At 59.9% G+C, this 63692-nt stretch overlaps 5 protein-coding genes across 8 annotated transcripts; 2 read left to right on the forward strand and 3 right to left on the reverse strand.

Annotated features, from left to right (window-relative positions):
• The first annotated feature begins 14945 nt into the window (after window positions 1-14945).
• On the forward strand, window positions 14946-27740 carry TTLL10 (tubulin tyrosine ligase like 10). The gene is made up of 11 exons (XM_075557298.1): window positions 14946-15014; window positions 15123-15247; window positions 15407-15525; window positions 15679-15808; window positions 17562-17647; window positions 17841-18012; window positions 19032-19203; window positions 19825-19965; window positions 26411-26527; window positions 26887-26980; window positions 27244-27740. Exons 1-11 carry the CDS (start codon window positions 14946-14948, stop codon window positions 27738-27740), a joined length of 1722 nt encoding a protein of 573 aa, XP_075413413.1.
• A 4845-nt stretch (window positions 27741-32585) lies between these two features.
• TNFRSF18 (TNF receptor superfamily member 18) lies at window positions 32586-34880 on the reverse strand. The gene is made up of 5 exons (XM_075557340.1): window positions 34724-34880; window positions 34021-34143; window positions 33213-33300; window positions 32787-32986; window positions 32586-32707 (listed from the first exon to the last, which is right to left on the reverse strand). Exons 1-5 carry the CDS (start codon window positions 34878-34880, stop codon window positions 32586-32588), a joined length of 690 nt encoding a protein of 229 aa, XP_075413455.1.
• A 6025-nt stretch (window positions 34881-40905) lies between these two features.
• On the reverse strand, window positions 40906-46159 carry TNFRSF4 (TNF receptor superfamily member 4). Its single transcript, XM_075549669.1, has 7 exons — window positions 43473-46159; window positions 43141-43266; window positions 42596-42697; window positions 42421-42487; window positions 41431-41615; window positions 41199-41336; window positions 40906-41117 (listed from the first exon to the last, which is right to left on the reverse strand). The coding sequence occupies exons 1-7, from the start codon at window positions 43594-43596 to the stop codon at window positions 41047-41049; spliced, it is 813 nt and encodes a 270-aa protein (XP_075405784.1). The 5' UTR covers window positions 43597-46159; the 3' UTR covers window positions 40906-41046.
• Window positions 46160-46310: 151 nt separating this feature from the next.
• On the reverse strand, window positions 46311-57596 carry SDF4 (stromal cell derived factor 4). Of its 4 annotated transcripts, none has more exons than XM_075549638.1 (8): window positions 57439-57564; window positions 56312-56458; window positions 54817-55182; window positions 49773-49909; window positions 49231-49344; window positions 47502-47660; window positions 47224-47399; window positions 46311-46869 (listed from the first exon to the last, which is right to left on the reverse strand). In XM_075549638.1, the coding sequence occupies exons 3-8, from the start codon at window positions 55128-55130 to the stop codon at window positions 46693-46695; spliced, it is 1077 nt and encodes a 358-aa protein (XP_075405753.1). In that variant the 5' UTR covers window positions 55131-55182; window positions 56312-56458; window positions 57439-57564; the 3' UTR covers window positions 46311-46692. The 4 variants fall into 4 exon arrangements, with proteins under 4 accessions (XP_075405753.1, XP_075405761.1, XP_075405735.1 ...); XM_075549646.1 differs by having other exon boundaries at window positions 56312-56455; window positions 57439-57563; XM_075549620.1 differs by lacking the exon at window positions 56312-56458 and having other exon boundaries at window positions 57439-57596.
• Window positions 57597-57883: 287 nt separating this feature from the next.
• Window positions 57884-60193, forward strand: B3GALT6 (beta-1,3-galactosyltransferase 6). Its single transcript, XM_075549657.1, has one exon. It carries the CDS (start codon window positions 57914-57916, stop codon window positions 58907-58909), a length of 996 nt encoding a protein of 331 aa, XP_075405772.1. The 5' UTR covers window positions 57884-57913; the 3' UTR covers window positions 58910-60193.
• Window positions 60194-63692: the final 3499 nt, after the last annotated feature.

A 63692-nucleotide genomic window follows, 5' to 3' on the forward strand; every position in this document is an offset into this window, starting at 1 on the left:
GGTGTCCTCTCTCCACCAGCTCCCAGACAGGCCACGGACGGAGAACAGCTGGGATCACGGGCTGGGAGGGGAGACTCGAGAGGGTTCATCTGCCTGCCTTCACTGGGCAACTGCTTCCGGAAAGTTCTTTCATGGCCAAGTGGTCATGGGCATGGAGGTTCCCAAGACACTCTGGAGTCCTTAGCAGCTCCGGGTGTGAGCAGGACCCCCAATTCGGTTGGTAGGTTACCGAAGCCCACTTCTGGGACTGGGTTGGGTTCTTTTTAAAGAGCCCCAACGTCCCCTATTCGCCTGCCGGAAAGGTATGTGGTGATCAGAACACAACTCAGGCCCTTCCCGCTGCCTGTTTCTGAGACCAAACCGGCTCAGAAAAGGCCTCCCTCTTCCGGCCACCTGCCTGCAGCCCCGGATGGGCTGGGTTTACTCGTGGGAGACTTGGCTGCCAGATATACACTTCCAACCCGGACCCTGCTACCTGGGCACCTGAGGGTCTTTTCCTTGACCAGCCACCGGCTTATCTTGGGCCCTGCTAAAGCTTAGGCGCTGATTCTGTTGGGGGGGAGGGGGGACGAGGTCGTTTTCTTTTGAGGATAGACCTGCAGCGAGGACTTCAAAAAGTGGCTGGGGAAAGAGCTAATGGTCGATGGAATTTTCCCACATCCTTTTTGAAGCCCCCTGACACCCCCTGACTCCCAGTGGGCCCGACCACGTCCAGAGCAGAAGAATAAGCCTTTTTTACCGCCCTGTCTCGGCCGGGCGAGTCGGGCCGTTAGCGAGCCGAGGGCTGCAAAGTGGGGCGCTGTTGTTTCTGAAGTCTAGGAACCCGGATGCCAGGTTTGGGCAATGTCGGCAGCATCGGCCGCGGACTGAACTTCAGCAAAGCAAAATTTTGCCTGTAGGGAAACGACCAAGGCGGAAAACATGGCCACCTCGGGAGATGGGGGGCGGGGGGGGGTGACCGGGACTTGGCAGGCCGTTGGGGCCCCTGGCAAATTACTCATTTGCCCAGTGGGTTTGCGGGAGCGTGTCTCCTGGACTCAGGAGGAACCGAGGGCTTGGCGACACCACCCACGCTGCCTGGCGGGTGCTCAGCGGTGTGGGAGCGGGTGGAGAGTGGCACCCGGCCAGCCAGGGTGAAGGTAGAGCGATGTTCAGTTCGGCCGCTACGGGCAAATGGCGGCCTCCTCCTCTGGGCGCCAGGCACCCATGGAAGCAGAGTGGATCCCCTGCCTGCTAGCGGCCCACCTCCGCTCCCCGCCCCCCTGCAGCTCAACTCCAGGTTGGGCTGTGGGCGGCAGCAGGGGGGTAGCGGGTCAGGTTTCAGGGTATTGTTCCCTCCCCGGCCCTCACCATTGATTAAGGCCCTGTCGGGCTGGTTAACCAGACCGTTCACTTTCACACTAGGATCTTATTCCAGGTCCGGTGGGAGCTCCTCCCGCCCCCACACCTGTGCAGGTGAGACCCAGGGGAGCAGGGGCAGGCTGCCCCCGGAGAGGGGTGCCGCCTCCTGGGGGTACCCCCCTCTTGACGCGCGCCTCCATTTTCCCAAGCTGGGCTGTTTTGGGTGATGATTAACCTGCAGCCGGGCGGGACTCTCCTCGCGGCCAGCCTGGAGACAGGGCCCGTGGACACAGGACGCCAACCTCGACAGTCGCCGGGGAGCCCGAGCGCCCTCTGCGCCTCTCCTCGGCCCACGCACTGCCCCGTGTGGAGCTCCTGCCCCACGGAGGGAGGCTCGCCGCTTCCTCCGGGAGTCCGTCCACGGTCACAGGTTCTGGTTCTGGTTCTGGGGGAGCGGGGTTCGTCCGGAATGCAGGGGCTCTCGCTGCCTGTGGAGGAAGCTTTTTTGTCTTAAGTGTGAGTGGGAGGGGCAGCGCCCAGGGCCCCTGGAGTCCTGAGAAGGGGCCTGGGGACCCCGGGGGCTGTGTGATGGGTGGTCTTGGGCAGCTGCAGGCTCTTTAGGGACAGGCCTTCCTCCCTGTAACTGAATCAAAACTCAGCTTTGTGACTGCGCCTTCCTGCTTCCGGGACCTCAGTTAAACCTCACATTACGGAAACCCGGACACGGGAGCCTAGTACCGAGTGCGCGCCAAGTGTGTGATCCTCATGTACACGTGTGTGCCTGTGCGTGTTTCTGTGCCAGCCCGTGTGCATGTGTGTGTGCCCATGTCTTAGTGCCTGTGTGGGTTTGTGTGTCCTTTTGACGCCGTTCGGGGGCACAGGACACCTCTAGGAACTCCCCGGGAGAGGCCCCTTTGCAGTGTCAGTTCAGAGTCACCTTCGAGGTGTCCAGGCGGCTGTGAAGCCCCAGCCCGGCAGAGGACGTGGCGTCTCCCTGTCCCATTCTGGTCCTTTCTGGCCTGTTCTGGCCCCGGGTTGCTGGGCCTGCTCTGCCCGCCCCCTGCTGCCTTCTGACTGAGGCTGGAGAACCGGGTGGACTGGGTTGAGGCCGGGACTTTGTTGTGGTCAGGCCTGATGGCCTCTGGACAGGAGGGAGAGTTGGCCCCACCTTCTCCTCCTGCATCCACAGCCTCTGTGAGGCAGGAAGTCTCTTGCAGCCCCTGACCAGGGCACCCTGGGTGAGGGCAGAGAGGAGCAGGACCAAAGGGGAGAAACGGAGAGGGCACGGGGCCTTTTAGGAAAGCTACTGGCCTGTCCCCCGGAAAATTAGGGGTGCTCTCTGGCTGCCGCTCCCCGATCTGAAGGATTTTCAGGGCATGGCCATTAGGGACTAAGGGCCCATAGGGACCTCCAGGGTTGGAGGTGGAGCAGGTCCCCCTGTGTGCCCTGCTTGGAAACCAGCTTCCTGTGCATTGAGAGGCCCAGGCTTCAGGACAGGCCCTCTCCCAGGGAGGCACCTGGGGTCCTGTGGGGCACACCAATGGGTAGAAAGCTGGAGGAGGCCACGTGGGATCCTCTTGAGTGGGAGTCTTGCCCCTTGGAGCAGTGGCTGTCACGGTTTCCCCACCCCCACCCCTGTCCTGACACCCTTCCCACCAGACTAGGCCCCGGAAGGAGCCAGCACTGCAGCGCTACTGCCCTTGAGAAGGACAGGTGGGGGCTGGGCACCATGGCAGCCAGGCCAGGCGGTGGGGAAGGGGGTGGTGGAGAGACAGAGGCCCATTGTCTGTCACCTTCTCTCTCTCTCTCTCTCTCTCTCTCTCACACACACACACACACACACACACACACACACACACACAGCCATGTTCACACTCACCAACAGCAGTCTGGCCTCTCCCCCTCTGGCCAGCACAGAGACGATGTGGGACCCGGAAGGCTGGCCTGGGCGTCCAGGCCTGTCCCAGGGTCCTTGAAGGAGGGCCCCTCTCAGAGCCATCGGCCTGGACAACCCTCACCTGGCCCCATGCCATGATCCGGTGGGGTTCAGGGGTGCGCCTGTCATCAGGCCTTTGGGTGGCCACCTCATTGCCTCAAGGGGTGGAGTCTCGGTCCCAGGCTACCCGCCCCCTGTTCTCCTGACCACCCCCATGTGATGCCTGAGCCAGCCGGGTGGCCCCACCCTCACCTGGGGGCAGCCATCGCCATCTTACTGGGCAGCATTGGATGAAGTCAGAGCTCTAATACTGCCTGGTAATGATGACGGCGGGGCCCTGCGCGCAGCGATGGGGCCGCCCACCCGACACCCTCCCCACCCTGTTCTGCCGGCACCAGCCCTGGGACAAGAGCTGGACCTGGGTAAATGGGCTGTGGGCCCCCCTGCTCTCCTCAGGAGGAAGGGCTCCACAGATGCCTGAGTGTGGCCCCTGAGGATCTGGGGGGTGGCCTTCAGGGGGATTAGAGCTCTCACCTCACACTGAGCAGATGTCTCGGCCTAGCCCACGGCACCAAGCAGGCACTGCAGGCCCAGCCAACCACAAAAGGCAAGAGGGTTGCATCACCCTTAAGTGGTGCAGGAGATGTCTGCTAACTGCCACAGGGTCAAGAGGGTGCTGGACCCCCCAACACTCTTCCTGCCCCAGCCTACGAAGTCTATGCCCTCCCTCCCTCCTCCCGCACCCTACAGTCATCCAGGGCCCACAGAACAGGCGGAGGGGGCAGGGTGTGTCATGGGGTGTGCAGGGGGCATGGGGTGGATGAGATGCTCAGTGAGAGGGGTGGGTGGGGTGCAGGGTGGAGCACATGGGGTGTACAGGCACTTGCAGCTCCACAGGACCGGGGCACCCCGACCCCTACTTGGGAGAAAGCATGAGGGGCTGCCGCACAGGCCCCTGTCATCCCACAGTCCTCGGGCCAGGCGCTATGGGCCTCTGTGGGCATCTTACCGGACAGTGCTGGATTTCCCGGCTAGACTCTAACACTGTCTGGTAACGATGTTCAAAGGTGACCCACCCTCTGCCAGGATATGCCCGAGGACATGCCAACCCAGCTCCTAGACCGCAGGGGGGCCAGACTGGGGCAATGACCCAGTCCCAGTGGAGGATCTGGTGGGGGCAGCCTCTGCCTTTGGGGGCCCACAGTGGATCCGGCTCTGCCTCCTTGGAAGACATGGCTAGCATAACCCATGCCCCAGCCCCTCTCCTGACCCTGCCTAGAGTGACCTCTAGCATGAAGATGCCCAACAGCCGAACTCACCTGTCCTGTTGTCCTTGGGCCCTGAGGCCACCCTCTTCCCTGCCTGTACCCCTGCCCTGTCCCCCTGGGCTTTAGTGTGACCATCCTAGAGGCCCTGGTCCAGGCCTCCAGTCAGTTCGGGTCAGGCATGGCCACAGTCCCCTCTCCCTGGCCGAGGCTTCAAACCAGGACCTTCCTGCCGGTCAGCTGGCCTGCAGGGCAGGGCAAGACGGCTCAGAGCCTGGAGATCCAGACCCTGGGGCGAGTGTGTTGACGTGTCCACAAGCCACAGAGCCCTTGCTCCCCCAGGGACAACAGGTGGGATGGGGACTTTGCTCACTGTTGGGCGGGCCCCAAGTGACCCCGCTTTCTTCTTTGATCCCAAGCCAGGCTGAGGCCCAACCTGGTCTCAGCACCCCCACCTGCCAGTGGGCACCTCAGGGAGGTGGGAGGGTCGGAGTGGGGCTGCCCGGGTCCCAAGGTCATCCAGGAACCTTGTGAAGAATGCAGGAGCCTCAGATGACATCCACCCGAGACCCAGCATCACGTGACTGGTGGCTCCCCGCCCCCTGCCCCCCCACCCAAGTAGGGTCGCCCTACCATGATTGGGGTCACCCTGGGGTGATGGTGGGCGGGGACGCCACCCCAGACGGGCCGTGCCACAAGGAGGCCCCGCCGCCGGCTGACGGGCGTCTTACCAGGCAAAGTTAGATCTGGGTCCTTCTGTCTAATACTGTCTGGTAATGCCGCCTGTCACACGGCCGTGACACCTGGGACTGTGCCAGCTGCAACCCTGGATGACTGTCCACAGCTCGGGACACCTTCTCCATCTACCTAGCCACACCCTGACCGGCCTGGCCACCTGGCCTTTGTGAGCCCACCATGGGACCTGGCCCACAACGAGGGGGGTGCAGAGGGTGCAAGCCTGGAGCTTTCGTGTCCCTTCCCCAACACCCTCTGATTCTGGCAGGTGACCCCCAGTGTTGATGGAATAAAAAGCACTCTTCGCTGAGGCTGCCTCTGTCTGTCCATGGGCCACACTGGCCAGCTGGAGTGTCACCCACTCAGGCACAGCTGGGCTTCCACAACGGGGACCCCGAGACCTGTGGAGTCTCTGAGGGTGCTGTAGCTGGTCTGGGCCCCCGTGGCTGCAGACTCACCATGAGCCCCACACTGGACCCTTCCAGAGCTGCGACCTCACCCCTCATCCTTCCACTGCTACCAGGACTCAGAGAGCACAGGGGACAGACAGGAGCAGTCCATCCCCATGGAGCACCGACCCAGGGCAGGAGGGGGACGCCTGGCTGGCAGAGGATCAGCGGGAGTCCCCTTGTCTGACCCAGGCCTGCGGTGCTGGGTTTGACATGGGAACCCCCTGCTATAGGCAAGAGGTATGGGGTAAATGCAGGCCAGAGAGGGTTGGGTAGTGGCTCCAGACAGTGTGCCCACCCCTCCCGGAGACACAGAAATGCAGCATTAAGGACCTTAGGGCAAAGGTGACCCTCAGGTGCACAGGTGGAGTGCAGACCACCTAGTTTTCCACGTGACTTTGGTTCGAGGGTGCCCCTGCCGAGGGCTGGGGTGGGGCCTGCAGCCTCTGTCCCTGCCACCCTGGGCTCCAGAGGCTCTGTCTTAGGTGCTGCTGACTCAGTTCTTATCCATAGGTGTGTGTGACCCTATGTCCTGTCCCTAGCTGTCACCTCTGAGTCAGCCCACCCCAACCTCCTAGATCCCCTCAGAGGCTCCTTTGATAAGGCAGGGTCCTGACCCACAGAACTGCAAGGACAGACTGGGGACCCCCATCTCCGACCCGCAAGAATAGGCCAGGGCAGAGTGGATCACCAGCTGTAGACCCAATACTCAGGCCCTTGGGGAGATGCTCTGGCCCCAAATTCCCTCGCTGAGCACCCCACCCCCCACCCAAGCACTCCAGCAGGGCCTCGAGGAGGAGAGGAGGTGCAGAAACTCAGGACGCCTGTGGGTGTTGAGCATGGAGACACTGGAGTAGGCAGAGGCTAGGGACCAGGTGGCCATGCCAACAGACCCCTTGGGACCAGTGTGTGTCCCCACCTCCAGCCATCCAAGCAGTACCTGTGGGCCCAGCCCCAGTGGAACGTTGGACAGCGGGCAAAGGTCGGGCTTGCCATGAAGGTCTGACTTGAGGGACCCCCCCCCCAGAGGTGCCTTGCTGGAGGGCAAGCCTCGGCGCTGCCTTTGATTCCAGCCATGGCCAACACATGGTTAATGATTCTTCACCAAAGCGTCCAACTGGCCACCGTGGGAAAGGCCAGCCAGGCGGCACCCACGGTGTCCAGTTTTTCTGGTTCCAAGTTCAGATGCACAGGCCAGAGTTCTCAGAACACTGGGGGATGGGGGCGAGGGGGGGCATTTCCCCTGTGTGTGAGAGGCAGCTGTCAGCCTGCCTGGGGTGGCAGCAGGGAGCACCAGAGTCTCAGGGTCCCCAAGAGGACCCCTGCCCTCAGGGCACACTCAGGGCCACAGCACACACCCACCAAATGAGAAAGGGGTTCGCTCTCATGATGCAAGGGGGGCTGGTGAGCCCTTAGACCCAGCCCCCACCTGAGAGGTAGGCCCCCATCCTTGATATGAACTGAAAAAGGTCAGCAATGGGGAGGGGCTGAGGGAGTCCCCCACCCCTGGGGCCTCAAGTAGGGAGGGGGCTCCCTGACAGTGTGAAGTTGAGAGCAGCAGAGACACGTCCTGGGACCCTTGGCCAGCAGGCCTGATCCTCTCCAGCCTGGTCCTAGGATTCTCCTGCCGCCCCCTCCCGAAATGACCCAGGCCAGGAGCTATAAGCTCCCAAGGTCTGAAGGCCCAAACTACTCTGGTCAGGCCTCTGGGGCCCTGAGCTGATCCACAGCCACGGGACAGCACCCCCAGGGACCCCAGCACCTGACACACTCAGGCACAGGGGGTCGGGGGCAGCAGCAGGACACACCCACACTCGACAGAAACAGGGACAGGCTTTGGAAAGTCCCAGTCCCAACCTTGGAAATGGCGGCCACTTCCCTGAAGTCAAGGTGTCCCAGCCCTAGGCACGCTGAGTCCCTGAGGCATTGGCAGGGAGCCAGGAGGGATGGAGCCTGTGGGGATATTCCCGAGGGCAAGGGCTACCACACAGGAGGGCATCCTAAACAGAGACCCTGGTGACCCTCCTTGTGGCAGGAGGGCCCCCGGCCAGGGAGCTCTTCCCGCTAGAAGTCAGGCATTGGCCTGCAGCAAGGAGAACAGAGATCGAAAGTGCCTTAGGCAAGAGCCAGGCGTTCCTGGCACCCAGGCTGCACCTCCATCGGGTGGGGCCTGGCCTCCTGAGCTCCCTTCTCTGAGGGTAACATGCAACGACATCACCCAAGAGGAGGGTCAAATGACCAGCCCTAGGGACCTGGTCAGAAGAAGCGAAGGCGGGGCACACCCACCGCTCAGGGCTCACGTGAGCTATATTCCATGTTGAGGACTGAGCACCCGGTTTACAGAATGCTATGGCAAATAGTGAACACCCAGAATCCACTGGCAAAGAACCCGCACAGATTAAGCCTCCACCGATTCCCTGGTGACCAGAGAGCAGAGAGCGCATTGGAAAGTGGATCACCTCCCCCATACCCCACTAAGCAGCCCAGGGAGAGACAGTCTCCCTCAGAGACTTGTCTGGGTGGGGTCTTGAGGAAGACTGTCATGCCGGGGTCACTTTGTCCTGGTCATGCTCTGATTGCAAGGCCCGGCCCAAGGCCAATCTTGTAAGCTCTTTGGTCTGCCATAATGTACGGGCCCCAGTCACGGTCCCCTTCCTGCTCCTGTCGCCCCACTTCCGACTGCATTGTGTTGATCTGCCACCAACCACGCTTCGGGGACCGAGTGCTTTGCCCTCCCGGGTCCTTTTCAGCCCCAGACGCTCAGCAAACCCCTGGGTGTCATGAGGTCCTCATGTGAGTGATTCCCATCATGCAGATAAGGTGTCTGTGCCTGGATTTTCTCCTGTTTCAGACTTAATCAATGCTCTCCTTAAGTTATACCAGCGATTTGAGGGCTTCCTTGGTACCCTCCAACAGAGCCCGAAGGTAGAAACAGCCCACGGTGATGGGTACACCCACAGTGGACTAGGATGCAGCCAGAGCAGGCCACACGCGCACCCTCCCCCAGGAGCCCCCATACCGAGCAAAGTCGATCAGACACAGAAGGGCACACGTGCCTGGCCTCCCTTACCAGGAACGAGCCAATACGGACTCCACCCCAGGAGACTGGCCGTTCCGGGAGGTCAGGAGGCGGGCGGGTGGCTAAGCGTTCGGTAATGAAACAAAAGACTGAACCCCACAGCCGCCCGTCCGGAGGAAGGCAACCTGACAGACTGCGCCCAGAAAGATGACAGCTTGAGAAACCCTCCCGGGCGCTTCCACACTGCCCTCTCGGGCCGCCGCGGGTGCACCCCTTGCTGCCAATGGGGAGAGGGAGGCTTGTGGGCCCGGGAGCTGGGTTGGCAACTGTCTCCTGGAGGCGTGTTTTCACCACAGTCAAAGGCAGGGAGGGGGAGCCAAGTCCTCAGAGCCTGGTGCCCGAGAAGAAAGAGATGAAAATTAAGACTCAAAATAACCAGCTCTTTATTCCAACACCCTTACCAAGGGCCCCGGGGGGGGCTCAGGTGGGGGAAGGGGGCAGGCACACATGGGACTGGAGAGAGCTCTCTATGCAAACAGCAGAGTGAGGTGTGAGAGGATGGGGACCAGGTGTGGACTGGCAGTGACTCCAGACCCTGGCTCAGTGGGGGCAGGTGGGGGGGAAAGCTCCCCGAGACTCCTGTTGCCCAGACCCTCACCTCCCTGCCCAGGCGGGCCCCCAGCTTAGTGGCAGCCCCTCCCCCATGGACCTAGCGGCCCCACTTAGTAAAAGCTCCTCTGGGCGCCTCTGTGGGCCGGTGCTCGGTGACCGTTGCCTGGAGACAGGTTGCCAGGCCACCTCTGTTGTTTCCAGGGAGAAGGTTTGCACCATCTTGTCCGGCAGGTAAGAGGGCTGTGGGCCCAGCCACTGGGGTCCTGCTCATGCCAGTGGACTTGGCCCTGCCCTTCTGTCCCTCTCCTGGCCACCGGGGACCCAGAAGGCCCTCACCTGGGGGACTCAGCCCAGGGGCAAAGGACCATGGGAGTGTGGTGGGGGCACCGAGGCTGGGGGGCGGGCCAGAGGGGCCAAGGCTCTCCAAGGAGGGACCCCACGGTGGCCAGATCCCCGAGACTCAGTGGGCAGGGGCGCCCACCTCCCCAGCCAGTCCGTAGCCTCCGGGGCGTGGGGGTCAGTCCCCTGCAGGAGGCTCAGGGGCCTGGTGAGGGCCTGCCATCTGGACCCTCGAGAGGACAGGACCCCGTGCCGGAACCAGACACGGCTCCTAAGAGCCGGTTCCAGAGAAGCAGCCCCCTGGAGTGCTCACGGGTCCCCGGACCGCCCGTCCCAGCCAGGAGGCGGCCGCCACTCTGGACAATGTCAGCACCTTGTTGGCACCCTGCCGCCGTCACCCCCACACGTGCGCACGCGGGGACGGTCTTTTGGGAGATTGGAGCAGCTCACTGACGTTGGTTTTCACCTCCGGGACCCGCTCTCCAGGTTCCCAGATAGCTTCGGCTCGTCCTTCAGGGGTGCCGCACCCCGCCCACTGGTTTACCTGACCAGGTACAGCCTTTGTCCTAAACGCCATTCTCCGCCCAGACCTGTGGGCTCGCCTCCAGGCAATGCTCTCAGGAACACAGCCCTGCTGATTTTTAAGTCATTTAGTAATCCCCGGCACCCCCCCCCACCCCACCCACTCCCACCCCCCACCCCGTGCCCCACTGGGCTCCCTACTATAAAACCAGCCTCCGTGAACACCCTCCGGGTGCACAGCTCGGCACAGTCTTTAGAGCACTTTCTGAAAGGGGCGTCATTGGCTCAAGTTTGCTGGAGGGTGGAGGTGGGGTGGGGGTGGGGGCATCCTCTGATCCCTCCCAGGTGCAGCCCCCCAGCCCTGGCCCACTCAAGCAGCAGTACACCGTCCACTACATGTGGGTCTTCCCCCCTGTGTTTGTTTGAGCAGCGAGAAAGCATGCCCCTGGCTTGTTCAGTGACTTCTTTCGTGAGGGTTATAAATACGCGGAGCTGCCGTCAGTGCCTTTGGGCAGCCACCAACTAACCCCTGGTGGCCCCTGTGGGCAAAGGGATGAAGCAGTGCCTGGTTCGGGACCAGTCCCAGGACAGCTCACCAGTCCACTGGGATCCCCCGGATTTTCACTGTCTGGATTTCAGAAAGGGATCACTAGGCCTTTCTGCCCAGTTTGTCTGTCTGGAAGCTCCGCTGAGACCCAGCAGGGCCTAGCAGATGCATGAGCGACACGTGCCACACACTGCCTGGAACTCGAACCCAGGTGTTGTGGGGTGCCGACCAGTCGGTTCTGGCCCGTAGCAGCCCCTCGCCCCACAGAAGCCCCGCCCAGTCCTGCTGCCCGCCCCCCCCAACAAGGGGCCCGTTGTTGCAGCCCCTATGTCAGTCCATCTTGTCAAAGGTCTTCTTTCTGCGCTGCCCCTCTGCTTCGCCAAGCACGAGCCTCTCCTGAGAACCTGCCTGGCGTACGTGAGAGGAAGCCTGCCACCCTGGCCTCTAAGGAGCAGTCTGGCTGTGTGTCTTCCAAGACAGATGTGTTGGCTCTCTGGGAAGTCCGTGATGCTGTCCGCGTGCTGGTCCTCTGTGTTGATGTTGGTGATGTCAGGTGCCATCGAGCCGGTTCCGGCCCATAGCGACCCCGGCCGTGCACAGCAGAAGGACACACTGGCCCGTCCTGCACCGCCATCCTCACCATCTGTTCTCGCTTGAACTCATTGCTGCAGCCGCCGTGTCCATCCATCTCGTTGAGGGCCTTGCTCTTTCTCGCTGCCCCTGCTTGGCCAAGCATGAGGTCCTTCTCCAGGGACTGGTCTCTCCTGACCACACGTCCCAAGGAAGATAAGTCTGGCCATCCTGGCCTCTAAGGAGCATCTGGCCCTACTTCTTCCAAGACAGATTGCTTTGTCCTTGTCGCAACCCACGGTACTTCCGGTAGACTTCTCCAGCATCGATTCTTCTTTGGACGTCCTTATCCAGTGCCACCGCTGGGGAGCAGGCCCGATCCTCTGTCTTAGGAAGGTCAAATGGAGCCATAGGGCTTACAAAGAAAAACACTATTCCCTGCCCAACCCTCCCACCCTCTCTGACTCCCATCCTTCTCCTAGTTCATGCCCGCTCTGCGGTTAGGCCGGCAGTTCCCACAGTCGCAGGACCTCTCGACTTTGGACCAGGCCGCTCGAGGGCTTGCCTCTCACCTGGCCAGGTTTATACTGTAAGTGGGCAAACAGTGCTCACGGCCAAACTCAGGGCCCGCCCTGCTGGCAGGGGGCCATTTTTGTCTTCTCTGGGGTTGATATTGTCCCGCTTCCGCATCTGCATGTTTGTCCACACACTAGTCACCGATCGTCCCCGAGGTCAGTGACACTGGCGCTTCCTCCTCCTCTCCACCCTCATCGTCGTCGTTGTGGCTACCCCCACTGACCCCGCAGCACACACCAAGCACCAGGACATGTCTAGACCACGCCTTCCCAGTAGCCCTTCCAAGCTGGCACCACTGTCCCCACCCCACTGTCCCCACCCCACATGCTGGCGAGGGGGCTGATAGTAGGCAAGTCGCTGGTGTCACGGCTGGCTGGGAGCCGGCCCCTGAGCGAGTGGCTCCATGGTGGCATCAAAGTCCCCCTTGGAGAGGCTGCCCCTGCTTCCTCCCCTGGCTGGCCTGCAGGTACCCCTCAGCCACCCCAATTCCATGCCACTATGCACCCAGCCCTTGCTGTCCCATGGGAGAGCTGAAGGTCACTGCATGGTCCCTGGGCAGCCGCCTCCCCCCTCCGCCCCCAGCTGTGGGTCTCCAGCTGCCCCTGCGTGGTGCTCGCCCGCCCTCTGGGCAGTCCCACCTCAGGGGCACCCTCCCTCGACGCCTGGTTCCTGGATGGAACTTCAGTTTCTGCTTTGGCATTCTACCCTGAAATGTGATTTCCACAGGCTCTTTCTTGGTCCACTGCTCGGACAGTGAGCGCCCCATCTCTCCAAGGGGTCCCGTCTGCTCCCTCCTCCAGAGCACAGGCTGGAGGTGGTTGAGGGCAGGCCTGTCAGTTCTCCTACTCCTCCCTCTGCGAGCGTGTGTCTGCGTGTGAGTGTGTGTGTGTGTGTGTCTGTCTGCATCTGTGCGTCTGTGTCTGTCGGTGTGTGTGTCTGTCTATGAATGTATGTTTGTGTCTATGTGTGAGAAGGTGTCTGTGTGTGAATGTATGTGAATGTCTTGTAGTGTATCTAAGCGAATGTGTGTCCGTTTGTGTGCCTGTGGGTACATGTGTAGATGTATGTCTGTGAATGTTCCTTGCACATGTTGGAATGTCTGGGTGACTATGTGACTAGGTCCCTGTGTGATTGTGTGTTTGTGAAGGTGTGCCTGTGGGTGCGTGTCTGGGAGTGTGTGTGTGTGTGTGTGTGTCTGAGAGTGTATGTGCGTCTGGGGGGGGGGGTGTTTGGACATGTCAGTGAACACGTCTGTGTGCTTCCCCAGAACCTGGTCATACCCTCGACGGCGCCACCGAGCAGGCTGTTTCTCTGTTCCAGGAGCAAGTCCTTATCCAGTGCAGCGCCGACCCCCCTCGGTTCCCAGCTCCTGTGCCGTCCTGCGGGCCAGGCCCTCCTAAGTCTTCAGAAAGCTCACTCGGCCACCAAGTCACGATGTCTCTGGTCAGTCCGTAGCCAGCCTTCCTGCCAACAAGGGGGCTGACAGCCCTCACCCGGCTGTCCTCTCGGGCCTCTGTGCTTGTCCAGGGTGCCAGTGCTGAGGGTAGCGATGGCCCTGCCCACCCCCCTGCCTAGCACAGCCCTCCTGTTGAGGGCAGCTGACAAAGCCTCGCCCAGCCACCTGAACAATGATTCTGTTAGCTGATGTTAAGACAGAAGCAGCCACATAGAAATTGGCTAAGAAATCGCCCCAGAAAAATATTGCTAAGTGGGTGACACAGGAAGGAGTGTTCAGGCAAGGGGGTGACCTCTGGGGGCCGGGACCTTGGGTGATGGGAAGACTGACGAGGAAGACCTCTGGGGTGGCAGGAGGGGAGGGGACCTCAGCCCGGCTCACCTGGCCTGCAAACGTGACATCCCTTCCCTACAGCCGGCGCCGAAGCGTTGAGGATCGACGCCCCACGGCCAGTCCCTCCAGGGGAGGCCACACCCAGGGCAGACAGGATGCTGGCCTGGGCCAAGCCTCTCGAGGCACCAAGCCCCACAGACCGCACAGAGTCCGGAGCCAGCCCCAGGCAGAGGACCCCGCTAAGGACCCAGAGAGGGTCCCGTCCCCGGGCAAAGCAGACCTGACCTTGAGACAGGTCCAAGGGCCGGGACCCCAGGCAGCCCTGAGGTCCCACCGGAGGGCAGGGCCCCCTTTTACTCAGAGGGACTCCCACCCCACTGCCTCCATGCCCACCGCCCGAAGCTGGACCCAGCTCACCCACCGCCGAGGACCCACCGCATGGGCCCCGACCGCCACCAAGAGAAACAAGCGACCGAGAGTGGCAGTGATCCGGAGAGGCCGCCCCCGAGGGCCAGGTGAACACAAGTCAGCCCAGGCAGGCACCCCTCCATCAGAGAAGACCCCTGGGGCCAGGTGGGGTTGCAGTCACACTCTCAGTCACCCTGGGAAGTGTCCAGCTGGCCCCTACCCGAGAGAGGAGCCACTGGGCCAGTTAGAGGGTAGGAGGGGTGGGCTGGGCCAGCTGAGCATCCTCATGGGGGATGCACTGGCCCTACCACCCCAGCTGTGCCCAAGCCCTCAGCCCCTTGCCCATGCAGACCCGGGACAATGGCTTGGGGCACATGTGACATCATCATGTACATTGTGACCCCTACTACTCCTGGGGATGGTCTGGCCTTACACCTTAGTCCCCCTCCCATGCTCAGGGGTGCCTTGCTGAGGAGAAGGGTAAAGGTTCCCTGCCTTGGGCTGTGCTGCCCCCAGCCTGAGCCCAGGCCAAGCTGAGGACCGAGAGAGGGAGGTCCGGTGGTGGGGAGGGGGGGAGTGGGATTTAGCCCGGCCAGCTGTCTGTCTTTAAAGCAGACCACCCACGGAGGATGTGACTTTCCCCTTGATTCTGAGAGGTGTGGTGAGCGACCCCCCTCCCTGGCCAGGTCCCAGCCTGGGCTGAAGTTGGGGTCAAGTCAGCACCGGGGGAATGGGAGGTGCACGCGAAGGTCAGGACCAGAGCAGCAGGGCCGAGTGGACCCCACCGGTCCCCAGCCTGACCTCACCCTGTCCCCAGGCTGGGCCCATGAGAGATCGATGGGCAGTGGGCAAGAGGAGGGGCCCCTTCGTCAGCTGAACCAGCTGGACCATGATGCAGGTGTGGGGGTGGGTGGGGGGGAGGGGATGTCTGAGGTCACAGGGCTGGGGTGGACGGGAAGGGACCTGCAGGGCAGGGCCCGCTCTGACTCTCGACTGCCCACAGAGTTTCCCGAGGACGCTGACACCACCGGGCCCCAGGCCACCTCCCTGGAGGAGCAGCTGCTGGAGGGGGAGAAGCAGCCGCCCAGCACTGGGCACGGCCCCTTCTTCTACATCGGGGGCACCAATGGGGCCTCCATGTGAGGGGGACTCACTGTCACTGCCCCTGCCCCAGGCCCTCTCCTGGAAGGTCCCCACACCCCTCCCCCAGGGTCTCCTGGTTCTTCCCCCGAGTCCCCCCTGCCCCCACCTCCAGGGCCCACAGGCCCAGGGCACAGCTACCCCTCGCTCCCCTGCAGAGTCAGTGCCTACTGCCGGAGCAGAGGCTGGCATCGCATCCAGGACAGCCGGCGGGAGGACTACAAGCTCAAGTGGTGTGAGATCAAGTGCAGGGACACCTACTGCAGCTTCCGGGAAGGTAGTCGGGGGGCCTCCCGGCGGAACTGAGTGGCACCCAGCCGTCCTCCAGTGCCATCGTGGCCTGGCGCTGTGGTGGCGCAGGAGGGAGGGAGTCGAGGGGGTCAAGCTGGCGGGGCAGCCACCAATGCTCCCTGGGGCTCTGCCGTGCCAGGTGAACAGCTTGTCTACCAGCTCCCCAACAACAAGCTCCTCACCACCAAGATCGGCCTGCTCAGCGCCCTGAGGGAGTACTCGAGGGTGGTGAGCAAGATCAACAAGACCTCTCTGTGCCCCCAGAGCAAGTAAGCTCGCCCCCCCCCTCAGCTCAGCGCCCCACCCCCACCACGTGCCTCGGCTTGGTCCTTCGCCCATCCCGTAACTCACCCCAAACCCATCCTCTCACCTACCTGCCTGCCTCCTGCCGGCCCCACATGTCCACCTAGCACTCCCCTCCTGCATGACTCACCGAGTCCACACCGCCCCCCCCCACACACACATCCACCCTGTAACTCCGCCTCACCAAACTCACTGCCATCGAGTCAGTGCCAACTAATAGCAACCCTGTGGCACAGAACTGCCCCTGGGGGCTTCCGAGCCTGGGACTTTTTACCCGAGGAAAAGCCTGCTCCCACAGAGTAATTGATGGTTTAGAACTGCTGACCTTGCAGTTAGCAGCCCAAAGTGTAACCTCGAAGTTACTAGAAGGCCTTTCCTGCCCACCGGCCCATCTTATCTCCACTCCTCTCCCTACCCCCCCCCCCCACTCATACCACAGTCCACCACAGAGCCACCTAGGGCTCCTTCATTCTGCCATTCCATGGCTCACCACCTGCCACTGCCAAAGTACCCACCCACGCCTGATCCCCCGGGTGCTCGTCTATCGTTGCTGCCACGCCACCCACTCATCCAACCACTTGCCAGCCATGTTTATGCGTCCACCCATCCACCCAACAAGTCTCCATGCTTATCACATGACTGCATCTTTCATGCACTGGCCACCGCCAGTCAACACCACTGGTCTAATGTGCTAAATGCATCCTCCCACCCACTGGGCCAGCTACCCAGCCACCCAACCATAACCATCCATCCTTCACCCATCCATGCAAACACTCACCTACCCACCTATCCATCCATCTATCCTCCAGCTACACATCCACCTACCCACCCATCCATCCGCCCTCCCCATCCCTTCTTCATCCACCCAGCCCTCCTCCATCTACCTATCCTCCAGTCATCCATTCACCCATCCATCCATCCCAAACCCATTCATTCAACCACCTACCTCCATCCCAAATCCACCTGGCTACCGTCCACCAAAAAACCAAACCCATTCTCACTGAGTCGATTCCAACTCAAAGCAACCATGGTTTTCAAGACTTTACCAACCTTTTTAATTTTTAAACTTATTGTGAATTATGTGGGGGAATTTATAAATCTTGACAGGAGCAGCCGCCTCTTTCTTCTGAAGAATGGCTAATGGGTTTGAACTGCTGACCTTGTGATTAGCAGTTTAAGGTTTACTCTCCAGTACCACCAGGGCTCCCAGCCACACACACCCTTATTTTACCTTCACACCCGCAGCCATCCTCCATCTCTCCGGACCCCATCTCACTCACCCCCCAAACTAAACCGTACTGCCCACTCAGGAGCAGGCCCTACATCCCGGGGCTGGAAAAGAACACAGCACAAACCTGTGAAGAAATTCCGTGGGCCAGCCTAGGATTTGGCCCGGAGCGGCAGTTTCTGGTCTCAGTTGAAGGGACAAAAGAACAGCGCAGATCAAAGAAGGCAGCAGCTGAGCCCTGCCACGCTTGGAGCATAGACTGGCCAGGGCCTGGGGACACCGCTCTGATCTGACCACACTGAAATGTCTGCGCGGTGCAGGCTGGGAGGGGAGCACGGGAGGGCCAGGCAGTCAGAAGGTGCCCCTATCCGATCCCTAAGGGCGCAATGGGTGGGAGGGCAGTGGGACTGGGGACAACAGGAGTCGTCCCCCTCTCCAAGGCCAGGCCGGTGTGTGACAGTTCTGGGCCTGCCTCACGTCCCTGCTTCCAGGATCCTGAAAATGGAAGAGTTTTTCCCAGAGACCTACCGCCTGGACATCCGGGATGAGCGGGAGGCCTTCTTCGCCCTGTTTAATGGTGAGGTCGCCAGCTTCCAGGCAGGTGTGGGAGGCGCTCTGCTGAGGCAGGGAGGAGACTGGGTGAGCATGGCTGCAGGGAGGTCCCTGGGGAGGTAGGGACCCAGGGGCGTGGCCTGGGCGGCAGGGGCGGGGTTTCGAGAGGCCAGGCCCGCGGTTGGCCCGCAGGGGGCTCAGGGAGGCGCTCTCCGCAGAAACCCAGACCTGGATCTGTAAGCCCACCGCCTCCAACCAGGGCAAGGGCATCTTCCTGCTCCGCACCCAGGAGGAGGTCGCTGCCCTCCAGGCCAGGGCGCAGAGCATCGAGGACGACCCCATCTACCGCAGGATGCCATTCCGGGCGCCTCAGGCGCGGATCATACAGAGGTACTGGGGCAAGGGGGCGGGGCGCTACAACAGGCATCACTTGGGGCGCTGATCGTGGGGCCCTGTGCTGGTACCTGTGAGGATTCACGGGCCACACTTGGTCACAGATGTGCCCTCGTCTACCCCCCACCCCGCAATGCCCCCCCTGCCCCCCGGCTGTCTGCCTCTGGCTCATTCAAGCCACCTTGGGGGGACCTATGTAGCCAACAGAGGTGGGGGCGTCACATCTGGTTAAGGACACAAGACAAGACACCCCCAAGAGCCCCAGCACATGGCCTCCGGACAGAGGGTGAGGGTGGAGGGAAGTGGTGAGTTTGTCCCTTGCCCCAGCCCCTCACCCCTGTCCAGAAGGCTCTGATCACTCTCACCCTGCTCAGAACCTCCACGGCTCCCCCTGACCCCCCAGGGTCGATCAGACCCTGAGCCACACTTGAAGAGGCATGGTCTGTATCCCACCCACTTCCAGCCAGCGGGCCCAATCACAGCTGCTTGCCACGACCCCTCGCCCGCTGATCCTACAGGCTCCTCCAACCGAACTCTCCCCTGTCTCCCTCTTCAAGAAGACTCCTCCAGGCACCCCTGCCCCAGAAAGCCTCCTCTTCCCTCCCAGCACCCCCGCTCCTCCTGGCCAAACCCCAAACCCCAAACTCACTGCGGGAGGTTTGACCTTATAGAACAGGATAGAACTGCCCCAGGGCTGTTCCGATACGGTAACTCTTTCTCCCTCTGAGCGGCTGGTGGTTTCGAACTGCTGACCTTACATTTAGCAGGCCACAGCATAACCACTATCTCCCTCTTCAGACAGAGCCCCCTCCTCTTCCTCCAGCCCTCCTCCCACCCTCAAGTTCCTATTGAGAGCAGCACTGGGCATCCCCAGATACAGGCAGTAGGCCAGGACCCAGGGCCCTGGGCAGGCTCAGAAACGTGCTCCCAGTCAGAGCTAGGACAAGGACTCTGTGATTTGGGCCACCAGCCAGGCTGCCACAGTCGCCCCACCCCGACCCCGTGTGCCGCCCCAGGTACATCCAGAATCCACTGCTGTTGGACGGGAAGAAGTTTGACGTGCGCTCCTACCTGCTCATCGCGTGTGCCATGCCCTATATGGTCTTCTTTGGCCACGGCTATGCCCGCCTCACCCTCGGGCTCTATGACCCCAACTCCAGTGACCTCAGTGGCCACTTGACCAACCAGGTGAGGGCCCCCGACAGGCAAGGCAGCCTTGGGACCCAACGGGAACATGACATTCCCTGCTTGGAACAGAGGGGCCTCAGGCTGTACTGCACCTGGTCAGGAGACGGACCGAGCTCTGGAGAGCCAGGCTCAGAGGGAGCCCAGGCCTGAGGTGGTCTGGGTTGGCCCTGGCCACATCATCAGCGCAGCCTCTCACCTGCAGCCCAGGCAGAAGATAGCAGCAGGTCTCACTGTCCTTGAAGCCCTGTTTGTCTCCACCCCAAGGGCGAGGGGGCAGAGCTGAGGGTGTCCGCGCTCACAGTCTCTGAGGAGGGTCCTGGTGGGGAGGAGTCCAGATGGGCATAGACAGGTACAATTTCCAAAGGGAGGCTGGTTGACGGAGGGTCTTGGTGGTCATCTCCATGGAGGGAGGCGTCGTTGAAGGGGTCCAGTGGGCAGGGTCACAGGAGGGTCTCTGGGAGGTCCACGTCACCAGGCCAGGGTGAAGCTTTTTGGGGGGGCTCTCTGAAGTGAGGGGTGGGGATGGAGCCGAGGCAGGGCCTCCATAGAGCCCTCTGTGGGGCAGGCCTCTGGGGTTCTGTGTGGTCTCCAGGCCCAGCTTCCCCCCACCCCCACTCCCAGTTCATGCAGAAGAAGAGCCCCCTCTACATGCTGCTCAAAGAGGACACAGTGTGGAGCATGGGGCACCTCAACCGCTACATCAATGACAAGTTCAGGAAAGCCAAGGGCCTCCCCAGGGACTGGGTCTTCACCACTTTCACGGTCAGTCTGGGCAGGGGGGCGGGTATCTGCGTGTACCTGTGCGTCTTTGCGTCTGCCTGTGTGGCTTGGTTTTGTGTGTGTGTGTGTGTGTGCGCATGCATCCCTGTGTGTCCGTCTGACACGGGAGAGGGCATCTGGGGTGGGGGATGGGGTGAAGTCGGAAGTTGGCTGCTTGTCCCCTCATCGCTCCTTTTCCCGAGTTGCAATGATCATTCCGGCAGCATCCAACCCGGCATGTCGACGTCGGCAATTCACAGGTCTCTGTATGTTCACCAGGGGGTGCCACCACACCATGGTCACCCCGGAAAGAGAGCCTGTACCTGTCCAAAGTCATTCTCTCTTCTTCTCCAGCCTCTCCTCTCGGTCTCTGGACTGCCCCATTCTAGAGGCTTCATGGACGTAGGCCGTACAACACGTGGCTTTGGGCTGGGCAGCGTGTGTTCAGAGGCTCACCCCGGGGTGTGGCGTGAGTCCCTTCTGCATGGCTAAACAACTTCGGGTTTGTTCATTGGTGCCTCTGTGGGCGGATGTGTGGGTCATGTCCACCTTTGTGTGCCCATGAGCGGAGCTACCACGCCGGCGGGTGTGCACGTTTCCGTGTGGATGTGTTCGCAGTTCTCCTGAGTCCACGCCAAGAAGGAAAACGGCTCGTGTGGTAATTCTGTTTAACTTTTGGGAGCACAAAACATCTCCACCTTGAGCATCCTGTTTTCCATTCCCATCGGCCATGGGCGAGGGTTCAGATGGCTCCCTCTCTCCCCGCCACTTGTTAGATGGGGAGGGGGGGCTTTTATTTTAGTGGGTGTGAGGTGACCTCTCATGGTGACTGCGGCTTATATGTCCCTAAAGGTTAATGGTATCGATGATCGTTTCGTGTGCTCATGGACAATTTGGAAAGCTTCTTTGGGTGGACATTCCTTCCAAACACCAGACCTCCTTGGAACCACGAGACCCTCAGTCCATACACAATTTGCAGATTGTTCCCCCCCCCCCCTTCTGTGGCTTCTCTTCAGGTGTCTGATAGTGTCCTTTGCCACTTTTATTTGGACAAGGTTAGGTCCTTGACGTCACAAGGTCACAAAGAGTTGTCACTATGTTTTCTTCTAAGAGTTTTTCTTTTAGCTCGTGCGCTGCTCCGGGTCCCCTTGGCGCCCCTGCTTCTAGAGTGTGTGCGGCAGGCAGGAGGTGCCTCTTCATTCTCCTGCCTGTGGGTGTCCACTTGCTTGGGTACCATTTGTTGAGGACTCTACTCTGTCGCCCGTGGAATGGCGTCTTCACATTTCACCAAAAGGGAAAAAGAAATTCAACTCTCCATCGAGGTAGGAGTTTATTGCCAGACTCTCAATTGGATTGCGTTACCCTCTAGGCCTGTCCGATGCCAGTGCCACCCTGTCTTCACGGTTATAGCTTTGTCATACGTTTTGGAACTGGGAAGTGTGAGTTCTTCTTTCTCCAAAAAGAAATCTTTTTCAACGGTTGCCAGGGGTGAAGGAGGAAGAGTCTTTGCTTGGGGGGCATTGAGTTTATGTCAACGGTGATGGGATCACTTGGGGAAAGGGTATCAATACTGGGTGTGTAATGCGAAGCGTCTCATCCGTGGCACTGAATTAGGCAGGGGGAGTTGGTGAGCTGGGAAAAAAATTGGGTTGAGGGGAAGGTGCCACTCTGGGCTTCCTCAGGAAGTTTCTGCTGGTCCACCGCCCCCCCCCCCGCCCACCTCCCCGCCCCTGTATATGCCCACTTTCTAGCTTCTTTGCAGCTCTCATCACTCTTTGTTGAAAGCTTGTTGCTTTAAACGCTATAATGCGTGGGAATTCTGAAACTCCGTTTCTCTGCCCCGCCCCCTGCGCCCCCAGGGCAAGGTTTGTTGTAGCTGCTGTAATGACCTTTCAAGGTTAAAACTGCAAAGCCTGTATTCTTTGCTGTGTGTGATCACTGAAGTCGCTATTTGACTAAGTTACTGATTTACTGGTCAGTTAATCCCTTTAATGCCTGGAACTGATAACTTGAACAGTCTTTACTGTGTGTGTGTGGTGGGGGCACACCTTTAAAGTCAGCCAGGCAATTTATAAGTGTCCTTGAGCAAGCCTTCACTGTCAGCCTGAGGTGAGAGCAGAAGGCCTCCTTGGGTCCTGTCTTAACATGTTCACAGCCCTGTGCATGACGGGCAGATCCTTCTGTTGGAGGCGGTGGCGGTTAGAGGTCCCATGGAGTCAGTTCCGACCCACAGCGAACATACACATGACAAGGCAGCGTTGCAAGGGTCCCACCTTCACTGCTGTTCCCGTGCCGGACCCCATCATTGCACGGAGCTCCCCTCTGTGTGCCCTCTGCTCTCCCAAGCCTGGATGTCCTCCTCCAGGGACTGGTCTCGCCAGACAAGATGTCCAAAGTCTGGGAGACGAAGTCTGCCCACCCTTGCCTCTAAGGCAGCAAGCACCCTTTTGCACCTCTTCTTCCGACACCGATCGGTTTGTCCCTTTAACAGCCCGTATGCCTCTCCAGCACCACGATTCCAAGACATCCATTTTTCTTCAGTCTTCTTGCTTTAACGTCCAACTTTCACGTGCAGAGGAAGCAATTGATAAGGCCATGGCTTGGATCAGGAGCACTGAGTCCTCAAAGTAACATCTTTGCTTTTCAGTACTCTAAGGAGGTCTGGTGCAGCCAGTGGGCCGAGTGCAACTTTGGCCTCTGCTCCTTCCGTGAGCATTGACTGTGGACACAAACAAGACAAAATCCTGGACAACAGTAACCTGTTCTCCACAGATCATGAGGGGGTACCTATTGGTCCAGGGGTGAGGATTTGGGCTTTCTCTACACTGAGTCATATTACACACTGAAGGCTGCCATCCTTGATCTTCATCAGTCCCCCTCACTTTCAGCCAGCAAGGGGGTGTCACCGGCCTTCCCGCAGTCCTGATGCCAGATTCTTTTCCCCAGAAGCCAGCATACAAATTGAACAAGGATGATGAGAGGTTCAACCCTGGTGCACATCTTCCCTGATTGTCAGCCACGCGGTAGTCCCTTGTTCTGTTCCCACAACCGCCTCCCGATCCAGGTCTAAGTTCCTCAGGAGCACAATGAAGTGTCCTGGAATTCTCATTCTTCTTAAGGTTCTCCACAGTTTGTTATGATCCACGCAGTCAAATGCCTTGGAATGGTCAATGAAATACAAGCAAACATCTTTCTGGGATCCTCTGCTTTCAGCCAAGGGTCATCTGACATCAGCAATGGCATCCCTTGGTCCAAGTCCCTTTTCCGAATCGTCAGGCAGCTCCCTGTCAATGGACTGCTGCAGCCATTCCTGGACGATCTTAGGCAAACTTTTCATGGCATGGGAAATCAGCAGGATGATTCCATAGTTTTGAGGATCCTGTGGGGTCACCTTTCTTTGGAATGGATACAAATATGGATCTCTTCCAGTCAGTTGGCCTGGTAACTGTCTTCCAAATTTCCTGGCATAGCCGAGTGACTGCTCCCATAAGTCCTCCGTGTTGAAACATTTCCGTTTGTATTCCATCAATTCCTGGAACCTTGTTTTGGGCCAGTGCTTTCAGCGCACCTTGAACTTCTTCCTTCGGCACCATGGGGTCTTACTCCTGTGCTACCTCCTACAATGGTGGAATAGTACTTTTTGGTACAGTGGTTCTGTGTGCTCTTTCCATCTTTTTGTTGATGCTTCCTGAATCGTGCAGTATTTTGTCCATAGACGCTTTCAAGATCGCAAGGCAAGGCTTCGGTTTTGTCTTGAGTTCTTCTGGATTCAGATATGTTGAGCTTCCCTTTCGGCTTGCTAACTCTAAGCCTTGGCGCATTTCATTACAATATTTGGCTTTGTCTTCTGGAGCTGCCCTTTGAAGTTTTAGCTGCTCTGCATCTTAGAGTCCCTTCAGGCATCCGCTTTGATGTCTCTCTTCCTTTCTTGTCTTTTTAATGCCCTCTCGCTTTCTTCATGAATGGTGGTCTTGATGGCCTCCCTCGGCTCATCGGGTCTTCTGTCATTGGTGCTCAGTGGGTCAGATCTCTTCCCGAGATGCTCTTGGATTTGAGGTGGGGCAGACTCAGGTGGTATTTTGGCTCTCATGGATTACTTTTCATTTTCTTCAGCTTTATCCTGCATTTCTATATGAGCACTTGATGGTCTCTTCCACAGTCAGTCTCCGGCCTCATTGTACCTGCTGAAATTGAGTTTTCCGCCTTCTCTTCCCATCGATGTAGTCAAGTTGTGTCTGTGCAGTCCGTCTGGGGAAGTCTGTACGGTCACCCTTGGTATTGTTGAAAAAAGGTGTTTGCTAACTTCTACCCTGCACTTTCCAGGTTCATTTCTCTCACCAAGTCCATCGTTTCCGACTACTGTTCCTTCCTGGTTGTTTCCAACGTTTGCCTTCCAATCACCAATCGTTATCAATGCATCTTGATTGTATATATGATCAATTTCCCATTGGAAAGTTACTGGTAGCATTCTTCCATTTCTTCTTCACTGGCTCTTGTGGTTGGTGCATAAGTTCCAATAATCGTAGTATTGACTGGCTTTCCTCGAAAGTAGCGAGGTATAACCCTATCACAGACAGCGGTGTACTTCATGACAGATCTTGCGATGTCCTCGTGGGCAACGACTGCCACGCCACTCCTTGATTGCATTGCTCCCAGTGCAGCAAATCATATGACCTTCTGATGCGAAATGGCCAATACCAGTCCACTCCAGCTCACGAATGCCCAGGACAGCAGTTCTCAACCTGCAGGTCTCGACCCCTTTGGGGGTCAAAGGACCCTTTCGCAGTGGTCGCCCAATTCATAACAGTAGCAAAATGACAGTGATGAAGTGGCAGCAAAAATAATTTTATGGTTGGGGTTCACCACACCACAAAGAACTATATGAAAGGGTCGCGGCTTTAGGAAGGTTGAGAGTCACTGGCCTAGGATATCAACCTTGATTCATTCCATTTTATTTTTGACCACTTCCAATTTTCCTAGATTCATATTTCAAACATTCCAAGTTCTGATCATTAGGAGATTTTTTTTTTTTTGGCGGTGTTTTCTCCTTTCCTTGAGTTGTTTCCCAGCAGCGAATGGAGATCCCGAAGACTCCAATCTTCTGGGTTATACCCAACTCAGGCCACCATGGTGGACTCCACTCCGAGAACTCAGCTCCTTCGCAGTCACATTCTGAGTGCCCTCAACCTTAGGGGCCCGTCCTCCGGCACTGTCTCCCACGATGTTCTGCTTCCAGTCCAGCTTCCAGCAGCTTCTTCCTCTGAAGTGGGGGGCTGAGTCCCTCGTTGTCTGCTCTTGGTCTGGAAGCTCCCTCGAAACCTGCTCGCTTGGGGTGACCCTGCGGGCATTTGAATAAGCGTTCCCGGGTTAACTTCCAGAGTGATCCCGTTTCTGGTCGTTTTTAAGGAGAGGTGAATTTCGGGAGGTCCTTGCTCCATGTTTGTTGATGCCCTTGTCTCTCTTTGACCTGTTTCATCAGCGCTCCCAGTTTCCTAGTTCATTTCTCTGCTTAAGACTCCACATGTAACCAGCTGACCTTGACCTCTCTGGGCACTTCTCTCCCACAGCCCATCAACACCCCACCTGCAACCTCCCAGACATGTCACACTACATCACCCTTCTTTACCCCCTTCTGCATTGTTAGGGGGCTCCCTCCTCCCAGTCTCAGGGACTCCAACACCTAGGGGCCATCACAGTCCATTCACCAGCCCATCTGGTTGGCTCATAGATCCAGGATCTGCTCCCCCACCCTGTCTCTCACCTGAATGGCAACACCCAGCCTCTCTGCCTCTTCCCAACACAGCAGACAGAAGGGCTCTAGGGACCCACGGGAAGCTAAGTCTCGCCTGTACTCAAACCACAAGATCTGAGTCAAAGGTCCTTCCCGTGTCCCCCTGCTCCGATTGGCACCATCTCTCTGGCTCTGCCTCCTCCTCCTCGCCGTCCCAGCCACAGTGATCTTGTGTGTTTCTCAAACACAAGTTTGCCCCCACCTGTCACCTGCTGCTCACCCCCACGGCTCCCCTTCCTGGACCCGTGCTCACTAGCCCCTCCACGAGGCCCGGCCAGGCCACACCCCTGGGACTGGACACCCCCTCCGCACCCTGAGCCTTACTTGGCTTCGTGTTGCTCTGAGCCTGATCCTGCACTGTGTACACGTGTGTCCCTATTCATGGACCCAGACTCCTGTCCCATCTTCTCTTACGTCCTCATGCGCACGCGGTATATCGTCCCGGGAACGTGTTGAATGAAGTCAACGTGTTTGGGGGTATGTGCGTGTGACTCTGAGAGTCTGGATGTGAGGAGGTTAGAGCTGCATGTGTGGCTGTGCGGGCGAGGGGCCGAGTAGGGGTGTGGGCGAGGCCTGCAGACAAGCCTTGTGGCTAGGCGGCTTAGGGGAGGAGGGGCAGACCCTGACCCAGAGTGCCCGCCGCCCCACCCACCCTAGAAGCGGATGCAGCAGATCATGTCCCACTGCTTCCTGTCTGTCAAGTCCAAGCTGGAGTGTAAGCTGGGCTACTTCGACCTCATCGGCTGCGACTTCCTGATCGATGCGGACTTCAAGGTGTGGCTGTGCGGGGAGGGGGAAGTTACAGGGCGCCCCCCCCCCATAGGCCCAAGCAGGCAGGCGCTCCATCTGTGCAACCCTGCCCTGACTGCCAAGCCAGATGCCACCCTGCCCCGCTCAGTCAGCCCTGTGGTGGGTGAGCCCAAGAAGCTGAGTTCCCTGTTTCTGGTGGGACAGAGTTATACCCCTTCCTTGGGGCAGCCCCCAGACCCTGGCAGTCCCTCAGAGCCTCAGCTCCCGGGCAAAGGAGGAACGGCATCGCTGACACAAGGACAGCTCGCTTGATGGGGGGTGGGGGGCGGGCTTGGCGAAGCGGGGCTGGGAGGGGCCGGGCTGCTGACCAGTGTTGGCCCCAGGTCTGGCTGCTGGAGATGAATTCCAACCCCGCCCTGCACACGAACTGCGAGGTCCTGAAGGAGGTGATCCCAGGAGTGGTCATGGAGACCCTGGGTAAGCCCCTGAGGAGTGGACACACACCGTGTCAGGGGCTTTCTGCCCCTGGCCACTACTGTCCTCCCGCCCCCATCTCCAGGCAAAAAATGCTCGCCCCCCCCCCCACAGGAACCTGGTCCTCCAACCTAGAAGGGCCTGACTGGAAGCCCGTACCCTGCTCCCATCTGTGGGAAGGCTGGTCCGACATCCCACCTTGCCTCCACCTCATCTCCTGACCTTCTCATCACGGGGTCTCCACCACCCCACCCCTCCCCCCACAGATCTGGCACTGGAGACTTTCCAGAAGAGCCTGCGCAACCAGAAGATGCTGCCGCTGCTCTCTCAGCGCCGCTTCGTGCTCCTGCACAACGGCGAGGCGGACTTGTGGCCGCGCCTGGGTGGCGAGCGCCTGGTGGGGCGACCCCTGCCCGCTGCCCAGTCCGAGCCCCGGCCGGCCTACGAAACCGCTCCCCCGGCGCCCACGCCCCCGCCCCCGCGAGCGGACAGGCCAGGCGCGCGCAGGCCCGCGCCACCCCGGGTCCCGGGCCCCGGGCGGCCAACCTCGGCTCAGCAGCGCCCGGGGCCGCCACAGGACGCCGAGGCCCCGGAGCCCGCCCCCCCGGGGCCCTCGCTCCACCTCTGGGACGCTGAGGTCCCAGACGCGGGGCGGCCACTCACGGATGGCGGGGCCCTAGCGCAGGAGCCCTTCCAGGGACCCGCGGGGGACGAGCCCGAGGGACACAAGGGGCTCCCCACCGCTGGCCACCGGGGCTCCTAAGGGCACGCCCCTGACGCTCGCCCTCTCCGGGACTTATAAAGCTACTTTGTTACAAACGCAGCTCGCGCCCCTCTGCGCCCTCCGCTGCGCCTTAACCACGGCCTCTGCAGGGGCTCTCCGGGGTTGGGGAGGGGGAGTCCGGAGGTCAGGGAGGAGGGGCTAGGGCAGGGCAATCCTGAGCAGAAAGCCTCGCACCCCACACCCTGACACCAGCTTCCCTGAGCCCAGTGCCTAGGCGCAGACTCCAGGGTGCCCAAAGCGCCCTAGCCAACGAGTCCAGAGTCCCTTCCGGAGCCCCCAGCCCAGCACCCCAGATCCTCAGGGCCAGTACACAGCCGCTCTTCCCTCCCCGCCCCCCAGTCCACCGCCAGCCCCCTCCTGCGCTCCTCTCTCTCGGGTTCCTGCCTCCTCTCCACGCGGTTCGGCACTGGCTGGGCCGCGGGGCGGACGCCGGCCATGCAGTCCCTGGACCCTTCAGGTCCGAGAACCCGACCTCGGCACGTTTCCGCGCACGGGGAGCGGCTCTGACAGAGACCCTCAGAAGGAGAAGGGAAGGGTGACAAGATCGCGAGCCTGTGCTGTGGGCTCCGGGGACCGATCGGAGGAGTGGGTGGGGGGCTCCGCGCTCCGGCGGCAGCACAGCCGGAAACCGCCAGAGGGCGCGCACGACCCGCCGTGTGTCCCAAACCAAAAAACCCTACCGGCCCAGACAGACGGATAGGACCAAGGTTTCCAGATCGCAATTCTTTACAAGCGCCGAAGGCATCTTTCTGCCGAGCAGAGGCTGGTGGTTTCAAACTGCTGACCTTGCAGTTAGCAGCCGCATGTGGACCGCTGCCAGTAAGGCTCCTAATGTCCCCAAGACAGCAAGCAAAGAGGGAATGAATCCCACTGGGCCTGGGAGAGACTGCTGCTACTAACTGTCCCTGCCAGACAGAGGGGCTGCCACCTGCTGCAGTGACAAGCTTCACCCTAGGGTGTGGGACCTTGGTTGAGAGGCAGGAGTGCACATTTGTCGGCAGGGGGTTGGGGGGGAGCGGAACTGAATCCCCTTCAGCAGGCAGGATGGGGTCGCAGGTCTGCAGCCTGGCTAGCCCTGGGTTAGGCAGGGTTGGCCCTCACACCTCTCAGATGCCTGAGGGCAGTGAGTTGGAGCTAGGGTGGCCTGTCCTATACTGATCCCTACCTGCTCCCTGAAGCTCTGGACTAGATCTGCTGTCCTCCTGTCTCTGGAACTGGGCCCCCTTCAAAGCTTGAGCAGATCTTGTTGACTAAACAAGACTTCTGAGAGTTCCACTCCTCCTGGGGGGGGTGGTGTCACATAACCCTACACACATACAACCTGGGTCCCCAGCCCCACCTATCCCTGTGAGGACTTTGCAAGTGACTTAAATTCTCAGAGGCTCTCCTCCCTCTCCCTCTGCTCCCTCTCCCAGCCCTCTTCTCTCGCTTCCCTGTGCCCTCTTCCCTCCTCCCCCTTCTCATTCTCTCCCTCCCTCCGCTTCTCCAGAGACAATTCCCCCAGGGGGAACTCAAGAGCCTGACTTCCACTGCAGAAGGTATGGGTGGGGCCCAGCAGGCACGTGTAGACACACACAGGTGCGCACCTTCCCATCTCTGTCCATCTGGGGGGCAGACCAGCCCTGCCTCTCACCTGGGCATTTGCTGGGGCCCCTCAGTCCCTGACAGACCGAGCCTGACCTTTCTGGTTGTTTCAGCGCCAAGGAGGCACCTCACAAGCCCACCATCCTGGCAGCACCGCCATCCAGGTCCCCTTCAACCCCTGAAATGGGAGGCACCCCAGCCCCCATCTACTCCCTGCTCAATACGACGTTTCTGGAAAGACTATCGTGGGTGGGGGCCAGGGAGGCCTGTGCCCCTTTCCCCAGCCTCAGCAGAGCTGTTTAGGGCCTTGAAGCTCTCCTAGGGAGTGAAGAGGGACCACCAGCTCAGAGGACTGGGGAGTGAGGCCAGGCCCTGGTCACAAGGGCCAACCAGGGAGGATGGCCTAGTTGGGGTCCCTGGTGGCCTGTCCTGTCTGATCAGTGGTCACATGTCCCCATATTTGGAGCAGCCTGGGACCACAGCCCCCCACACATCCCCTCCACTGGCCCCTGGGGTTGCTCTCAGGCCAGGCAGGACTAGAGAGGGAACCCCTTCCCATCCCCTCTCTGCCCCCACTATAGGTCTCAGTCTGGCTGGACGGGAGGAAACCCCCACACTGGCTGAGTCTCAGCGCAGGGAGGAAAGAGGCCTCATCAGCCAGGTGAGGGGGTGGGTAGACGCCACTTCAGCAGGAAGTACTTCTGGGAACTGCGGGTGGACTCTTATCTCTGGCCCTTATCTCCGGCTGAACTACAGCTGCGGCAGCTGTGACCGTGTGTAGGGCCAGGCGGTGGTTTCCGGGACAGCTAGAGCTCGGCTCCTGGGCGTGACCCCTAAACACGCTTGGGAGCACAGGTCAGCCTAGGCTGCCTTCGGCTCTTTCCCCCCCCCCCCCCCCCCCGCACCATGCCCTCAGCTCCGAACTTGGACCTGTCAGATGTCCCCTCTTAGGTAGAACCTACACTCAACACCTCCTGGGCCCCCCTCAAGCTCAGCACCTTTCTCTGCCGGCCCACCCCAATAGGGTCGATTGTGTGTCAGGCGCTTGGCCCAGAGGGTCTGCGGCCTCTGGGAGCACAGGACCAAGGCTAGCTCGGTGGGGCTCAGTGGAGGGGGCAGGTGGGACACTGAGACCACTGGAGGGAAGGAGGCGAGGGGCAGGGCTACAGCACGACCCTACTGCTGGGTGGGAGCTGGCAGGTGGGGGGGGCACTCACCGACCTCTCCCCAGCCTGCCCTCTTCCTCTGCTGTCCCTGTGCCCTCAGGAAGCCAGCAGTCCCACCCTTCTGTCCCTGAAGACCTCAGGGGGCTCTGCAAAGCAGAGACTACCTCAGGTGGCCTGAACACCTGGTGGGCAAGGTGGTGCCAGGCAGCAAGGTGAGGAAGGTGGTCAGCCAAGGGCATGGCACACAAGGGAGGCCTTGACGGTGCTGCCTGGAGCGGGGAGGGCCCACAAGGTCGCTTCAGAATCCCCCACCCACTCTCAGCACGGTCTGGGCCTGCCCGCTGACACACAAGGGAGGCTGCCCACGAGGAGTTTCCAGGCTGAGTCAGGTGGTGAAGCACCCGGCAGGCACCTGGGCTCAGGCACGCACGTCATAGACTGGCTTCTTGGGAAGATCCCAGCATGTGAGGCGTCCTGACTCCAGGCCCTCTATGCAGAGCTGATCTGGTGTCTGGGGAGGGGCCCAGGACAGCCCAGAGCATCTGAGGGGAGGAGGGTCCCAGTGGAGGGGGTCAGAGAGGCGGGTCTTCAGCAGGGCCTGAATCCATTGGCTGGGTCCCTTTCTGGAACCTTCTGTCTCCAGGCTTGGTTGGCACTGCTCCCCCTTCTTTTTCAGACCCTGACTGCCACCCAGACCCATAACCACATACATCTCTGGCATTTTCCTCCCTGCTGCTTCCTCCTGCAGGTAGGGCCTGGGACCTGAGCCCAGGACTGCAGTGGGCAGGCGAGGTGGCTAGTCAGTAGTTCTGGTTGCAGTCCAGTCCTGAGGGGCAGCTCACACCCTTGCTTCCAGGGCAGAAGGGGATTGTCCACTGCCTGCCATTTCCAGGTGTCTCCTCGGGACCCTGGGAGCAGGGGCTGTTCACAGGCTGTATCGCCATGTCCCCTCTGATGGAGGGGACCCGCAGTGCCTTCTTCCTCAGTGTCTCTATGGAGCCTGAGTACTGTGCCAATGGGCAGGGCAGGAGTGGAGTGCCCACTAGGTGAGGGGACAAGTGAGTCAGGGGCACCTGGGGCGGTGTAGGGTGACGGCCAGGGCGGGGGTCGCTACATGTCTAGAGACCAACACAGATGTATCGGCAGGGGCTGGGTGTGCCAGCACCCCAGGGTACTCCTGCTGAGGCTGGTCTGTGTTGGTGTACCATGTGGGGCGGGAGCAGCCACACCTGGGACAGCCTGCCAGATGTCACCAGCAGGCAGCCAGTGTGGGGGAGGGGATCAGGAGCTCCAGGGGGAGGAGAGGCAACAGGGTCAAGCCAGGCCACTCTGAGGTGTCCCCCAGCCAGTGAATACTGAGCAGAGAAAAAGACTTAACTCTGGGCACAGAGCCCCTCCCTGTGCCTGATGGGGGTAAGGGTGGGGGTGGGGGTGAGGCTGCCCAGGAACCAGACAACTGTCCAGGTCAAGGAGGAAGGTGGGCAGGGCAGCCATGAGGCTGGAGCTCAGCCCAGCACCAGCAGGCTTACCAAGGCCCCTGCTCATACTCTGTGCAAAGAAATGTCCCCCGACTGCCCCCACCCCAAGCCCAGTCAGCAAGCGGCCTCCAACGGAAGCCAGGCTCTCCCAGTGGACACGGGTGGGGCCCTTACCCTCAGATTCCTGATACCCCACCCCAGAAATACACGTGCAAGCAGCTCAGTTGGTAGCTAAATATTCATTGACAACCACCTGGCCAGGCACTGGGCACCACAGCACAGCCCCCCAGCCCCGGCCAGCGCTCTGGCCTCCGAGCTCCACCCAGCAAGGCCGGTAAGGGACAAACACCTAGACCTCAAGGCCACATCTGTGTCTCCAACAGGGCCCGGCCATCTCAGCTGCCTCCGAGATCAGGAGACATGTTATGGTCACTGTTCTTCACCCACTTCCGCCACTGAGAGGAGCAGGGCTGGGCCCAGAACTGGGGCTGAAGCAGGGCCGTCCCCACCCCCACCCCCACCCTAAGGAGCGCCTGGGAGGGGCTGCTCAGTGCTGCAGGTCCAGGGCTCCCGGCCCTCTCTAGGATGGCCGGGCCTCACACCCACAGGTCCCTGAAGCAGCTCTTGTCTTCCACCAGCCGCTCCCCCCGCTCCTCCTCAGGAAACTGGCAACTGCGTGTGTCCTCTATCATGGGCACCTCCGGGGGCAGCTTCGTCCCTGTAGGAAGCTGCAGTCAGGTGTTTCCAGGTGAGGGAGACCCGCCCCCTTCCGGCCCCGCCCCCAGTTCCCCACTGACCTCGGTACCATATGTGCGTTCGCCTGAGCGTCCAGATGTGCAAGCCCAGCAGGGAGGCCACCAGGATGAGAATGCAGGCGGCCATGGCCAGCAGGGCCAAGGTCAGCGGGTGGTACGGCTCAGCAGGGGGCCCCAGGCCACACACGGCGTTGTGGGTCCTGTTCCCGGGAAACACAGTGGGGAACCCGAGCTGGGAGCAGCTGGACCCAGACACAGAGACCCTGTCAGCATGGCGCCCCAGAAGCCCCACCCGCTGCTGCCTTCTGGGCTCTTGGGTGGTCGTCAGCACACCTGCCAGCCCTGGGGTCACTGAGCTGGGAGGGACTGGAGATGCCATAAGCCATTCAGCCCCCAGCCTGGTGCCCCCAAAGTGAACCTGGACTTCCTGGACCCTCCAGAGACCCCTCCCCCATTTGCAGAACTCACCCCGCGAGTGGCTTGCAGTGGCCATCACGGCCCGCGGAGAAGGTTCCGGCAGCACAGTCAATGCAATCAAAGCCAAAATTGAATTTCCCTGGGACCAACAGAGAAATAGACAGGCTGCAGCAGGTGCTGGGGCATGAGGCAGAATGATAGCCCAACCACATCATCCACTCAGGCAGGCCGGCCGGTCTGTGTCAGACACAATTCCGGGGTACTGTGTGGGGCAGTGACGGGGCTCTCCAAGATGAATAAGTGCAGGGGAACGTGGAGGGCGGGGCGAAGGAGGAGTTGGATGGAAGAGCCAACAGGGTGCCAATCTAGTCCAACTGGCTGCCCTTGGGGTCGGGGGTCCTGAAAGACGGGCTGAGGTTGGCACCCTGCAGAACCCGAGCCAAGCAATTCCTCCTCTGGTCTAAGCTAGTCCAACTTCACAGCACCCGCCACCTCCTCACCCACTCAGGCACCCCCAGCTCCTACTCTCAGCAGGTCCCGCCCATCACAATAAGACACACACACACACACACACACACACACACACACACACACACACACCCTCTAAGCGGGCACCATGCTCTTTCTGGAGAAGGGGCCACCTCGGATAGGGCTAGGGGTGGGGCAGTGACTGTCCCTTGCTGGGTAAGCAGAGGAGCAGCCTGGAGGGGGCCCTGGCACCCTCACCTAGGTGGAGAGGCTCAGGCTGAGACCACCTTCCCAAAGGAGTAGCCCTCCCATGGCTGCCCACCTGCTGGGGTGCCCAATCCTCTCCACCCTCCACCCACCCCACCCAGATAAGGTTGGCCTGGAGCCCTACCTTGCGGCCGTGCCTCCTGGCCCGGCGGGCATGGGTAGTGCTTACAGCTGGAGCACTTGGGGTCTCCACAGTGAAACTCGGGCTGAACACAGATGCAGTCCCACTCGGGGCAGACCTCCGTGTCTGGCGGGGGACAAGGCAGCTTTTAATGGTTGAGCGAGTCCCCCAAAGCCCCACAAGCTGAGGGCACCTATTGGCCTGAACCCTAGGCCCAGCCGGTCCTTCCCAACCACATGACACCCCACCCCATCAGAGGCCGCCCTGCTGGGCAACTGTCCGGAGACATACTGAAGACCCTGGGCCTGGAGACCTCCTCCCCTACTTGGCTCCTGGCACTGCTGCAGGCTCAGGTGCCCAGGGTCCCCGTCCCCCACACTACCACCTGCCCCACACCTGAATGGCTACCTCTCACCCACGACCAGCAGGTACCCCTGCTTCTACAGCCTCTGACTAGCACATCCAGCGCCCAGGCACCCCCAGTTGCAGACCTGAGGCAGGGGTAGGCTAGAAGTGGGATCACAGAGGTCTGTCTGTTGGGACCCCACACTGGGCAGGTGGCAATTTGGGTGAATGCTGAGGTTACTTGGCGGTCCTGGCCAAGCTCCAAGTTCCAGGGACCCTGAAGATGGGGACTTCTGCATCCGTCCGTCCTGGGTCTCACCGCCGCGCCCGGGCCCTCTCCCTCCCTCGGCGCTTGGCTTACTTGGGGGGCAGGTGCGGCAGCAGCGCGCGTCGGACTCCACCCCGTGCAGAAAGTGACCCGGGCCGCAGCTTGGCTCCGCGGTGGCGGCGGGGAGCAGGCCCAGGCCGAGCCCGCCGAGCAGCGAGATACCGCCCCACCAGCCCGCCAGCGCGCCCATCCCTCCCATCCCTCCGGCCCTCCTGGCCCGGCCCGCGCTTTTGATCATCGGGCCACGCCCCGGCCACGCCCCGGCCACGCCCCGCGGGCTGCCCCGACTAGCGCTCCCTCCGCCGCCGCCAAGCCTGGGTCGGGGCAAGACTAGGACCCCGGACTTGAAAGACGCTCGGGGATGGGGCGGGGCGGCGGGGGACGGAGCGAGGCGGGGCACTGGCTCCTGAGCTCGACCCTGGAAGGTCTGAAGGGTCTCAGTGCGGTCAGTGTTGGAGTGGCGGTGCGGAGGAGCCCTGTGTCATCGCGGGTATATCGTGGCCCAGGGGTGGTCCGCGGAGGGGGGAAGGGGGGTGTCCTAGGACCCTTTCGCTCCTCCCTTCACAGAGCCCCACCCCTCTGAAGGATTCAGCGTTTCATATACCTCCTCTCACCTCCAACGTCCTCCTGGAGTCCCCCCAGAGGCTGGACTGAAGTCCATCAACTTACCCCAACCAGCCTTGAACACACACATGCCCAGGAGATGTGGCTCTGGAAGCTTCCCCAAGTCCCGACATGGAGGGTGGGACTGGGTGGATTTCACTAGCCCTGCCGGCTGGTGCCCATTGTTTCGGGACCCTGGGCTCCCCACTCCCCAGGGCAGCTTCTCAAAGCTGGGATGAGGGGGAGAGGGGTGAGCTGGTGGAAGGAGGGAGGGAGGGTACTCAGACTGGGAAAGACGTCTAACCACTTCTCTGAAATATCTGCTATCCCACGCACCCCCACCCACCTGGGCCAAGGCCACAGAGCTCCCAGCCACCAGTCCCCTCCCCCACACACCCCTGAGCCAGATTCCCCATGGTCGAACCAAGAGTTCTGCAGGGAGTACAAATGTGACCGTGACATCACCTACAGGCTGTGACACTGGTCCAAGGCCCCTCTGAGGCCCACAGCTGCCCCTCACTGTCCCCCTCTTTGTGGGGACAACTGCATGCGCAATTTGGAGCTGAGCTGCTCTCTGGTCCAAGTTGTTGGTGACACCTCTCACGAGGCAAACTTCATGTGACCACAGGTGGGGTCCCATGGTGCATGGAAGTCCGCCAGGGGAAGTCTAGGATGGCTGGACAGGAAGAATACCCCACAATCTGCCCATAATCTGCGGGTGCTGTCCTAACACCCAGACTGGACTCACCAGCTAGGTCAGTGGTTCTCAACCTGTGGATCGCGACCCCTTTGGGGGTTGAATGGCCCTTCCACAGGGGTCACCTGATTCATAACAGTAGCAAAATTACAGTGATGAAGTAGCAATGAAAATAATTGTATCGTTTTGGGGTCACCACATGAACTGTATGAAAGAGTCACGGCATTAGGAAGGTTGAGAACCACTGAGCTAGGTGAAAGAGCTGCCGCTGCTCCTGGGAGAAGCCCTAAGCATGGGGCTAGTTCAGAAAGGCTCACAGCAAAAGTATGGGGCCCAAGAAGATGTGACAAAGCCTGCAAGTGATGCTTATCAGATTGTGGGGTATTGTTTGGTCTTCAGGAAGCAGAAACTAAGTTAGAAATACCAGGAGATTCAGAAGTGACGCAGGTTGGAGCGGGGACAGCCCCAGTTGCCAAGCCAACAGGGCCCTGAGCACGAAGGGCCACACCCCACTCAAGGTGTGGGGACATGGCTGGCTCAGCCCTGCGCCAACAAGTGGGGAAGCTGTGCGGGAAGTCACTTCTTTTTTGAGGCAGTGAAGTGTCATGTGTGACTGTCCATGTGGTGTCACTTGTGGACACAGTCAAAGGCCAGAGTCCCACCAGCAAAATGTCAGTACTCCTATCATCAGGAACCCCTCCTGAAGGGCGCTCCCCATTTCACTCCTCCTTAGACGTGCTTGCTGCTGGCCATATGTGCTGTGGACTGGTCCCAGTGCATGTGGACCTGTGGACTGGGGTGCTCCAAATCCGTCTGATTTTATCAGGCAGGTTGCTCGTCCTCCCGATCACCATCCACCCGAGGCTGCTCCCTGGGAGGGGAGCTCAGCTATCTCTACCCTCCAGCCTTCTAACCAACTGGGCCCCCAGCCATCCCACCTACTTCTCGGCTGGCTTTGATCATTGGTTGCTAGGGCTACCCAGAACTCACCATTATGCTGATGGGGCTTCCTAGAAAAGAACCTTTTCGGGAGGAAGCACATGAGCAAGAACCGACGTGCTGATGGAAGAAGTTCAAGGTGCACTGACAGCATTAGCCAAAAACAAGGCCCCAGGAATTGGCAGGATCACCTCTGAAATGCACTGGAAGCACTCACTCGTCTAGGCCAGGAACTTTGGACGACAGCTACTTGGCCAAGTGACTGAAAGAGATCCATATTTGTGCCCATTTCAAAGAAAGGTGACCCCACAGACTGCTCAAGCTACAGAACAATGTCACTGATACGGCACACGAGTAAAATCTGGCTTAAGGTCACCCAACAATGGCTGCATTGACAGGGAGCTGCCAGAAGTTCAAGTTGGCTTCAGAAGAAGACGCGGAACAAGGGAGATCTAGCATTGCTGATGCAGACGGACTCTGGCTCAACGCAGAGAATCCCAGAAAGACGGCTCCCTGTGCTTCATTGACTGTGCGGGCCACAATGAACTGAGGCCCACCTGGAGAAGGACGGGGATTCCGGAACACTTCCTTGTGCTCATGAGGCACTGGTACACTCATCCAGAGGCAGCTGCGCGAACAAACAAGGGACGACCACGTGCTTTAAAATGCAGGGAAGGTGTGTGTCAGGGCTGCACCCTCTCACCGTTCTTGTTCAGTATGCTGCACAAATCATCAGAGAAGCTGGATCGTATGAAAAAGAGTGTGGCATGAGGATTGGAGGAAGGCTTATAACAACCTGTGGTATGCAGCTCACCTGGCCCTGCTTGCTGAAAGCGAGGACCTGCAGCCTCCAGTATGGATCACAACTGGATCAATAGGTCACATCATGATCGATGGAGAAAAGGATGAAGCTGTCGAGCATTTCGTCTCCCTTGGATCCACAGTCAGTGCACATGGAAGCAGCAGTCACGAGATCAAGACTTAGTGCAGTAGGTAACGCTGCTGTGCAAGACGCCTTTAGAGTGTTGAAGAGCAATGATATTACTCCGAGGACTAAGAGCACGAGACCCGAGCCATGGCATTCTCCATTGCCTCGTATGCAGGTGAAGGTTGGGCACTGACGAAGGAAGGCCAAAGAAGAATGGATGCGTTTGAATGGTGGTGCTGGAGAAGAACACTGAGAGTGCCATGGACTGCTAGAAGGACAAACCCATCTGAACTGGACGGAGTACGGCCAACGTGCAAGGAGGGCGACACTTTGTCTTCCATACTTTGGACATATTGTTGGGAGAGGCCAGTCCTTAGAGCAGGTCGTCATGTTTGGTAAAGTGGAGGGGCAGCGAAGGAGAGGAAGATCCTCGAGGAGATGGATGGACCCCGCGGCTGCAGCCATGTGCTCAGGTGTAGGAACCACTGAGCGGCTGGCGCAGGACCGGGCTGTTTTCTTGTGTTGTGCACAGGGGCATTATGAGTTGTAGCCGACTTGATGGCACCTAACCAGACTAGCATGTTCCAATTCAAGAGCCACATCAACTTGGAAATGCGAGGGACAGCTCTGGCCAACCCACCCACCCACTGCCCTCGAGAGTCCATTCTCACTCATCGCCATCCTGCCGAGGGCAGCGTAGAGTCTCTCCTTAGGTTTCCAAGTATTGTGTTCCTAAATACCCTGTCCCCAAGTACCCTGGGTACACATGCCCTGTAAACTGTGTGCCCTGTGCACCCTAAAGCTCCCTAGCCAAATCCACAACTACCCAGTTGATGTCCACTCATAGTGACCCTACACGGGGCTGCTGAGACTGTAAATCTTTATGGGAGCAGACAGCCTCACCCTGTTCGGTCAAAGCTGCTCGTGGGCTTGAACTGTCCACCTTATGGTTAGTTGTCCAATGCTTATGCCACAGAGCCGCCAGCCTCTTTACCTTGTCTGTGTGTACCTTGTGTAGCCAAGTTCCCTGTGTCCCCGAGTGTCCTGAGCATGCACCTGAGTGCCCCGTGTCCCTGAGTGTCCTGTGTGCCTGGGTGCTTTGTGTACCTGTGTACCCTGAGCGTCCTGTGTCTCTGTGTGGTGAGTAGCTAGGTGCCCGGTGTCTCTGGGTGTCCTGGGTGCTGTGTCCCTGGGTACCTGCTCAGCATGTGGCGTCTGAGTGACTAGAAGGGGCGGAGTGGGGGTGCGTCTGGATGGGAGGGGTGGGATTGAGGATGACCTATACACCAGGGTGCCATGTGTTGAGGTCGTGCCAGCCTCAGGAGCCTCAACCAGGCAGCTGCTGACCACGGAGAAAAGAAGCACCTCCCCAGGACTCGGAGGCGCGCGCAGTGCTGTCTGCTGGCTCTGGGGCAGCTGCAGTGGCACCAAAGCGTCTCTTCTCCCACGGTGAACACGCTCCCCCATTTTTCCAGAGCCAGGCCGATCGACCGGCACACCACAAAGGACCGACCGTGATGGCTCGTGTCCACTCATGGCACCTGCATGGCCCAAGGATATTAGCCAGGGACATCCTGGGGCCAGGGCTCTCCTGCGGGCACTGAGTTCTTCCCGGGGATCTGCTGCACTTTATGGACATGTTGCCGAGGGCGTCTGGACGCAGCCTGGGATGACTGGGAACGCAGTTGCTAGCATGTTCGGTCACTCGTGCTTCTCAGCACACACCCAAACCGTGGGCACCCGGGGCAGGTGATGGTCTTGTTAGGGGCCACCAGCTCTCCGAGGGCCTGTCCAATCACCACCCATACCTTCCGGAGCACCAGGCCAGCGGAGGGTGGGAGAGGGCCTGGGATGGGGTGCACCCCTCCTTCACCTGTTCATCCCAAACTGAGCGTTGGGCCCCAACTTTGCCAGCTACACGGGGTATGCAAGAGGGGCTGATTTGCACGTTCTCCTTGAGCAGGGAGCTGGCAGAGCTGTGGTCTACATCCCTTAGGGGGCAGCCCCTGCTCCCCAGTCCAGAGCACTGGGGCTGGGGGGTGTCTCTCGGTAGGACTCGGTCCAGGTTTCCCTAGCTCCATGGGGGAACAGCTCTGGACTGCTTTTCCCAAGGACACTTTCTTTGGCTTTTTATCACACACAGCCCTGCCCCCCAAGAGCCCCAGGACACCCCACTCCTGGAGAATGAGAACAGGCTCCTGTGGGTGGTTGAGGGTCTCCACTGCCCACTGTGCCTTGGCCCAGACCCCTCCCCAGCCAGAAATGGACACCACCCCATCTTCCCCCGAATGGGTACCCCACCCCCTAGCTTCCAACAGGTGTGTCCCCTACGCCCATCCCTCTTCAAATGTGTGCACCCGTCCTTCAATGGGTACATGTCCCCCAACTCTTCTCCCAAAAGGTCAGCCCTGCTCCCCAGGGCATCTGCACCGTCCGTTCCCCCCCCCCCCCCCACACACACATCAAAAGACACACTGCTTGAGGTCGCTCTCTGCACAAGTGCTCTTTAGAGCATCGCCAGCAAGGAGGCAACGTTGAGGGCTACGGCGGCCTGACCCCGGCCGTGGTCTTCTTGGCGGCCTCACGGGCACGTGGAAGCTGGGCACTGAAGAGGCAGCGATGCATTTGAATGGGGGCTGGAGAGGAGCGCTGGACACTGGACTGCTAAAAGGACAAGCCATCAGGCCAGAGTGCTCCCTAGAGGCCCTCTTACACACTCTGGCCACGTTGTCAGGAGACCAGTCCCTGGAGAAGGGCATCGAGTTTGGAAAAGCGGCTGGGCAGCAAGGAAGAGGAAGGCCCTAAACGAGATGGACAGACCAGGGGTTGCAGTCATGGGCTCAGGCAGAGGAACCACTGTGAGGACGGCGCAGGGCCGGGCCATGCTGGTTCTCGGGTGCACACGGTAGCTATGGGCCGGGGCCGACTGCCTCCTTGACGCCTAACAGCCCCTACGAGCCCCTCAGAGCCCTCCCCCGTGTGTCCATCTGCCCGAAGCTGACACTCTCAGCCCTCAGTGGCCACAGGAGACCCTTTGTGTGACCTTCTTTATTGGGGGTGGCTCTGGGCAGGAGTATGCACGACATACGTACTGGAACCCGGGGCCAGCCCAGAAGCACCTAAAACGGCGCACGGGGCTCAGGGGCTCAGGAGCAGGGAGGCTCAGTCTGCGGGGGACGCCGGCTCCATTCAGACCTTGGCCAGGACGGAGTGCTCATCAGCATGCTCCTCTTGGATGGGGGTCCGGAAGCTGTTGCCCCCTGAGGAAGAGGGCAGGGTAAGTGGGGCATGGTGGGGTCCCCTCCTGCAGGAGATCGGAGCTGAACAAGACAGGCACTCACCGGGGGGCTTGGGGGCGGCCAGCTGGGGCCTCCAAGTATGGCGGTTCAGGGCCAAGGCGAGTGCGGCAGCTGTGACACCCAACAGGCCCACGCCAACGCCCAGGATGACAGACAGCACGGGGCCTGTAGGGACAGGGCCTGTGGGGACAGGGCCAGCCAGGATGGGGTCCACAGGGAAAGGGAGACCCTATCCCTACTATGCCACCTCCATGGAGTAAAGCCAACTCCTTACCCCCAGGGAGGTCCATAGGGGCCTTGGGAGGGCTCTGTGAGGTCCCGGTGTGGGCAGTGGTGGGCAGGGATGACGGGTGCTGGGTGTTCCTGGGTAGCGTGGTGGCTGGGGGGTTCCTGTCCTCACAGATGGCATCCGAGCTATTGGTGGCTGGTTTCAGGGTGCGCCTCCCCATGGAGGAACAGCTGTGGGGGCAGGGGGGAGCTGGTTAGAGGAGATCTGATCTCTACCTGGGTGGGCCTAGAATAGGGACTCCAATAGGACAGTCCCACCCAGAGTGCACTGTTGTAGGAGGCCTGCACTGGGTCAGGGTGTAACGGGGGTCTGCCTTGGGTCAGTCCTTGGGCAACATTCTCACCCACCTCAGACTCCAGACCTGCCTCCTACAAAAGGCCCTGGAGAGACGCTTGGAACCTCCATCGGGGCCTCCCCCATGCCCTCAGCCCCCCTCATTCTGTGCCCTATACTGGCCTGGCCTGCCCATACCCACAGTCTGTGCACTCTCACACCCTCTCTCCTGCTTGCCTCCTTCTGACGTGTCAGCCCCAGCTGGGGGTTATCACACACAAACAAACTTATCCATCCCACGTCAACACCCCACGACGCTTCAGGACAGGATAGAACTGTCCCTGTGGGTTCCTGAGGCTGTAACTCTCGAGGGGAGTAGAAAGCCCCATCTTTCCCAAGGAGCAGCAGGTGGTTTCAAATTGCTGAGCTTGCAGATCGCAACCCAACCTGTACCCACACCACCACCAGGCTCCTGAGAACTGGCTCATGCACACACCCCAACACATTGACACAGACACGCGCTCACACACTTGCTCAAGCACACATTCAGTCATAGTCACATACCAGAGAGTCTCTCCTGGGACCTGGGCCTGATCACACACCACACTCTGGCTCGTACGGTGGCCCAACACCACCCAGACCCACAACACCCGATCTCTTGCCCAGCACCCTTACTCAGGTCCCGTGCCGCCTGCCACTTACTCAGTCCAGGGCTTACACGCCTGGTTTTGGCCTGGGGAAAATTGTCCTGGCGGGCAGGGGGTGCAGTCTGCAAGGGGAGACAGGACAGGCTGGGTCCCAGGCTACACCAGAGCCTCGCCCCAGCCCTCAAGGGGTCCCCGCGTGGTGCGCGCCCTGGGCTGTGGACCTGACTCACCAACTCCTAGCTTATAGCCGCCCTGAGGCTGGGTGCCGGGCCTGCAGTGGCAGACGGTGTCCCTTGTGGAAGTGCAGCTCTGTGCAGGCTCACTCCCGCTTCCTGGGCATAGGTGGTGGGTGGAGGGTGAGGTTAGGGCCAAGGCAAGGGTCAAGGTGGGTCCAGACCAAGACTTGCCTTTCCTGGGGTCTGTGCAAACTTCAAGGGCTGGGAGTTTAGCCCTGTCTCCCCAAGTTCCAGTGCCGGGCAGCCATCAGGGGTATAGTAGGTCCTGCAGCTCCTTGGGCCTCCCCCTCTTCCAGAGCCCGTCCCAGACAGACAGGCCAGCTCAGACTTAGGGGAGGCCCATGTGGCTGGAATAGGCCTCACCCCACTGTGACTTCCTCTCCTGATGGGACCCCCGGGAGCAGCCCACATAGTTGGGGTTTGTTTCCGGGCTGTGTGGGGACTCCATGAAGCCACATGTGACAGTTGGGGGTGGTTGTGGTCTCCCGGGGCCAGGTCAGTGGGTGACGTGTGTGCGCGCGCACGGCGGGACTACTTACTCTCGTTGCACTGGGTACACGGCCTGCAGTCCTCGTAGTTGAAGGCGTCATTGTAGTAGCCTTCCTGGCACGGCTGGCACTCAGTGTCCAGGGTCTGGTCATCACAGCGACGCTTCATCCCATAACCTGTGCGGGGAGGGGGGGTGGGGGGCCCCAGCACTGAGTCCCTTCACCTGGAGACCAGGCACCTGGCTGGGCCCTGGATCTTCCACCCCCTAGTGCCAGGCTCTAACAGAGACCCAGACTCTGCCTTCACTGCCAGCCCCCTCTGGGCTGCCCCTCAGCCTCCTCCCTCGCTTCTTTTTCCGCAGGCCGGCAGGCCAGGCCCTCACCAGGCTGGCACTCATGACAGCACCTGCTGCCGCTGGGGTAGGTTGCCCCATTGCAGGTGAGCTCGGCCGAAGGATGGAGGGCCGATGCCAGGAGCAGCAGCACCAGCTGTGCCCCCGCACACATCCTTGTCTCTGCAGTCGGGCGCTCTTTCAGGATGTGACTATAAAGCGCTGAGGGGGAGGGGCCAGGTGGAGGGGGAGGAGCAGGAGGAAATGGAGGCCTCAGGGACCCTCCCCCCCACCCAGTCTGGGCCTTCTCTCCTGCCTGCACTCCAGCCTTAGCTACCACATTAACCTCAGGGCCTGGTCCTGCCTGCCCCCTCGCCTTGTATACCTAGGCCACCCGCAGAGGTCAGAGCCCCTGCCCAGCACCCTCTCCTCAGGGACCCCGCCCTGCTGGCACTAACTCTCCCTGCCCAGGGTGGGGACTGTCCGGAGGCTGCTCCTGCCTCAGCCTCTCCACAAAAGGCCTGCCCATGGGCAGAGCTCCTGCTGGCATCGGAGAGGGGCTGGCAGCCACGGGTGCAGGGCAGCTGAGGTGGGGCTAGACTGACCCGGGATAACCCAGCGACTGGCAGTGACCGCACAGCAGGTACAGCTAGGCGTGTGCACGTGTGTCCTCCAGACTGCACTCCATGTGTGAGGACAGGTGTCCACTTGTGGCTGCTCCCGAGGGTGGACTCAGGCCCAGCCACCTCGGCGATCGATCCCAAACTCCGACTCCGGTCATAGAGTGGGACTTCGGGACCTCACCCCAAGCACCCCAACACTAAGCTTAGCTTCCTAGCCTGGGCTTCAGGCTGCTCGATGACTGGAACATCTCCCACCGGAAGGGCTCCCGGCCTCATGTGGCTGCGGGAACACTGTGCACGTCTTCACGGGGTGATGTGAGCAGGGAAAGTGCGTGAGCACACACCCCCACACACATACCCACACATGCACACACACCATTTGCACTCATCCATACATACCTATGCATAGGCAGGCACGTGGCATGCATACATGGAGACACACCAAAAAACCATACATCCCTGTGTACACATGCACAGACACATGTACAGATGTCAGGCCTGTAGACACTCACCGTGTATACTCACACCTGCGCATACACACAGGAGACGTGCGCACACACACCCACTTGCTGCTCTTCTACATAATGGTTTTGGGGGTATGGGGACAGCATAGGAGATGTCAGGGGGCCCCTTGGTAAGTTTTCACTTGAGACCTTGTGATAATATTTATCCAAAATGAGCTTGCCGTGGGGCTCTCAGTTCTTTCCTGTGCTGTGTGGACAAGTGCACCTGGCAGGGCAGAGCCCAAACCCAGGGCCCCCGAGTGGACCCCAGCCCTCGGAGACAGAACAGGGCTGCCAGCCAAACTGCCCAACAGTCTGTTTCCGAGGCTGTTGATCTTAACGGAAGCCGGGTGAGGACGCCACCGAGATGTGGAAATTCCCCTCACCTGGAAGCATTCTGCCGGGAAATTCCACAGCTCCCTCCACCGCTGCAGTGTGGGAGGGGGCAGGGGGCAGGCTCATCCTCCCCAAGCCTCAGCGGGTGTGATCTGTGTGCACGTGTGAGCACACACGCGCGGTGTGGACCCGTGCACACGGCGGCTGCACTCCTCACCACACAACTTCCTGCCTTGGCTGCCAGTCCCACCTTTCTTTCTAGACCCTCTCCTGCCGACAGTGCAAGGCCTGGCATTTGCCGTGAAAAGCAGACTGGTTTCCTGAGGGCGCCCCAGTTGTCTACCATGGGGCCCAGGTGCCTGACCTGGTCACCCCTAGGCTCCAACTGCAGGGGCAGGGGACCCCACCGCCAGCGATTCAGGCGGAAAAGCTGGAGGGGCGGGGGCGAGGGAACGCGAAGCCCCCACTCAGCAGGAGTGACCAAAGGATGCCCAGCCGCCAGGGCCTGCTGAGGCAGGACTGCATGTGACCTGCTCCCTGGGGCTTCGTGTGGACCTGAGGATGGCAGGTGTGGAACCAGCTCGGGTGGGCACCCAGGAGCAGATGGAGAGAGCACCCAGGCAGGCAGGGAGGGCTGACCCTGCAAGCCAGGTCACACTCACAGGGCAGAGGTCACTTGTCCCAGACACAGCACAGTCACCTGTATACCTGACTGCCACCCACACCAACCTGCATGGCTAGCCTCCGTGTGGCCGGGTCAGGAGTCTCACTGACCTGGCCATCCCTCCCAGTGGGGTCTGATGTGATCACCTCCAGGCTAACGTGCTCCTCGCCGGCTCACCACCTGATCTTCACTTCTTCAGAAGTGAGCCAGCTGCCTGCCACTGCCTGCCTGCCTGCTTAGCTTGGACTCACACACATCTGCAGCCTTATCTGCCAATCTTGGGTTCATCAGACCCTACAATTACGTGTGAGGAGAGGCTCCGGCGTCACATCTGACCCACAGACTTGGAACTTGCCCGCCTCCACAACTGTGCGCACCACTTCCTAAAGATGAAGCTGTAGACATGTGCGCATGCGTGCATATTTTACTTCTCTAGAGAACCAGCCCAAGTCTCTCCCTAAACCTCCTGCTTGTCCATAAGAAAGAGCACCCAGTGTCCCCACCCAATGGGTCTGCCACTGACACCCCTTCTTTGGGGTTTGGGTGACAACTTAGGGGGGCTTGCGGCAGCCTGCGTTTGTGTCGGAAGACAGTGGCTGCCCCTGTCTGCAGGCAGCCTCCCAACACTGCCCATCAGATTCCCTACCAACTAACATTGGGGCTCAGAGCTGAGAGGCCTGGGCAGCACCTTGGGGCTCTTTGCTCCCTGGGAGCTGCCAGCCACACGGTCAAACCCACCACCTTTATAACGACAGAAGCAAGCTGGGAGGAAACAAACAGCTCTATGTTACAGGCGATGAATGACTCCCATCAACAGTGAACGTTGGCATGGCCACATCGCCCAGTGTGGGCGGCACCCACAGGTCTGATGTGTGCTATGCCCAGGCTGGACAGCTGCCTGCTGCCCCACGGCACCTCCCAGTCCCACAGAGGCTCAGGGCACAACCCGCCCTCTCCTCTCAATCTGTTTCTAGAGACGCAGGTGCCGTGCAGGCTCACGGTGCCTCACAGATGCCCCAGGTGGGTCTCAGTGCGAGCAGAGAGCTCTGTGTGGCGAGGGAGACTTGTAGCGATTCAGTCTGGTGGGAAGGGGAGAGGTTCCAAAAGGTGCCACCTGCAGCCACGGCCACGAGGGCGGGGCGGGGTCAGAACTCCTCGTGCACGCTGCGCGCGTAGTCCACCAGCTTGCTGCCCGTGAAGAACTCGCTGTACTTGAGGACCTCCTCGGGCTCCAGGTGCTGGTTCTGGTTCTCGTCGGCGATGGCGATCATCTGCTTGGCCTCATTGAGGGCGTTGTACTCGTTCATGGGGTCCATGTACTCCTGCCATACAGGCCGCCAGGCCGTCAGCGGAGGCCGGAGCTCACCCACCCACTGCCGCCATCAAAGGAATGGAGCCCCACCCCTCCCACCCTCCAGGGCCTGGCTTCCTGGTTCCACACTTCCTGTTCATGCTGGATGGCAACCCTCCTGGGAGAGCCAGGGGCTGTCTGAGCACCCAAACCCCCACAGGGCCTCTTGGAGGCTGAGTCGCTGGGCAGGGCAGCAGTGAGTTCTGGCCCAACTCAATCCACCAGGGACATCTACCCCTCCCCCACCCCAGAGGCCCACCCCAGCATGGTCCTGTGTACCCCATCCCCCACTTGACCCCCCTGCGCCCAGCAGTGGCCCCCTCACCTCCAGCTCCTCTGGGGTCACGATGCCATCATGGTTAGCATCGATCAGCTCCTCAAACTCCCTCTTCCTGTCTTTGACCCAGTTGTCATCGATGTCCTGGGCCTGCTGGTTCTCCACGGTACCCACAGGCAGGGAGATGAACTCGGGCAGAGAGAGCCGCTTGTCACCATCCTGGTCTGCAGGGCAAAGGCACGTAAGCTACTGGGCCCATCGGGGACATCGAGGCAGGCTGTGTACCCCTGGGTCTCAGCGATGTGAAGTGCCGGCCCCTGCCTCACCCAGGTCGCGCACGACCTCCTTGACCATGAACTGCAGCATGCCACGGCTGTGCTCCGGGTGCTGGAAGGACAGGAACTCCTCCTCGGTCAGCAGCAGGTCCGAGGGCGGGTTGTCCGCCTGGTACCAGCGGTCCTTGAGGTTCTCCAGGACTTCCTGTGCTGGGAGGCACCGGCTGTGAGGACCTCAGCCTGCTGTGGGCCGGGCGCTGAGGCGGCCAGACACGGGGCCCACCAGAGGGCTTCAGGGCCAGTGAAGAGTTCCCTCTGAGCCCTCTGTCCGCCCCCCACCCTGGGAGGGGGGATTTCTAGAGCCTGCTAGAAAAATTCCACCAGACCCCGGTGGGAAGGACTGTGAGAAGGAAGACCCTCCCATGCCTCATGAAGACAGACCCTCCGGGAGACCACATGCAGGGGACAGGTGATGGCACGACCCCTCCCTATGTGCCCACAACAGGGCCTGCTGGTCACTCCCCTCCTCCTCCTCCCCTTTCCATGGGGACATCGCCAGTCTTGCACTTCCCATTGTGAAGCTAACGAAAAGTGCCCACCTTCAAGCCGGCCCTGACAGAGCCAGCCAAGGCCCCTCACCTGAACCTGTCTCTCACACCTCGTAGGGAGGGGGCTTCCCAACCTGCTTCTCCTTGGGGTGCCCAGGCCCAGTGGAGTGACTCCCTGCACTGGTAGCCAGGAGAGTCCCCCAACTAGTGTTGGGGCTGTTCTACCCACTCCACCCTCTGCCCTGAGCCCTCCCCAGCCCCACCCCAGGGTCTGCCTGCCAGCCAGAAGCCCTGGCCACTGTCCCCTTGTCACTGCCCCACCCTCTACCACAGAAGGTCCACACCGTGGTGCAGACGGCAGTCACCAGGCTTGAGAGGCAGAAGCCGGGGAGGTGGTGGGGAGGTCTCAGGGGTACGGGGTCCCAGGGCTGCACCCCTGCTGTGTTCCCTGTCCCCAAGCAGTGGCGGTGAGCGTAGAGGCATCCAGGATTGTTTACAGGAGGAGGGAAGGGGATGCCCACTTTGGACGGTTTTCAGGACACCCCAGTTTCTAGATCTGACTGGAGGAACAGTCGAGCGAACTTTCCACAGACTCTCTGAGGACAGCACCCACCCCCACCTCGGGGAAGTGCAGTGCCCACGCTGGGTGTGGCTACCAGACCACGGCTTGGCTCACTAAAGCCAGGGCTGGGGCCCACAGAGCCTGTGAGGCTGGACAGACACCTAGTGGGTGGGGCTGGCACCCTTACGCAGCCCTTGGGCAGCAAGTGTCACAGGCAGTAAGATGGGGTGTGGTAGGGGGGTGTCTTTCCAGGCCCCCGGCTACCAATACCTGTCTGCCATTTAGTCAGCACCTCACACAGCTTCTGGCACTTTCTGCCTCCTCTTCTCTAGAAGCTCAAGCCCCTCCTCCCCACCCCTCACCCCCGAGCACCCCTCCTAGCGCTCTGAGCATCCCAGTGCCATGCCAGCCCCCAGCTGGACCTCCATACTCCAAGTGCAGCCAAGTTGGGTCAGGGCACAGGTCCAGCCGGCGTGCCTGTGGTAGACGTCTGTCCCCGCCATTCCAACACCAACATGTGGTCACACGAGCTGTACCCACACACGTGGGTACTCGTACACACACACACACACACACACACACACACACACACACACGAGGGAGGACCCCGGAGAGGCCTGGGACCCAGAGGTGGGGAGCGGTGGGCCGAGTGGACTGCGCCCAGACTTACTCTCCTCGTCCACCTTCAGGTCCTCATTGTTCTTGATCCTCTCAGCGACCTCTCGCGCGTCGTGGCCCTTGCTGGCCAGGAACTTCACCCGGTACTCGTCCCACGACACTCGGCCTACAGAGGGGCCACAGGCCACAGGCCTCAGGAAGCCAGGGGCCAGCTTCTGAAGAGAGACCCCCAGTTTCCTACGGCCTATTAAACTCCTGGAGCTACAGGTGGCTGGGTGACCAGGCACCAGCTGCCAAGCTCCACATTCCCCTTCAAAATGCAGGAGTTACCTGGAAGTCAGCCTGTGGCTAGTCCTCCCCCCCACTTCCCCCACTGTCTGGATCCAGGGACATCTGAGAGTGGTCCTGCTCCATGCCAACTGGGTGTCCTGCCCTTGCTGAAACGGCCTCAGGGCCCCAACAGGGAGCCAGGACGCTCCCGGGAGCCCACAGGGAACAGGCGGCCCCGGAGGCAGCGGCATGAACTCGGATGTGGTAACTGATGGGCATGCAGACCCCCCCCCCCCCGCCGAGATCCCCACTGCCACCCAGTACCGTCGCCGTCAGGGTCCACGGCTCGGAAGTGCAGTTTGTTCTCGCGTACGGCCTCCTGGAAGTGCTCGGCCGTCTTCTCCATGATCCAGCGCTGCATCTCCTTGGCGCTGATCCGGCGGTCGGCGTTCACATCCACCCTGCGGGGATGGGTGGGCCTGTCAGCCTGGCCACCAGCTGCCCACCCCACGGGTGCAAAGTGTGGACAACGGTAGCTGCAAGGGATGTGGGCCTTCTCCATCTCCAGGAGGCAAGCCGGCAGGTAAGTGGGCCCTCCCTACCAGCCACTGGGCCGCAGGCTGGCTGTCATACCAACCACAGTGTCACCCAGCTGCTACTGTCCTATCCCAGTCCCAGTTCTCTATCTTCCTCTGTGATCACATGAAGCCACCCCGACACACGTGAATTCACAGGGTTTGGAAAAGAGTGACTTGAAGACCAAAGTCATGTTCTGGGGACACAGCATGACACGTGGCCAGTTCAGGGTTCCTCGGGGGCGGGGGGCAGCCATACCCGCTACGTCCCTAAATGCCACACATCACTATAGGGCGCCTCGAATACCCAGCAGCACCTCCAGCTCCACAGGGCACTGGGCCCAGGCGAGCTCCCTGCAACAGCATGGTCCCTGTCTCCCCAAGGGAAGGGCACGCGGGGCAACGGGCTGACAGCCACCTCAGCCACACACAGCAGGCACAGCAGATGGTCTCCCCACATTCCCACATAAACATGGGACGCTGGGCTCGGCCGGGAGTCAAAGCACCACAAACGCAAACACGCGTGCACAGGAAACAGGTGTGTCCAAGAGGTGTGGTGGCTGGAAAGAACCATGAACTCACAGAACTGCAGGCCCCGCCCCCAGACCTGGTTCTCCGCAGCTTCTCAGAGCACACACTCCGACCGGAAGGGCATGGTGAGCCGGGCCATCTCCCACAACAAGGTCCGGGAGGGTGTTCCGGGAGAAGAGGAGGGCTGCCACGGGTCACCACTGGGCAGCGTGGCCCATGTGACCTACGGGAGCACAGCTATGCCAGCAAGAGAAGGGCCTCCTGACAGAGGAAGTGCAGAAGCCATGGGTGATGCCTGAAGAGTCTGGTTGTGTGCTAACCACAAGGTCAGCAGTTCGAGAGCGCTGGCCGCTCCATGGGAGAAAGTTGAAACTTTCTATTCCTGTAAGGATTTAGTCTTGGACACCCCACAGGGACAATTCTACCTTACTGTGGAGGGTCACTGTGAGTCAGAATCACTGCCATAGCAGGGAGGTAGTGGCCACCCCCACAGGACATGGGGCTCACCTCCCATCTGGCAAGGCTGGGTAGGGGTCAGCAACTGCTCCCAAAGCCAGGGAAAAGGGGAGGACATGACCATAACCAAGTACTGGTCACATGAGGGTGCCCTGCACCCCAATGTCAGGCAATGAAGAGTCCTCCCCCTGGGGGCCTTTCTCCTTTCTCCCATAACCCTCTGTTCTAGCCTCATCTGGAGCAAACAACGCCGAGCCCGGGCTAGCACCCTGAAGGGAGTGTGAGAAGCTTTGGGCCGGAGGAGCCTCTGGGGACCGAACACTGAATGTATGGAGTCCCTAATGGGGTCCCTGCTGGAGCAGGAATCGATCTCAGTGGAGAAGCCTAAATCTGAGTGGGTCTGGAGGGAGCCAGCTAGGATGTTCTACCTGGGCACCCAGGCTGAACTGAGTCAGAAGGTCCCCACAGAGCCAAGCTTCCACTATCTTGCCCTGCCCTCTGCCCCACAACCCTGCCCCAGACCTACGGAACTAGCCCCTGCTCCGGGTCACCAAGCCTGGCCCTGCCCAGGATTGGACACATGCCAGCAGGAGGGCAGCACAGGGTCAGTGTGGCCGGATCTCACCTCCAGCCCCATTGAAAGCCCATGCTGCTCCCCAGGTCCAGGGCAGGTCTGTACGCCTGGGCATCTTGAGGCACTGGAAAGGTGGGGAGCTCTAGGGCACCCTCCCTATATACATCAGGACCCCAAAACTCTCTAAACAAGGTCCCTTTCTCTCAGTTTCCTTCTCCCTCTGACCCCCAGGAAGCCATGGAGCCCGGCAGGTGGACGCACCGAGGGTCTGCAGAGGCTGAGTGCCCAGAGGCAGAGGCAGCTCCTAGAGAAGCAATGAGCTCCATCACGAAGGCCTAGGAAAGGCATCACTGCCCCCTGCTGGCCGTCTGAGACTTGTGGCAGGGAAACCCCCTGCGGGAAGTTCCAGCCACAGGCGCCCAGGCGAGGTCAGGAACCCAAGGCATTTCCTATGAAAACTGCAGGACCTTTTCTATTATGATTGAACTACTGAATTATGTGATGTGTGGATTAAATGCCAATACAACTGTTTAAATAACAAAACTGAAGGATGTCTCTGGGAAGGGCACCATGTGCACAGCGCACCCCCTCCTCTGGTCCCCCACCCCTTCTCAACACGTCCTCCTGGCTCCTCCCACCCTTTCCTCCCAGGTTCCCTGACACCCATGCCTCTGGGACCCCTCCCGCTTGTGCCCCACAGTCCCAAGGCTCCTACCCCCAGCACCTCTTCTCCCTGATGCACTTGGTGTTCCGTCCACACGCGGTCCATCCGACCTAGACCTCCTCTGCAGATATCCACACCCACCACCTCCAGCCTGCAGGCCCTGCCACTCTCAGCGGGTACCCACCAGAGTGCCAGGCAGCTCGGGTCAAATCTGGACATTTACTTACAATCCCCCAACCCATGAGCCAAGTCAGCTGTTCCATTTCAGACCATGTCTGGGGACCCCGACTGTGCCACAGCTGCCACACCAGCCTGACTCCACTCTTCACCCGCTCTGCCAGATGCACCCAAGCCAGACAAGGACGCACGCCTGGATGGAGGCCGGAGGTTGGGTTCTCACAGCTTTTCCAGCGAGGCAGCCCCATACCAACCCCACCCCACCTAGCGGCCCTCGTCCCTGTGCACTGCCCTCCCCGGGTTCCCAACAGCACTCCCATCCCCCTTGGCCTTGGTCCCTACTGGTTACAAGACCTGCGCATGTGTACACCAGAAAGCCAGGCCCGGGAGCAGCGATGGTCACGGGGCACCCTGGGCCTGCATGTGTCAGAGGCAGTGTGGGAAGCCAGGGATGATGTCACACCCACCCACCCACCGGTCAACTCCCGCCACTAACCTCCATGTGGCACAGCAGCCCAATGCTCTCCTGGGCAAGTGGGGCAGGGGCTTGTAAGCGGGAAAGGAAGGCTCGCTGTAAAACATGGGCAACGGCTATCAAAAGATACAGCGTCTGGGACCTTAAAGGCTTGAAGGTAAACAAGTGGCCATCTAGCTCATGAGCAACAAAGTCCACATGGAAGAAGCACACCAGCCTGTGTGATCATGAGGTGTCGATGGGATCAGGTATCAGGCATCAAAGAACAAAAAATCCTATCATTGTAAATGAAGGGGAGTGCAGAGTGGGGACCCAAAGCCCATCTGTAGGCAACTGGACATCCCTTTACTGAAGGGTCACGGGGAGGAGACGAGCCAGTCATGGTGCAGCATAGCAACGATGAAACATACAACTTTCCTCTAGTTCTTAAATGCTTCCTCCCCCCACTATCAGGATCCCAATTCTACCTTACAAATCCGGATGGACCAGAGGATGTACACTGGTACAGACAGGAACTGGAAACACAGAGAATACAGGACAGATGATCCCTTCTGGACCAGTATTGAGAGTGGTGGTACTGGGAGGGTGGAGGGAAGGTGGGGTAGAAAGGGGGAACTGATCACAAGGATCTCCATATAACCCTCTCCCTGGGGGACGGACAACAGAAAAGTGGGTGATAGGAGGCATTGGACAGTGTAAGACATGACAAAATAATAATCTACAAGTTGTCAAGGGAGAGGTGGAAAATGAGGAGCTGATATCAGGACTCAAGTAGAAAGCAAATGTTTTGAGAATGATGATGGCAACAAATGTTCAAATGTGCTTGATACAATGGATGGATGGCTTGTGGTAAGAGTTGTACGAGTCCCCAATAAAGTGATTTTTTAAAATAAGTAGGTAACGCGCGGGGGAGAAGAGCGAAAGGAGAAGCGCTAGCTGCTCTGACTGCATGCAGGTTAGGGAAGAGCAAGCCCAGCCACGGTCGGACAGACGGCTTCAGACAGACACCGGGCATTCGGCTGAGGTCATCTAGAATGCCGCCCCAGCCAGGGCTCCGTAACTGCACGCTCGGGAACGGACCAGAAACCCCCAAAGGCATGCCATACCAACCCCACACGGACCCCGAGAAGCCACCCAGCGCTCCCGGCAGGAGTTTCACTAATCCCAACAACAGGAGAGTCTCAGGCAGCAGCTCCAATATGAGCAACGGGATTTCTGACTTTTTGCTGGCGCAGAAAGCTGGCAGAAAAGAGGACGTGTTGATAGTAACACGTTTCATAAAAGCTGCGCCAGCGCATGCCTGTGCTCGGGGAAGAGCCTGGGAACCTGCTAGCCCTGGAGCTCTGGGGGCTGCTCACCCGAGGGAGGTTCGTACTTGTTTCATGGGACAGATAGCTCCGAGTAGCTCAGCTCCCTGGCTGGGGGTGTGGTGTTGGGGGTAGGGGGGCTGTTTACAGCCACAGAGAAAAGGGGGCTTCTGGGGTTGGCAGAGCTCCATCACATGGTGCTGTACCCCTCTCAGATGCCTCGGGTCCAGCTAACAGCTGGGCAGCCAGCCTGTATGGGCTCCTACCCTCCGAATACCTAATCGGTGGACAAACCAAGACTCCGTCCAAACCCATGATTCTTGTCTAATCCCCGTTGGCCAAAAGCAGCCGCAGCAGCACCCCTGGGGTACCCTTCCCCAAGCCCAGAGCGCATGCTGTTCCACCCATCCCCAGAGCCTTCCTGACCTCTCCTTACGCAGCCTGTCCTCCCCCTACTCTGTCTGCTCTCTGCCCCTCTGTGCCCTAGCTGGGGCAAAGGGCCTGGGTTAGCGAAGACGAGGGAGTCCCCAGGTCCCCCGCAGAGAGAGGGATCCTGAGTCCAAGCAAGGGTAGGCTCAGCCCCCACGGCTGTCCACGCCCCAGACCTACTTGGAGAAGATGACCATCAGCTTCCTCCGGCTCCGCCGCGGCTCCAAGTCCTCCTGGAATTCCTCTCGGGCCTTGCCCAAGAAGACCTCCTGGTGGAATTCCTTGTTGAGGTGCCCATCCATCTCCATCTTCACCCCGTTCAGGTGGTCCGGGGGCAGGATCTCGTTCTCTCCCCTGTTGGGCGCCCTCTCCCGGCTGGCCGAGTGGTTGGCGGGTCGTGTAGACACCAGGAGGAACATGCCCAGGAAGCAAAGGCAGCACAAGGCGCCACTGCAGGGGGAGGCCAGCCCGGACACCATGGCCCCGCGGGACATCACTGGCAGCCGGCCGTAACAGCGCAGGAGGGCCTGTAGGTATGGGCAGAGTCTGTAGAGGAGGGAGGGCACAGGAGGGGGCCCGAGAGGATCAGAACTGGTGGAAATGTCCCATCTGCAGTGGGGGAGGGCCCCAAAGAGAGAGAGGTCCTGAGGGGTCCCCACCCAATGGGACCTCAGCAGAAGGCTCTCTGAAGGTGCTGTTCTGTCCTCCACAGCAGGGAACCCACCCCAACTTAGATAACACTGCCTGGTGGTGTAATGGCTACACTATGGGCTGTGAATCACAAGGTCAGCAGTTCAAAACCACCAGCCGCTCTGCAGGAGAGACAGAGCTTTCTATTCCAGTAACGAGTTAGTCTCGCAAGCACACAGAGGCAGTTCTACCCTGTCCTATGGGGTCACGATGGGTTGGTTTCAATTCTATGGCAGTGAGCCTCTTTCCCAGGGTCCCCAAGCTGAAGGCCCCACCCAGCCCCATCAAGGCCAGGACAGGCAGTCCCCTAAAGGCCTGTTCATCTCCCCGGGGCTGGCCCATAAAGGCTTGGTCAGTACTCACTACTGTCTCACCAAAGTCACGCTGATGAGTGCCCAGGTCAATGGAAGTTCATGTTCACATAGGAACACAGGGCCAGGGCTCCCAAGGTCTCATGCCCCACCATGCCCAGGGTCTCAGCTTCAAAGACAGGCAGAGACGCCTCATCCCCAATAGCTTCCCAAGAAGGGATCCACCTTCCCAAGAAATTCTGCCTCCCCTCTACTCCTAGTGGTTTCCTCATTCTCTAAGGTTCCTCAGGGAGTGGTCTCGGGATGCTGTCTGTAGCTCTGGCTATGCCCAAAAGGAATTCTCTGTCCCTGGGAAAGAGGCCCCAGGCTGCCTGTCCTTCCGGCTCAGCTACAGGCCCTGCAGGTGGGCACACAGCCAGTAGGGGTGGGAGCAGTGGGTCTCCCTGGCCTGCACACCCAAACAGCACCACTGGCCTCCCTGCCCTGGGTGGCAGCATGTCCTGCAGCGCCAACCCCTCAGCATGCCATCTTCTCATCCCAAATGTCTGTGATGGCTCTTGCTCTCTGGGGGGTCCAGACCACACGTGGGGGGTGAGGGGTGGCCCTCCAAGAGACGTCTGTGTCCCTCTTCCAAGGAAGCCTGTCCTTTACCCCCCTCCACACACAGTACCCACCTCTCCCTAAGCCTGTCTGTGGGGACCACTAGGGACTGCCCCCTAGCAGGTGACCCATCACCCCCTTCAGTCCGCGGGCCGAGCACTTCAACCGCTGCATCTCCCGGCTCCTCAGTTCCTACCGAGCGGTTGACAAGTCCTTGACTGCTGGGTGGGAATTGAAGAGGGGGCGGGGACAGGTTGGAGACTCAGTTCAGAATGTCCAGCGGCAGCAGGGGTTATGTTTCAAACCACCCCCAACCCCTCCCTGGGCTTTTGGAACCAGGATGTTCTGGTGATTAAGAAGTCAAAAGTTCATTCTAAAAGCCTTTTTGTTACCAGTTGCAACTGAGTAACAGCTGCCCCTGACTGAGCAGATATTGTTGGAGGGCTGTCGGTCGGGATTTTCCCATCTTCCCAGACCCTAGTCATGAGGGCTCATGGCCCATACGCTTAAGCCAGGTGGTGCGCAGGCTTAAGCGCTGCTTGAGCTGTCGGCCACTCGGAGGGAGACAGTGGAAATGCACAGCCTTGGTAACCGGCCGGCGGTTAGTTCTCCCTGCAGCCCACAGGGCCCAAGTCAGAATCCACTCCCAGAAGTGGGTGTGGACCCATTATACACACGAAGAAAGAAACGGTCCTAGCTGTTAAATGCCAGAGTCCACAGCTCGCTCCCCTGACCTCTGTAACACTTGACTGACCAGGAGGATGGCCTGGCGCCCGTCGGTGGGAAGCGAGTAACAGGCCCCGGCAGAAGGGCTGGGGGTCCCGGCCGGGAACTCCACCAGCTCCACGGCAAAGCGGCAGTTGCACACGGGAAAAACTATCCGGGGGCCCAGGGCCCACCGTCCCAGGCCGGGGAGCAGGGGCTGCGGGGCCTGGGTGACGTCTCCAGGGCACCCCGGTGACAGCCCTCCATTTCCCTGCCGAGAGGCAGCCAGTGCAATGGCTGAAGGCCACAGGTCATCGCCCCTCCTCGGCCGCCCCGACGGGCGAACGGACCGAAGCGGACGATGACCCCTAGCACAGGGCGAGCGGCGGCAGCGCCCACAGCTGCGGCCCTCGGCCTCCGTCTCCCTCTCCTGGGTCGACAAGGAGGCGCGTCTCGAGGACACGCGACTCAGGAGCCGCCCGGGGCCCTCACTCACCGGCTTCCTCCTTGACCGGGATAAAAACCGGGGAGCCGGAGCGCCTGTGACGCCTCAAACGGGACTCGCCTCAGGCCGCAGCCATCTTTCTTCCGGGAAAAGGCGGGCCGCGGGGTGGTACCGGGTCACTGCGAGGGCGCGGGCGCCACCATCTTCCTTCCGGGCGGAAGCGGCCGCTGCCCAGGTGGACCAATGACGGGTGGGTGCGGGGCCACGTGACGTCCGGGCGGACTCCGGCCCTCGTCAGCCCCGACCGCCCCGCGCCGAGCATTCCGGGCTTGGGGTGCCTCCGGTCCCCGCGAGGGGCACGGGCCGTGTCCGTTGGCGCTCCGCCACCTCGAGAGACTCGGATCCAGGGGGGGGGGGGGGCGGGGTGCCGAGGCGCGCGCGCTCCGAGACTCTGCGCACGCGCGGCGCCTGCGGCGTCTGCGCCTGCGCGTTCGCGCCCGCCGCTGCTGGCTGCGCCGGGGGTATCATGAAGCTGCTGCGCCGGGCGTGGCGGCACCGGACTGCGCTCGGCCTGGGCGGCCTGGCGCTCTGCGGCGCCACCCTGCTCTACCTGGCGCGCTGCGCGGTCGAGGGGCCGCGGCCGGCGCGCTCCCCGCCGCCCCTGGGGCCCGCCGCCCGCCCCGCCCCCGCCGCGGCCCTCCTGGCGGTGCTGGTGGCCAGCGCACCTAGGGCCGCCGAGCGGCGCAGCATTGCCCGCAGCACGTGGTTGACGGCTGCGCGGCGCGGAGGTGCTGGTGACGTGTGGTCGCGCTTTGCCGTGGGCACGGCCGGTCTGGGCCCCGACGAGCTTCTAGCTCTGGAGCGCGAGCAGGCGCGCCATGGCGACCTCCTGCTGCTGCCCGCGCTGCGCGACTCCTACGAGAACCTGACGGCCAAGGTGCTGGCCATGCTGACCTGGCTCGACGAGCACGTGGCCTTTGAGTTTGTCCTCAAGGCGGACGACGACTCCTTCGTGCGCCTGGACACCATGGTGGCCGAACTGCGCGCACGCGACCCACCACGCCGCCGCCGCCTCTACTGGGGCTTTTTCTCGGGCCGTGGCCGCGTGAAGCCCGGGGGGCGGTGGCGGGAGAGTGCCTGGCAGCTCTGCGACTACTACCTGCCCTACGCCCTAGGCGGGGGCTACGTACTCTCCGCAGACCTGGTGCACTACCTGCGCCTCAGCCGCGAGTACCTGCGCGCGTGGCACAGCGAGGACGTGTCACTTGGCGCCTGGCTGGCCCCCGTGGACGTGCAGCGGGAGCACGACCCGCGCTTCGACACCGAGTACAAGTCCCGTGGCTGCAGCAACCAGTACCTGGTGACGCACAAGCAGAGCCTGGAGGACATGCTAGAGAAGCATCAGACGCTGACGCGGGAGGGCCGCCTGTGCAAGGAGGAGGTGCGGCTGCGCCTCTCCTACATCTACGACTGGTCGGCACCCCCCTCGCAGTGCTGCCAGAGGAAGGAGGGCATCCCCTGAACCTCTGCCGGCCGCCAAGCAACCACCGCAAACAGGTGTTTGAGTCTTGAAGCGCCTGATAGACCAGCGCCCTCCGCGGGTGCCACTCGCAAGGAGGGTTATGGGGGTTTGCGGGTCATGAAGTCAAAGCAGAGGAGGCTTTGGGAACACCCCTTAAGGGCTCGGGTGACGCGGACAGGTTCTGGCCAGTTTTCCACGCTGCGTCCTGGGGGATCTGGTGCATACAGTGAGTAATGGTGCTTGCGGACGGACGCCAATGCATCCCTGAGCAGCACCTAGCCCCCACCTCCAGCTGCCGCACCCAGGAGAACCCCTGGGGGACAGCACAGCACGTCGCTGCGGTGACTTCTATTGTAGCCCATCTGGGCCAAGGGGATGCTGGGCTCTGGGTGAGAAACGCCCGGTAGGGACCAGGGGGTTCCCAGAAGCTGGAGCTGGCAACCCTTGCAGAACCTGCACCAAAAGAATCGATTGGTGTAGCTGGGGCTACGTCCTGTACCCGTCACACTCACCATCCCCTCAGACCAACCTGAGCCGCGCACCTCCCGGACTGCCCACCTGCAAGCCCAAACGGCTTTTGCCAAAAAGAATCATCATTTCATCAGCATTGCCTGTCAGTATAAATCTTAAGACTGGAGTAAGGTTTTCTAGGAAGTTGTTTCACTGGTAGTTTGGTCCGTGTGTCTCCCTCAAGTATATGTGTTGTAAATAGAATCAGATGTCCATCTGTAATTTATTGATAAAGATTATAAGTTTGGATAGATAGGCATTTGAACGGAGTGGTGGGTGGGTCTCAGTATTTTCCCCCATTATTTAAGAGACGACTTTCCTGTCCGAACTCTGAATTTGTGACTTCGTCTGTTTCTAGAACTTGAGCTGTAGGCCTGGTGGCTGCGGGTCTGTTTAAACTTGAAAGAATGCAACAACCCTTCTCGTTTCTCTTTCAAGTTTACACATAAATCCTGTCCAGTGTCTCCTTCTGAAAAAGATTCCTTTTAAGGCCTCCTTGTGGAGTACTGGACGGTCAGGACCCGCGTCGATCACAAAGGGCAAGCATTTCTCGTTGGATTCCGGGCCCAAGTTCCAAAAATCTGAACTCTGCGGCGTGTTGATGAGCTTTCCCAAGTTCTGGCTTAAGAAAACAGCCTTCGCTGGCAGGCGCTGGGAGCCGTGTTCCGCCTGGCCGACCATCTCACACACTCAGACATCCTCAGAAGCCCTGGAGCCCAGTGACTTTGTTTCTTTTATTTATTATTTATTTTTTAATTAAATGTGAAACGTGAATGTTGTGGTCAGTACGAACGTCCAGTCAGGTGGCTCCGGGAGCAATCAGAGAGCAGGCCCCTCGCAGCCCCCGTGCGGTGGGGGACTTCTGGGTGCCTTTGTATGCAGACCTGGGCGCGGGATTTCTGGCTGGGTAGCCTGGCCTGGATTTCCTGCCCCAGTCTTTGTATTCCCACTGGCGCCGTTTATCTCCCTTCCCGACAAAAGATGTAAGGACCACGTGGTCTTGGCTTGCTCAGCCATGTGAATGGGGCCACCCGAGTTCCGATTTGCCTGTTCCACAGCCTGTCCTTCCACATTCGCAGACTGGGAGCGTGAGATGACGTCTGAGGAGTCTTTGTTTAGAGGCAAAGGAAGATCTGGAACACACCTTTCTTACCACGAGTCTCAGGAAAGCTCTGGGCGGCAAAAAAGTTGGCAGGCAGGTCTTTTAATCTGTGGTAGGCACTCTTCCCACCTCTGTTCAGGAGCATCTAATGACAAGAGGGGAACTGTCTCTAAGGAGCCCTGATGGCGCTGTGGATCAGCTGTTGGCCTACTAACCAAAAGGTCAGCTGTTCAAACCCACCTGCCATCTCAGAAGAAAGATGAGGTTAACTGCTCCTGTAAAGAGTTTACTGCCTCAGAAACCTCATCCAGGGTCCCTATGAGTCGGCATCTACTTATTGGACACTGGGTTGGCTTTGGTTTTGATGGAGGCCCCTGTTGGCCATCTGAGAGCCCAGACTAATGGCCCAGGACTGGGGTACCAAGGTAAATGGACAGAGTCCTGCTTCATTCCCCAGGGAGTGCCAATAACGGCAAGGTCCCAGGTACCATGCCAACCATTTGTACCCAGAATACCTGGTTAATCCTCAGAATAGCTTAGGGAGCTGGTACATTCACCTCTCCATTTTTCAGCTAAGGAAATGGGTACAGGGTCAGGAGTCAGACTGGACTCCCAAATAGCTCCTTATCCCAACCCAATTCTGCCAGAGTTATTTCTTTGTCTTAAAATTTTTTTATTGCCATAGAATTTACTTATCATTTAATTCAGTAGTTCAAGCCATATTAAGAAGAGGTGTTCCATCATCAGTTTTGCCGGAGCTATTTCTCTGGGAGTCAGCCCCCTCCCCCACCATGGAAAATGGGGTCCAAGATCCCTTTCGTGGGGACTTTGAAGTGCCCATGCGCACGCTTGGCAATTGTTTAGGAAACAAATATAAGGTACAGTTTATAGTACAGAAGAAGAAGGATCCTGACCTAGTGGCGTAAGGATATTGTGGGGCCTTTGCATGCTTTAGGACGAGGTTGAACCATAGGAAATTGCCAACGTGTAGTTACTGTGACTCACGAAAATGGCCGTTTCCTATTGTCCTGCCTAAAACGATATCTCTCTAAACCACAGCCTGATCCAGGCCTGCACAGGGCGCCGAGGAGCTGGAAGGGGCCCCCTGAGGGAGGGCCCTAGGAGTGGAGTATTGTGGGTAGTGATTGTCAGTGCCACTGTCCGGATAGTGACAGTAGTGACCACCACCCACCCCTTCCCTGGAGGGACCCACAGTTGCCCACTCCTCCTTGACCCTAGAGACAGACTGGGCACCCCAGAGCCAGGGGTCATGGGAAGATGCTGAAAGGCCCAGACTCCTGGGGGACAGTGCCCAAGATGCCCTGAAGCCACATCTCACCAACTCCTCAGTGCTCTGCTTCTCGGAGCCCAGCAGCTGGCTTCCTTCCAGTGAACCTGCACTGGGCTGTGCAGGCATCTCCCTCTGCCCCCTGAGCCACCACCCCGCCCACACATCCTCAGGAGTTGGAAACAAAGTTTTGTCCAAGATAGGCCACTGCCTTCCCAGGGTCGCTCTAAGCCCACTCACGGCAGCTTCTGCCACGGCCCTGCCGCCTCAGCCAGGATCTCACCAGCACCTGCCGCCACCTTCCCGAAGGCTGACCCCTTGGCAGGTGCCAGGGGCTCCTCCAGCCCACCTGACCCCCACCCGGGCTGGAGACGGAACTTTCCATGTCAGATTTTATCTTAGAACTCAATGGAGACCCTCGGCTTTCTCCAGCAGGAATCTGTTTCATTTCTTAGCAGTCACGCCGCGGCGCACAGGCAGACCTGGCGGAGAACCGGCATGAATGAGCACAATGTCAGCCCAACAGCGCTCGGTGTCCCATTCCGCAGACCGCAGGCCTTTTTCACCTTCGACCTTGGTCTCGGAGGAAGACTTGAGCACGCACCCAGAGGCCGAGGTGCCAGAGAGACTCTCAGTGTAGAGACTCAGTCTTGGAAAAAGTCAGGCTATAGAGCAGCAGTTCTCAACCTGTGGGTCATGACTCTGTTGAGGGTCAAACAACCCTTTCACAGGGGTCACCCGGTTCATCACAGTGACAAAATTACAGTTAGGAAGTAGCACTGAAAATAGTGTTATGGCTAGGGGGGTCACCACAACATGAACTGTCTGAAAGGGTCACAGCACGAGGAAGGTTCTAGAAAGTGGTTCGAGTCTGCTCTCTCTCAGCACCCAAACACCAATCCACTGCCATTGGGCAGCAATCCACAGGAATGGGTGGAACTGCCCCCATGAGCTTTCCGTGGCTGTAAATCGATGCAGAAACAGACCGGAGGGGCTAGTGGCTTCTGACCACCTGCCTCTTGCTTAGCAGCCAGATGCTGAGCCAGGGCACCACTAGGGTCCCTCTCTCACTGTGGCTGTTAGGGGTCAAGCCAGTTTCAGCTTGCAGAGACCTTGGGCACAACAGAAAGATGTGCTGGCCAGTCCTGCGCCAACCTTGCAGTCGTGGCTGCATTGTTGCCCAGGGCTGCAGCTCCTGGGTCCAGCCATCTGGTGAGGGGCTTCTTGGCTGGCCCTCTGTTTCACCCGGGCATCAGGAGCTCTCTCTCCCAACAACACGTCCAAAGGATGTGAGACGAAGTCTCACCAACCTCACTTCTAAGGAGCTTTCTGGCTGGACTTCTTCCAAGACACTTTTGGGTTTTTTTTTTTTTGAGACCGGGGAAGGCAGAGAGAGACTGGATTTCTCTATCTCTGCATTCCGGGTTAGGCTGACCCAGGCAGAGACTGTCCCGAGCCAGCATTCGTGAACCCTTCCCTCACCCTCACATCTTGTTATTGCTTAAGCATGAAACCTTTCAAAGCGGTACTTCTCTGTGTGAGCACTGATACGCCAGCTCACTGCACCCCACAGTAATTAGCACTCACTGACTTCCCAAGACCTGAGCCAACAGAACATCCTGGGGGAGAGCTCAACCAAGACAGTTCGGCAGCACAGTCCACCCCCTTTGGAAATTTCTCACCTCCTGTGATGCCACCCAAACCCCTGTAAAGGCCTCCCCTGTTCCGTTGTTTGGGAGAGACTGGTTTGTGGTGCCTCAGGGTCCCTGCACATCTCCCCTTTTCAAGGCACGTGCTCCTTTAGTGATTCCCCTGGTTTGTGTGATAAACTTGCCTCACCTCTTGGATAGTTTACTGAGCCTGGAAACGAAGAAGCAAGCTCC

This window comes from Tenrec ecaudatus, chromosome 1 (assembly GCF_050624435.1).
Source record: "Tenrec ecaudatus isolate mTenEca1 chromosome 1, mTenEca1.hap1, whole genome shotgun sequence".
Lineage (NCBI taxonomy): Eukaryota > Metazoa > Chordata > Mammalia > Afrosoricida > Tenrecidae > Tenrec > Tenrec ecaudatus.

Excerpts from the sequence above, each read along its gene's own strand:
- TTLL10 (XM_075557298.1), top strand. The coding sequence starts at position 14,946 with ATGGGCAGTGGGCAAGAGGAGGGGCCCCTTCGTCAGCTGAACCAGCTG. Across the intron at positions 15,248-15,406 it reads GGCACCAATGGGGCCTCCAT|AGTCAGTGCCTACTGCCGGA; the intron begins GTGAGGGGGACT and ends GCTCCCCTGCAG. Across the intron at positions 19,204-19,824 it reads GTGGCCACTTGACCAACCAG|TTCATGCAGAAGAAGAGCCC; the intron begins GTGAGGGCCCCC and ends CCCCACTCCCAG.
- TNFRSF18 (XM_075557340.1), bottom strand. The coding sequence starts at position 34,880 with ATGGGCGCGCTGGCGGGCTGGTGGGGCGGTATCTCGCTGCTCGGCGGG. Across the intron at positions 33,301-34,020 it reads CCAGGAGGCACGGCCGCAAG|GGAAATTCAATTTTGGCTTT; the intron begins GTAGGGCTCCAG and ends TGTTGGTCCCAG. Across the intron at positions 32,987-33,212 it reads CACTGCAAGCCACTCGCGGG|CTGCTCCCAGCTCGGGTTCC; the intron begins GTGAGTTCTGCA and ends GTCTGGGTCCAG.
- TNFRSF4 (XM_075549669.1), bottom strand. The coding sequence starts at position 43,596 with ATGTGTGCGGGGGCACAGCTGGTGCTGCTGCTCCTGGCATCGGCCCTC. Across the intron at positions 41,616-42,420 it reads GCGTGTAAGCCCTGGACTGA|CTGTTCCTCCATGGGGAGGC; the intron begins GTAAGTGGCAGG and ends CTGCCCCCACAG. Across the intron at positions 41,337-41,430 it reads CCCTATGGACCTCCCTGGGG|GCCCTGTCCCTACAGGCCCC; the intron begins GTAAGGAGTTGG and ends CTGTCCCCACAG.
- SDF4 (XM_075549620.1), bottom strand. The coding sequence starts at position 55,130 with ATGTCCCGCGGGGCCATGGTGTCCGGGCTGGCCTCCCCCTGCAGTGGC. Across the intron at positions 49,910-54,816 it reads CTGATGGTCATCTTCTCCAA|GGTGGATGTGAACGCCGACC; the intron begins GTAGGTCTGGGG and ends CCATCCCCGCAG. Across the intron at positions 49,345-49,772 it reads CGTGGACCCTGACGGCGACG|GCCGAGTGTCGTGGGACGAG; the intron begins GTACTGGGTGGC and ends GCCCCTCTGTAG.
- B3GALT6 (XM_075549657.1), top strand. The coding sequence starts at position 57,914 with ATGAAGCTGCTGCGCCGGGCGTGGCGGCACCGGACTGCGCTCGGCCTG.